At 35.6% G+C, this 72089-nt stretch overlaps 1 annotated feature.

Annotated features, from left to right (window-relative positions):
• Positions 30176–30745: an enhancer, noted in NCBI's record as "NANOG hESC enhancer chr11:97951270-97951839 (GRCh37/hg19 assembly coordinates)". NCBI's record gives its function as "activates a minimal SCP1, AML or CMV promoter by ChIP-STARR-seq in naive H9 embryonic stem cells {active_cell/tissue: H9 hESC(naive)}" and the evidence as "EXISTENCE:reporter gene assay evidence [ECO:0000049][PMID:30033119]".

Raw genomic sequence — 72089 nt, 5'->3', positions numbered from 1 at the left:
AGTGGGGCTATAGATGACATTTATTTATTGGATAATCATACTAATAACCTGTTTATTCTTCACATATTTGGGACCAAGGTATCTTGCTAGACATTGATGAAGAACACCAAAGCAAACAAGATCCATTCTTGCCTCTAGGGAATGTACAGGGAAAGCCTCATGATCACGTTTATTAAAGTAAAAAGGAAAATGAATATATGCGTGAATGCGTAAGTTTCTACCTCCATTAGGTGTAATGTAGTATGACATTTGCTATTTAGTAATGATTTATTTAAACTGAGTTAAGAAGCTCTTTGTAAAATCTGACATTACAGTACATTTTAGCACATAAGAAACCTGGAAGTTTTCAAGTTATATGCCTATTCTCTGGAGCTATAAACAGGCATGACTGTGCAGAGGGTCTCACTCATGACTGCACAAATCACATCGAGATTAAAAATAAATAACAGTGCTCAGATTCTATACCCCTGTACCCACAGATCTAGAATACAAATTAAATCATCTATTTTTTAAAGCCCCCACCCCCAGGTAATTCTCATTATATTTAGGACTGAAAAATACTGGCTAAAGGAAAAAGGAAATAATGTTTTAAAAAGCAGTTTAGATAACTGGGGTGGGAAGTTGAAAATCGAAAAAAGTGCCTGCAGCAGAGTTGTTCTAATTTTACCTGAGATCTAATGCACCCTCCAAACGAAGTATTCTCTAAACTAAGCATTCCCCAACTTTGAAACAGAGAGTCTGAGATTTCACCCTTCTCAGAAATTTAAGGTGCTTGTTCTAGCTCCTCCTCCAGTGAGAGAAGAACAAGAAGGCAATGTAACATATGGAATTAGCACATTATATTTTAATATGTTGTTTTCAAAGAAGAAAAGAAAGAAAAGAGTCATATGTGTGCCTTGAGGAAAGTTTGTTTGTGTAGTCATTTTTGTTGTTTTCTTTTTAACAAGAGTCTAAATGTCTATCTAACCTGAGCGAGAGTAGCTGTACTGGGACTGTCAATCTCGTAAATCTAAGAAAGGAGAGCGGCAATGTCAGTGTGGCAATAACATCACTATAGACAGTGTCAGTGACAGGGATGAATGTCAGTGTGGATGTGATGAGGGTGACAGTGATGGCAATGGAAAAGTTATACAAAAGTGACAAAGATTTGTCACTCATCTCCGTGGTGAGGCCGTGACTTCAGTGGCATTTCTAACACAGGGAAGAACTGACTGGATTTGCTGAGCATGGGGTATGCATCCCCTTAAGCATTTATCCTTTGTGTTACAAACAATCCGATTATACTTTTTTAGTTATTTTCAAATGACAATTATGTTATTATTGACTGTAGTCACCCTGTTGTGTTATCAAATAGTAGGTCTTATTATTCTTTCTAAATACTTCTTTTTTGTACCCTATAACCATTCCTACCTCACCCCACACACACAACCCCTGATCTTTTTAATTCATTCTAACCACTAAGTAGGAGTCATGTTTTTGGGATCAGATCTGACTTGGAGCTGATTGAAATATGGAAAAAATTAACAATTTTAATATCACAAAGAGTTCTATTTTTCAATCAATATAATCTGTGTATATGTACATTAGAAGATATGTATAAAAATAAAAAGTTTTGAATGATAAATACAAACAGCATCTTTTATATTTCTACATGTTTGAAGTTCCCACATAAATCAAATAAACACTCACTTTGAAAGAGACATTATTCTATTCTTGTTTATATATGTGCTTGAAAGCAGCACAAAGCAAGCCATTGAAAATATTTTAAAATAAAATGAGACTAGCTATTAAAGTACCCTAATATGTTATTAATTCAGATCATATTAATTTTATTTCATCAGTTTAATTTGTCTTTTTTACACACCTTTTAGCCGTTAGTCTAAATAATTTACTTTCTTTAAGTAATATTTTTCTTCTCCATACTGCTTTACTCTGTGGTCTTATCCAGTAAGTTGTAATTTACAGTGTATTAATGATTGTTGTTTTCTAGGAAATCTGAATTTTACTCAAGTTAAGAAACAGTTTTTCATTTCCATATGGATTATTTTTTTGTTTGCTATCTCACTTTGCTATTTATTTACTGTTTTATTACACTGTGACCAGAGAACACCTTCTGCATTATTTATACTTTTTCAAATTTATTGAGATTTTCTTTGTGGCATAACATATGAAAAATTTTTGGAAATGCATCATCAGCACTCAGAAAAAAAGAAGCTGACTTCTGGTATTTTCAGGGCACAGATTTCCATATATATACAAAAGTAATCTTATGAATTGTGTTATTTAAGTTTTTTCACGTTGGGCTTTTGCTTGACTCTGGTGGTACAAGTACTTCTACCAGCATTTACACAATTTGGAGATCGAATTTTCTCTCTTTGTTTCACTAAATGTGTAATTTTAGGGTTTGTTTTTATTTTTGTGTTGATTCTTTTTATTTCCATGAGCAGTGGAAAGAGTCAAATGTAGGGAAATGTGATTTTCTTACCAAAACCTAGTAAGATCCTACTAAATGAAAATTGGTGAAAATGTGAACAGCAGCTAAGTGGAAGCTTAGCTTTGGCTAACCAGCAACAACAACAAAACAAAAAGACAAATAATTTCCAATTCTTAAAGGCACTAAGATAGAATTGTTTCCCATTTAATGGGACTGATATAGTTAGGTCCATCCAAATCTTGAAGTTAATAAAATGTTTGTTTATTTAAAACATATATTCTGTAAAACAGATGTTTACCTATATTAAATTACCTTTACACTAATTATCCCCAACTAATGAGTCTTACCTCATTTGTCATGTGATACCTATGAATGAATCTATCAGGGCAACACAAGTTTTCAATAGAATGAATTAAATCAAATCCAATTTTTCATGACCAAATAATCTGTGAACTGACTTCAGGTTTTTTAGGGAATGCTTCTTAAACCACGTGAAACAAATCTTCCACTCTTGCCTGATTCTATAAATAAAAATTGGCATCAAAACTCCCAGGATATTAAAAAAAATTATAAATTATAATATGATACAACAAACTGAGACAATACTTGATATTATTTTCTCCTGTCACATAATTATAATTTTTGTCATCATTAAGAATACCAGTTTATGCAAAAAAAATTTTTTTTTAAAGTTAGGGCTTCTGAGTTCACAATTCCTTTTCTCAGCTAAAAAATTAGGAATATCTCTAAGTTGGTTCAAGCAGGCACCATTCTTTAAGTGGCTTTCCTGCAGCTGCTATTTCATTGCCTCTTGGCTGAGCCAACCTTTGCCAGTGGCATAAGCACTTCGTCACAGTCAATGAAACTGATAAATGAAGTACCCTTATGTAAGCAGGAACTATTAATAAAACTGCTCTTAATGGGTGGTCTGACTGCTTGTACCATGCACACTCATATACTGACATACAGGAAGAAATAAAGGACTTATTCATCCTTGTTCTTTATTGATCTGCATGACAGTTTTACTTTATGGACAAATACTAGAGCTAAATTTTGTAGTTTATTGTCTTGGTCAAAACGTTTGCTCTCTTTCTAACATATGTAATACATCATTAAAAAAAAGAAAGTAAATGCACTTAGTTTCGCCTATATGAGGCAATGATAACATGTGATTTGTTGCAAACAATTTTTTCTTTGTTCTAACAAAGAGAAAATTCTTTGTCAGCAGAGAGAAAGAAAATAATTTATGTAGTGTAGAAATGGCTTGGTGATTTAAAAGCCAAACTGATGATTTTTTAAAAGATAAATACAATCACATGGTGTATATTATTTTAAAAGGTACTCTGGCTTATAGATCAACACTAACATTTTTTCCATTTTAATATTTTTTTTTCCTAATAATTTTTGTAAGTCTGTCCCTTGAAAACACTTTGTCTACAGAAAGGTCACAAAAACAGGCTCTCATATTATCTTCTAGAAAACATTATCTTTTAACTTTCTAATTAAGGTTTATAATCTAATCTGTTATAATTTGCTTTGTGACCACAGAAGTGCCAATTTATTAAATCTCCCATGTGTACTTGAATAGACTATATAAATACTTTATATTTGTTAGATATAGTGTTTTATTTAGGTAAATAAAGCCAAGTTTACTAGGTTGTTTAAATTTTCTACTCAGTGTTTTTTCAGTTTATTTCTTCTTTCAATTCTGTCAACTTTTTCTTTAAATATTTTAAAACTGTTGTGTATGAATATACATTTAGGATTTTAATACATTTCTTTTAGATTGATCCTGATTTTTTTTTTTTTTAAGACAGAGTCTTGCTCTGCTGCCCAGGCTGGAGTACAGTGACACGATCTCGGCTCACTGCAACCTATGCCTCCCGGGTTCCAGTTATTCTCCTGCCTCAGCCTCCTGCGTAGCTGGGACTGTAGGCGCATGCCACCATGCCCAACTAATTTTTGTATTTTTAGTAGACACGGGGTTTCACCATGTTGGCCAGGATGGTCTTGATCTCTTGACCTCGTGATCTGCCCGCCTCGGCCTCCCAAAGTGCTGGGATTACAGGCATGAACCACCACGCCCAGCCCCTGATTTTGTTATTAAATATTTCTCCTTGATTTTAGTAATGCATACTGGCTTAAAAACTACTTTGGTACTACTCTTTCTATACCAGGTCCCTTTTGGTTAATGCTTGCATAGTTTCTATCATTTTATTTTTAAATGCTTTCTCTCCTGAATTTGTCTTTTAAAACCAGTATACAGTAAGCTCTTTTTTTATTATTCCATTAGAAATTTTTGCTATTTATTTAGAATATCTTGTGCTTTTACTTTAAATGGATTATTAATTTATTTGTGCCTTAATCTACTACTTTTTTTTTTTTTTTTTTTGAGACAGAGTTTCGCTCTTGCTGCCCAGGCTGGAGTGCAATGGCGCTATCTTGGCTCACCACAACCTCTGTCTCCTGGGTTCAAGTGATTCTCCTGCCTCAGCCTCCCAAGTAGCTGAGACTATAGGCATGTGCCACCATGCCCGGCTAATTTTGTATTTTTAGTAGAGACAAGGTTTCTCCATGTTGGTCAGGCTGGTCTCAAACTCCTGACCTCAGGTGTTCCGCCTGCCTCGGCCTCCCAAAGTGCTGGGATTACAGGAGTGAGCCACTGCGCCTGGCCTCTTAATCTACTTTTTATTTGTTTTTTAATGTTCTCTCCTTTCTTACTTTTTTTTTCTCTATTATTACCTTATTATTTAATTTCACTATTTTTTAGTTTTTTAGATATACACGACTTTTTTCTTTGATTTACAATAGAGAATACAATGTGCATTTTTAATTTATGAAAATGTATTAAGTACTTTTAGATCTCCTGAAAATTTCCAAAGACTTCTAATATTTTAACTACAATTAATCTGCCATCTTGCATGTTTTGGTGGCATGTATTTCCATTTATACCTACTGATCTACTAATTTATATACATATTTAAGGAACAAAATATATCTTATATTGCTTTTACAGTCAATATTTATTTAGGTTTATTCAGATATGAAAATTAGAACACATTACTGATTCCAAATAGGTTATTTTATGTTCTCACCAATAATGTAGGAATGTTCAAGTTGTTCCTCATTGTTGCCAACATTCGGGTTTATCCGTTTTTATTTATTTTTTACAAATCCATCCATTAGAATGTAAAGGAACTCTCAATGTGAACACCTTTTTACACGTTTTGCAATTATTCACATATCTCCTTTTATGAATTGTCAGTCTGTACATTTGCTGATTTTTTAAACTGGGTAACTGACATTTTATTGTTAATTTTTAAGAGTTGTTTAAATATTAAAGAAAATCTTTCTTTGCCATGTGTATGACAAAGAACTAGATTTACAGTGTACATATTATATATAACAATAATTACATTAAGTTAAATATACAATTTAAATAGACATGGGAAACAATAGTTTCCACAATGTATGTAAATTGCCTATTTTTAAAAATGCATATTTTGTAGTGCAGAAAACTTTAAGTTCAATTTATCATTTTTCCTTTCATGGTTACTGCTGTTTGTTTTCTATGAAAAAATTGTGCTTGTATTAATACTGTGAAAATATTTTTGACTTTTTTTAGAAACTTTCTGTTTTAGACGTATAAGTGTATTTCATTTATCTCAAATTCATTTTCATGACCTTGTATCTGCCAAATTTTAAAATTCAGTTATTAATTCTGTTCATTACTTTTAGATTACTTTGGAGTCACACATGCTACTGTGTGCTATGAGGACTCCTTAGTTTAGATTATTTTGGATGTTTCTTACATATAATCACATCATCTGCAAATACAGACAGCTGTACTTCTTCCATATATGTATATACATACATACATATATATATATATATATATATATATATATACACACACACACACAATTTTTTTCTTGATTTCTTTAGGAAGGAACTCCAGGGTATGGCCAAGTAGGGATGATGGTAGTGAATATCATTGTCTTATTTGAGATCTTAAGAGAAAGTGTTCAATACTACATCACAGAATATAATATTACTGTAGGAATATTGTAGGTATCATTTGTGAGATTCTGTTTTCTTTTCTTAGTTTACTAAAAGTTTTTTATAAGAATTTTGAAATATTTCAGGTATTTTTTGTGCATCTAGAGTTATAACTTTTACCTTAACTATGTTAATGTGTTGAATTACATTGATTTTTCAGAAATTTTAAACCATTTTTGTACTCCAAGGATAAACACTACTCTTTTGGCTCATTTGTTTTAATGTTAAACAGTTCTTGTATTACTACTATAAATTAAAATTGGCTATGAAGTGTTCACTTAAAAAATGTTTCTGTTCTTAGGAAAAGAGGAAGTCAAATTGTCCCTGTTTGCAGATGACATGATTGTATATCTTATGGCTAATCTTTTAAGGTGCTGACATATAGTTTTGCATGATATGTGCCTATAATTTGCATTCTTGTAATATCCTTGTCATGTTTTGTTACCAGAATTTTTCTGGCTTCATAAAACAAGTTGTAAAGTGCTCCCTTTTATTTTCTTCATGGATATGTTTGTTAAAAACAAAAGATTAATATTATAATCTCTTATGTGTTTAAAATTATGCACCTCTAAAGCCATCCAGATCTGAAATTTTACTTTGGGGAGTTTTAAAATTGTGAATTCAAAATTTTAATGGATATAAATTTGTATATATATATTTTCTATTTGTTTTTTCATTATTGTCTTGGTTACTTGTGTTTTTCAAGCAATTTGTTAATCCTAAATTACCAAATATTGGATATAGCTATTCTTATTCATATTCTCTTGTTATCTTTTAACTGTATAGGATATGTAAACATGCAATTTTTTGACCTTGATTCTTACCATTTGTGTCTTCTCTGCCTTTAATACTGATTAGCCTTGCTATGGATCAAATTTACTTTTGTCTTCAAATATTCAAATTTGGACTCATTAATTTTATCTGTTTTAAATTCCCATTTTTTATTTATTTTATTACTTACTTTTTCTACTTCCTTGGATTTCAGTAGCTTTATTTTACATTTTGGAGTTAAAAGTTCATATATTTGATTTTAAATCTTTCTTATTTTCAAATATGTATACTTGAAGCTCTAACGTTGTCTCTAAGTATGATTTTAAAATATTTTTATTACCATTCAACTGAAAACATTTTCTAAATTTTTATACTTTGATGTATTCCTTATCTAAAATGTATTATTTAATTTCCAAATATTTGATGATTTTATACTTATATTTTTGTGATTGAAATGTAATTCTTCAGTGATTAGGAAATATTCACGGTATCACTTCTACCTTTAGCAAGAGACAGAGAAAGGGAGAGAGAGAGACTTGCCTTATGGCCCAGAATATGATATATTTTTGGAAATAATCTATGTGCATGTAAAAGAGTATGTATCCTCTAAAGCTTGATTATTTTTGCAAACCAATGAATATAATTCATGACATTATCATGTGATATATAGTGTTCTAATTTTGTAAATTGGCTATTTAGATTATCTTATTATTCAAGTCTTTTATATCCTTATTAGCTATTTGCCTTCTCCTTTATTAATTTCTAACAGAAAAGTATTAAAACCACCAAATAGGAATTTGGCTTTGTCTATCTCTCCTTTCATCTTCATCTTTTTGTCATCTTTTTCTTTAAATATTTTGAAACTATATTAGTGTGTATACACTAATTTCATATACTTTAATTTAATTTTCATGTTAAGTTTATCATTTTATTAATGTGAAATGATAAATTTCTTCTTACCTTAAATTCTACTCTCTATAATCTTAATTATGTCATACTAGCTTCCTTTTGGTTATGTTTATATAGTATATTTTCCCCATGCTTATAAACTCCAACTACATGTGTCTTCATATTTAAAATATGTTTTTAAAACAAATTTTATTGTGTGTATTTGAGGTTTATAACATGATGTTATGGGATATATATAGAGTAAAATGATACTATAGTCAAGTAAGTTATGTGTCATCTCACATACTTTTTTGTGACAAGAGCAGCTGAAATCTATTTATTTAACCAAAATCACAAATATAATACAATTTTATTAGCTGTAGTACTCATGCTATACATTAGACCTCTAGACTTGCTCATCCTACATATCTGCTTCTTTGCATTCTACGACCTACATCTTCCCATTTTCTTCCCCTGCTCCCCTTCTCGCCCCTGGTCACCATTGTTTTATTATCTATACCTGTGTATTGATCTTCCTTTTTTCTTTTTTTTTTCAGGTTTTTCATATAAGAGAGATCATGCAATATTTTTCTTTCTTATTTCACTTAGCATAATGTCCTCCGGGTTCATCCATGCTGTTGCAAATGCTAGGATAGCCTTTATTTCTAAGGCTAAATAATACTCTCTCTTTTTTTTTTTTTTTTTTTGAGACTTGAGACGTCTTGCTCTATCACACAGACTGGAGTGAAACGGCTCACTGCCACCTCCACCTCCTTGATTCAAGCAATTCTCGTGCCTCAGCCTCCCGAGTAGCTGGGATTACAGTCACGTGCCACCATGCCCAGCTGATTTTTGTATTTTTAGTAGAGACGGGGTTTTGCCATGTTGGCCAGGCTGGTGTTGAACTCCTAACCTCAAGTGATCCAGCCACCTCGGCCTCTCAAAGTGCTGGGATTACAGGCATGAGCCACCGCGCCTGGCCAGTAATACTCTCTTGTATACATATATATTTTTATATCCATTTGTCCATCAGCAGACATTCAAGTTGTTTACATTTCTCGGTTATTATTCATAATGCTCCAATGAACTTGAATGTGCAGGTTTCTTTACAAGGTGATGATTTCATCTCCTTTGGGCATATATATACCCAGAAGGAGAACTGCCAGGCAGTGTGGTAGTACTATATTTAATATCTTTAGGAACCTCCATACTATTTTCCATAATGGCTGTACCAACCTGCATCTTCACCAACAGTGTGCTAGGCTTCCTTTTTCTTCACACCTTTGCCTACATATATCTCGTCTTTTTTATAATAGCTATTTTAATTTGTGAGGTAATTTCTCATAGCAGTTTTATTTAAGAATGCTTCCTAAAGGTAGCATAGATTTCATATTATTTCTTCAAACTGTCTTTAATGGAAAGGGTCAAAGGAGAACTCCACACTTCCCACATAATCAACCTCCTCTCTCCCCCTACCCATGCATCCACTGAGTCTAAAGGCTGTTAAAAACCTCTGTACATCTGTTAATCACTGATGCTCTTCCCTCTCCCATCATCTTTTCACAATCATTGTCTGTTTGAAACAATCAGAATTAATGTTACCATACCTTTTATCACTGATCTTTGTCAGTCACTCTAAGTAATCCAGATGTCGTATCCATAGCTATTCTGAAGTTCTCATATAGTTTCATACATTCACTTTTCAGACTGCATTAATACCCCTTCCAAGATGCCTCTAGACTGAGCAGCAAACCCTCTGTATCTTTAACTTCTCCAATCTTTGTGTTCTTAATCAAATGAAAACTTTTTCTTCACGTTCTTACTCTTCACTAAGAATACTGTTTGCCACCCTAATTAAGCGTAGATATTTATCTTGCTGCCTCCTTTATATTAGTGTGTCTGGAAGGATGAAAGGTGTCATCCTTGCCCCTTTTTTTTGCTACATCCTAACAACTTTTAGAATATATATATATATATATATATATATATATATATATATATATATATATATATATTGCTATTCTTTATTTTAGATGCAAAGGATACATGTGCAGATTTGTTAATCTCATCTCTCTTAAAGTAAAATCCCAATTTTGAATTTTCAACCATCAGACTACACAACCCAGCATCATTTATTTTCCTAAAATTAACTTACTTGTGACAATCCCGGCAGGATATGCATGCACATTCCAATTAGACAATTTAGAAGTTTACTAAAGAGACTACTGCCATGTGCTGCATAACAGTGACAATGTGTTCTGAGAAATGCATTATGTGACGATTTTTTTTCATTTTGAGAACATCACAGAATGTACTGACACAAACCTAGAAAGTATAACCTATACATTAGGCTATTTGATATAGCCTATTTCTCCTAGGCTTCAAACCTGTATGGCATTATTACACTAAATACTATAGGCATTTTTAACACAATGGTATGTATTTGTGTATCTAAACATATCTAGGCATAGAAAAGGTACAGTTAAAACATGGTATTATAATCTTTTGGGACCACTGATAAACATGTGGTCCATCCTTGACTGAAATGTTCTGATGAGGCTCATGACTGCATGTGCAAAATGTGTTGATAGGGTTTCAGGATATCAACACAGAATAGCGCATTTCACTAGGACTAGCAAAATAACAACACTGGGGAGCTATCACCACTTCTAAGCCTCAAGGCAGAAGATGAAGGAACATTTATAGAAGCCAAGAGTCTACAACAGCCATGAGTTTTGACTTTGGGATAAAGAGTGAATACAACATATAGCTTCCCAGTAGGAAATGGGCAAGAGAAATAAAATTTCCACTCTCACTTTTCTCTTGTCCTCAGTCTTACATTTACTGAAACTACAGAGGGCAAAAGACAAGAGAGCCCATTAAGACTATCCTGATAAGTAAGCCTTTGGGAGCTCAAAGCTTTGTTTTAAGAATTTGGGGGCTGGGCGCGGTGGCTCACACCTGTAATCCTGGCACTTTAGGAGGCCGAGGCAGGCGGATCACAAGGTCAGGAGATTGAGACCATCCTGGGTAATGCAGTGAAACCCCGTATCTACTAAAAATACAAAAAATTAGCCGGACTTGGTGGCAGGCGCCTGTAGTCCCAGGTACTCGGGAGACTGAGGCAGGAGAATGGCTGAACCCGGGAAGCGGAGCTTGCAGTGAGCCGAGATCGTGCCACTGCACTCTAGCCTGGGCGACAGAGCAAGACTCCGTCTCAATTAAAAAAAAAAAAAAAAAAAAAGAATTTTGGGTTTTTCTTTGAGAAAAATTTCCTGTCCTGACTTGTTATTGGGTTTTAAAGATCCATCATCTGTTGGCAAATGATGATGTTCTAATGGCACTGAATTAAGTTTATCAAGAGGCATACACACCAAGTACCACATCATTATAAAGTTAAATAGTTAGAAATGAGACTTGGCAAGAATCTATGTTTTATATGTAAGCAGTGTGAAACCTTGCTCAAATTCTCAGCAGGCTCACTCCTGCCACATTGATGTTCTTCCCTCCACTTACAACCGTGAGAACATGACAGATGAGAGGGAAGTATACACAAGCCTAGAACAAAGATGCCTCTGTATGATATGCAGCATTAGCCAGAAGGGGAATTCTGTGGCTTTTTAGTCATAGCCAAGTTGACAGTAAAAGACAGTAGAGTAGAATATTCCTCACCTTGAGTTGAGCTTGAATTAACTCCAATTCCACTTTGTTTGGAAGAAGAGTTGCCCTGAGGTGGGGTTCAACCTAGAATAATGGAAAAGGCCAGTGTTTATTTGAGATGTATCTAGAATGCCTTCTATTTTTTTTTCAATTGTACAAATGCAATGTATTCTCTACTATTAGTTTCATATGCTTCCCCTTCTATGAAGTCTATGAACACCACTTCCACCTGCACTGACTCTCACTATGATCTCAGACACACAGAAGGAAGGACGTCACTGCAATGGCTACAAAGAGACTGGGGAAGAATATGGATGGACCTATGTCTGCCACTTTTCATCCAATCTCTCTCATTCACCCTTTCCTCCTATTCAATTTAAGGTCTACCCTTCCACTATATTCAATAATGTCAAAGCTGCAGCAAATACTTAGGCTTCATATTTCTTCAACTTCACCATCTTTCAGACAATTAGAGTCATATAATCATTAAATGATAGAAAATCCAGGACTAGAACCTAAAATGTCCTAGCTCATTTCTACCCCTTTTTAAGTATTTTTCACTGACATTGAACGCTATTGAACTTTTTTTCTTGCTATGACAAAGTGACATCATGTATGGCACACTTCAGTGTGCATGTTCACATATATACTTATTCTGACAGACATTTGCTCAAAATCTAACCTTATTTTTCTGATGCCAAAATCTATATTAATAGACAAAGTGATAAAATATCTTCATTAGAGTAACAAGCTTTGTCATATGTTGTTTTTGTTAAAAATTAAATTTATCAGCTTTGAGTTTATTATTCTATATTTATTCATTATCTTATTCATTTATTTAACTTATCTATTCAACACATATCTATCTAGTCAAATACTATCTAGACACAGGACTAGTGGTAAATTGTATGTGATAGACTTCAAAGTAATAATTATGAATCAGCATATTGTGACTTATTGATTAAGACTCCTAGATAAGATCATAATGATTATGAGTTTGGGGTAGGGAGAGATTTGTCCAGTCTGAGATGGGGTGTGTGAATTCAGAAATAAAGTTGGATTTACATTAATCATAGAAAGTTGATTAGGTTCATGTAATCAGAGAGAAGAGGGGGCATTCCAGGATATTTGATCATGTATTAATTACATATTTAGCAATGTGAGTTTATTAATATAGTTAATACATGGAAAGATAATCCATATTTACAAGCTGTTTTTCACGTAAAATGCAGAATTCTGTTTAACAATCTTTATTCTCACTATGGAAATTCAGTTTAAATAAACATCTCAGAAATTTTTAAACAAAAACAAAATTCTTGTAAAGTAAACAAAGTGTAGTCCACAGATCTCTGTGTACGGTGAGTCTGGAGTCAGTTTAATAAGCAAACTGTCAACGTGCCTAGTTTGGCATTTGAATTAATAAGACAAGAAAAGTCTTATTTCACCTACATGATCCTCATTAATAGGTTAAAATGTGGCATGTGCAGGTTCATTCAAAATCATTGCTACAGTCTATGAAGGTAAATATTCTTTGCTGCTTCAGATGTTGACATAAATCTTCCCAAATATTTTTGATTGTCTTCAGTAGAGATTCTCAGCTGCTAAATATTGATGAGTCTTGATTTTGCCTTTTTGTGAAGGGCATATCAAACGGCATTAAAAGAAAATCACAGCCATCATGACAACATGAGAGTATTATTAGATGTTTTAATGAATATAAAAATGCACATAGAGGAAATCCACTATCTTTTACTTATGTTGGTAGTTCATTTGGCTCTGGTTGATTTGAATGCTGTTATTGATTTTATTTTGATGGACAGAAAATCTGTAATATATAAACAACTAAAATAGCTCTGTTAGCTCCACTTTTACCACGTTGCTCTATGTGGAATCAGTTATAAGACATATTGAAACATGTCATATATATAAAAGTTCTCATGCACAAGAATTTGCTTAATGAGAATGGTATATAAGCACTGTGTTTTTCTCAAGTCTCAAAGAGATTTACTAAAACAGTAAATACCATTAACCTCTTCCAAAGGATAATCTATGAAATTATTTTTAAATTAAATGCACCATAGAAACACTGTGGATATTTCATCTCTAATCTTTCCTTTTTTGGTATGGAGTCTCACTCTGTCACCCAGGCTCGAGTACAATAGTGCGATCTTGGCTCACTGCAACTTCTGCCTCCTGGGTTCAAGCAATTCTCCTACCTCAGCCTCCTGAGTAGCTGGGATTACAGGTGTGCATCACCATGCCCCGCTAATTTTTGTATTTTTAGTAGACACAGGGTTTCACCACGTTGGTCAGTCTGGTTTGGAACTCATGACCTCATGATCCGCCTGTCTCAGCCTCCTAAAGTGCTAGGATTACAGGCGTGAGCCACTGTAATCTCTAATTACAGTGCCCGGCCTTTCATCTTTAATCTTAAATCCTGAAAGTTAAAATGGAGTTTAATTTATTTCATGTCAGGCATAGGAATTTTGACAAAACATATAGAAAATTTCCACTGAATCAAAAATTGAATCAAGGATACCAAAGCAAAGTATCTGTTTTGGCAAACAAACATCAATATCTATTTGACATCAGCTTTATCATGTAATGTCAAATTATGCATAAGTACATATAATACACACATATGTATGTATATGGAATTTAATTATGCAGTAAGTATTTTATATCTGCTTATATATAGGAAAGACAAAAAATCATATATTTGTCAATGAATCAAAACTTTTCCAGCTTTAATGATAGAAAATAAATTATAAAGAACATACGTTGCCTTCTATTATCATTTGTTTCTAGACAAATACTTAACTTACAAACCTCATAAATTACAGTAGTTGATCAACTGTTGCATTTGGGAAATCCAAGTCTTCCACAGTCTATCATTTCTTAATCTAGGTAAGTCACAGACAGTTGTGAGAAATTTTATCAAATCATCTCTCTGGACCCTCTCAGTAATTTAGAAATCTGAGATTGGGTCCAATTAAGTTAAAAAAAATTTTTAAGCCTAAGTGTTTCAGGTTTGCAGATAAGTTGTAGGCAATCACATAATCACATACAGTGGTAGATTTTCACAGAATTTCCTGAAGAATTTTTCCCCAATTATGTATTACTCATGGAATGAAGTTAGATGAAGTCAGAAAGGACAGATTTAGGTCCAAATCCTATATTTGGCTGTGCTATACTAACTGTGTGACCATGGAACAACTACTTAAACTCTTAGGGCATTCATTTTATCACTTATCAAATGGAAATTATAGAACCTAGCTCATAGGTGTGTTGTACTAAATTAAATGAAGAAATAAATCTAAATATGACTAAAATAATGTATTTATAGAATCTAAACTGAATTCATGGAAATTAATTGAATTTGGAGCACATTTCATTTAATTAACCAAATTATCCAGATAAATTGACTGCTTGACAGATTATTTCTGATTAGAGTTACAGAGAAAAATGTCTTAGTTTTACAGTCCTAATGCCCAGTAAGTCTAATTTTATCACTTCAATTTCACAGTAAATAAACATTACTGAAGTGTGAAGAATGTTTTGATCTAATATTTGGTGCAGTATGATTATATTCACTTCAGTAGATCAAAATAAAAACAATGGTATTGAATTATTATATATCTGAACCACATTGTATATCATATATACTATCAGGCAGTAATTAGTTGTGAGGAGGAAAATCTATTATACTTCAATAACAATAAATGGACATTCTGAAAACTTGGAAAGCTAGTAAATAAAATGTTGTTTATATAACTGAGAGAAGCATAATAAATGCTGAGAGAAAAAATATCTATTACTATATATACTTTTTTTATTATTATACTTTAAGTTCTGGGATACATGTGCAGAACATGCAGGTTTGTTACATAGGCATACACATGCCATGGTAGGTTGCTGCACCCATCAACCCCTCATCTACATTAGGCATTTCTCCTAATGCTATTCCCTCCCTTAGCCCCTCAACCCCCGACAGGCCCCGTTGTGTGATGTTCCCCTCCCTGTGTCCATGTGTTCTCATTGCTCAACTCCCACTTATGAGTGAGAACATGCGGTGTTTGGTTTTCTGTTCCTGTGTTAGTTTGCTGAGGATGATGGCTTCCAGCTTCATCCATGTCCCTGCAAAGGACGTGAACTCATCCTTCGTTATGGCTGCGTAGTATTCTATGGTGTATATGTGCCAAATTTACTTTATCCAGTCTATCACTGATGGGCATTTGGGTTGGTTTCAAGTCTTTGCTATTGTGAACAGTGCTGGAATAAACATACGTGTGCATATGTCTTTATAGCAGAATGATTTATAATCCTTTGGGAATATACTCAGTAATGGGATTGCTGGGTCAAATGGTATTTCTGGTTCTAGATCCCTGAGGAAATGCCACACTGTCTTCCACAATGGTTGAACTAATTTACACTCCCAACAACCGTGTAAAAGTGTTCCTATTTCTCCACATCCTGTCCAGCATCTGTTGTTTCCTGACTTTTTAATGATCGCCATTCTAACTGGTGTGAGATGGTATCTCATTGTGGTTTTAATTTGCATTTCTCTAATGACCAGTGATGATGAGCTCTTTTTCATATGTTTGTTGGCCGCATAAATGTCTTCTTTTGAGAAGTGTTTGTTCATATCCTTCACCTACTTTTTGATGGGGTTGGTTTTTTTCTTGTGAATTTGTTTAAGTTTCTTGTCGATTCTGGATATTATCCTTTTGTCAGATGGATAGATTGCAAAAATTTTCTCCCATTCTGTAGGTTGCCTGTTCACTCTGATGATATTGATATTGCTGTGCAGAAGCTCTTTAGTTTAATTAGATCCCATTTGTTAATTTTTGGCTTTTGTTGACATTGCTTTTGGTGTTTTAGTTATGAAGTCTTTGTCCATGCCTATGTCCTGAATGGTATTGCTTAGGTTTTCTTCTAGGGTTTTTATGGTTTTAGGTCTTATGTTTAAGTCTTTAATCCATTGAGTTAATTTTTGTATAAGGTGTAGGGAAGGGGTCCAGTTTCAGTTTTCTGCATCATATATACTTTTAAACACATACATATACATATAGATTTTTGAATATTGATTGAAAAAACAAATGTATTTATTAAACAAGTATTCACAAATGTCAGACATAATGTTAGGCAATGTTTTAGATACAGAAATTAACAAACAGAATAAAACATATTCAACAGAGGAGATTTGTATGCATAATATTATTAAGACTTTTGAAAGATGCAATGCATTATAGAAATGACACACACATTTATAGGACTGAGGTAGCTAAATCTGGCATTATTTTAGCATAATCTAAAGATTTCTGTTCTGTTTTTAAAATGTCCAGTTAACATTTTTGTTCCCTAGTCACATATACACATGTTCTAAAATAGAGCTGAGAAGTCTAGATTTCTTTTTTAAGTTTCCCTTTGCAATTGTAACGGATGAATATTTGGAAATTACTACTGACAGATTTCAGAAGATGGAGATTTTTTTCTGTTGGTAGGTCACGACGTATCTTTAGCTGTGTTAGTACAGAGTACACACTAACGTGAAAACTGCCACTGTTATTGTTATTTGCTCCTGATTGCTTAATATATAAATGTTATGGTGGTTTTTTCTTAATAGCTGTGAAATTTTATTCTATATTAATAATTCTTCAATTATATCTCATTTTTCTTCCTATTTTGTAATAAATATTCTTCCCCCATTCATGACCCATCCAAGAATGGAAGATGCTATTTCTTGTTTTGACAATATTGCATTACACTAGCTAATATATCACTTAAATATCCAGAAAAAAAAGGATGTATTTTTTAGTTATGTTTAGAAAGAGCTAGAATTTTACCACAGCCTAATCTGTTTCAATATTTTTATTAATTTATCTCTAGTGATGTGCAATTGATATTTTCTGTCTCCTTTCCATGTTTAAAACTTTATCTTCTTCAGTGTTCCAATAAGGAACTTTCATTATAGTTATACTGAACACCTTTGTGTTCTTCAAATATGCTATATTATTCCAAGCCTCTGTGACTTTGCATATGCTATTCCCTGCTTTATCTCCCTGGTCGACATGAACTCACACTTTAATACTAAGTTCTTGAACGTGCATGCCCTTTAGAGGCAGAGTTTCTCTCTATATAGATCTATTATCACACTCATCACACTGTATTGTAATTGTGTACCAACTCCTTGACAGAAGGGATATATCTTTTTCGTCTTATTGCCAGACCCAGCATAATTTCAGATATATAAATATACTTTGTTAAATGAATGAATGAATATTTTAAAATATGCTTTTATTTCTAAATAAGATAGAGGAACTACATTAAAAACTCTTAAGTGAACTCTAAAATATATCTTTATTTTGATGAAGAAATTAAATATGATGTTAATAAAGTTACCAGTTCCAAAATCAAGAATTTAACACAATTAATATGTATCTAATGCTTAGTCATATAAAAGTAAACTTGGATAACACTGTGTATTTGAATAGTGAGATAAAAGCAGTATCTTAAATTTAGAAGTGTGACTTCTTATTTCTGAATTTCCTAGTATATTATAAAAACAGGGATTTTGTGTTTATGATTTTATACGCATATATATAAACTTTTAACAGCTTACAATTACAGAGCTTCAGAAAGAAACTGTTTAAAGACCAAAAAATCCCACTTTTTTTCATGAATCTTATAATTGGAATTACATTGCTTTTAAATAATTTATTGCTGTACATCATTTCCTCAGAAGCGTTCAGAGAGGCAATTGGTATACCACTTAGGTTACCTAACCGAGTCCCTTGCTCTCATGATATGAATGACTACCATTTATATGGAGGTGCTGTAAAACCACGGCTATTGTTAATTCATATAGTTTTGCTTTCTCCGTTTTTTTTCACAGTATGAAATTAGAATGCCAAGAAATACCAGGTTTTTTTTTTCCATTTCCAAGGCAAGTAAACAAGTATTCATTCAGTTGACTTTATTCGTTAAAAGTTATCAATAGACTTTATGGCTTTGTCTAAATGTCACTAAAAGTACCATTTGACAGCTGTTCCCTAAGGACTAAGAAAATTTGGTCTAGAAATAGAATTTGGCAGTACTTTATGTGGATGATGCTCCAGGGGTTTTTTCACAGGCAAGCCTTTCAAAAAGTGCAGGGTTTCATTATTCCTTTTAAAAATTTGTATCATTATTATTTAACGTTTCTTTTGATTGGGAACAAAGCACCTCATGCGGTTAAAATCACTAAAAGCAAAATCCAAAGTATTTGGGTACATATCTTAAAGCATGCTACACTTAACTGTTCTGACAGGGCTGCTGACAACTAATATTGCTTCTATGCTCTTGTACTTCTGTCTTGCTGTTTCTGCTATTCCCTAATAAGGTCAGTATCCCAAACACTACCTGGGTATTGAAGAAGACCTATCAGAAATTATTGCTTTGGGTAACTGGTAAACCAGTGACAGCTTAGGAGGTGTCACACCATGATGCATCTGTCAGATTCTGGCAGAAGCATTGTTTTCAATAAACTCAGCTTCAGTCTGCTAATTCAAGTGCATTTCTACCACTGTGCTAGGAACAATGAGCTTTTCTTGTTTAATATTATTATTTGTAAATATTTTTCGATGCCTTAGTTTTAAAGTATTTCCTTACAAAATAATGACACAATTCTTTATCCAGAAATGTTTTACAGAATGATTTGGCCTTACTAGTCTTACTTTTCCAATAAGGAAACAGAGTAAGAAAATTAAATTACCACGGTTACAAAACTAGCAAATGCCAGAGCTGCTGCTGGACTTCCAGTTTCCTAGATTCTATTCCAGTTGTTCATTCCATTTATCAACCCAGGAGTTACTTCTCTAAGCCTCAAACTGGAAAAGAATCCTAAATTGTATGTCATAATACATTGTACATTTCCTTTATGTCACTTACCACAATTTTCTTTAAATACTTGTTTATATATTTCCTCCTCAATAGAAAATGGGCTTGAGAAGAATGTTTCTGTTCTGTCACCACTAGAAACATAACATCACTCAGTGGTATTTGTTGACTAGTATACAGCAGTAAGAAGGAGGCAGCCCAAAACATTTTTCTTGATATGATTTTAAGAACAGCTTTCTGCTTTGCTTCTCCAAATGGCATATCCACCAATCTGGCTAAAGTCCATCTGTCTCTCTGGCTCCTGTTTTGACATTCTGCTCACTCTCCCTTATCTGAGTCCTTTCTCTCACCCTACTTCCACTAGCTCTCCTTCATCCCCCTACACACACAGTCCTTAGCAACTATTTTTTCTAGCTTTTTCTTTGTGCGTGCCTGAACCAGCACTAAAACAACAGCAAATCAATTGCTCTCTTTATGCTGTCAATTCTTTCTGCCCAGAAGTGATAAATATAGTTACAGTCCAATTATCAACTTGTTCCTGTTTCCAAAGGAATTCACATGATAAAGTGGATGAGTAAAGGCTTTGTGGACAGGAAGATCTCTATGTACATTCTACATGTGCCTCTGGCCTCAATTCCCTCAAATAAAGTAAGAGTAATTATAGCTAACACACAGAGTTGGTAAGAACAGAATATATTGGGCTGAGCGTGGTGGCTCACGCCTGTAATCCCAGCACTTTGGGAGGCCGAGGCAGGTGGATCACGAGGTTAAGAGTTCAAGACCAGCCAGGCATGGTGGCTCACGCCTGTAATCCTAGCACTTTAGGAGGCCAAGGTGGGCAGATCATGAGGTCAGGAGATCGAGACCATCCTGCCTAACACGGTGAAACCCAGCCTCTACTAAAAATACAAAAAATTAGCCGGGCGTGGTGGTGGGCGCCTGTAGTCCCAGCTACTTGGGGGGCTGAGGCAGGAGAATGGCATGAACCTGGGGGGCTGATCTTGCAGTGAGCTGAGATTGCGCCACTGAACTCCAGCCTGGGCGACAGAGCGAGACTCCGTCTCAAAAAAAAAAAAAAAAAAAAAAAAAGAGTTGCGTTGAGACCAGCCTGGCCAACATGGTGAAACCCTGTCTCTACTAAGAATACAAATATTAGCCCGGTGTGGTGGCATGCGCCTGTAATCCCAGCTACTCGGGAGGCTGAGGCAGGAGAATCGCTTGAACCTGGGAGGTGGAGGTTGCAGTGAGCCGAGATCGCACCACTGCACTCCAGTTTGGGCGACAGAGCAAGACTCTGTCTCGAAAAAAAAAAAAAAGAACAGTATATATCAAGCACCTGCTGTACAGTGTACAGCAGTTTATGTTCATCTTTTGTCTTCAACACTAAAAAATTACAGTCTCTTTTTCTAACAAAGTTACCGTTTACCCTTTAAATCTCCACACTCAGTCTTTTTAGACTTTTCATTTCCCTAGAATGTATTTCTACCATCAGTGCCATCTCAACTCTAAGCACTTGTCCCATGTGAACTGTGGCCATCTCTAATTATGTGGCCACTCCTTCACTTTGTTTTTCCATAACATTTATCCCCTGCTCATCTTCACTGAAAGCTGTTTTTTCCTTTTCCAGCATCACTTGTCATGCAGCCCTTCTAGTTGAGTCCCTCATTTTCCCAATGACCCAAAGTCATAGGCCATGGAGAAGGACTGGTTATTCTCCTTATCTTCATTTTCCATTCTTCTAAATAATCTCTCATATTTCTAAGACTACCATATTATATTTTGTCTTTTCCCTGATTTATTTCTAATTTGTACCAGTTTCAGTAGTACTCACTGTACAGACACATGTGATCCTGTATCACATGTCCTCATTTTAATGGCAACCACAGCTGCATTTTAAACTCAGACTTATCTCATGCTGCTAGCAACTGACGTCTTCTACACACGACAGACTATACTGGGCTCAATATGAGCACGGCCAGGCCATATAGAGGAGTTAGGTCCCCAGGAGCCCCCACAAATACTGAGGGATTAGAGCTAATAGAGAAATACTACAATGGTCCTTATCTCAAATGCGTAATTCTGGAAAGCATCCTAGATACTTCCTAGAGGTTGCCTGGATCAAGCCCCCATGGCTCACACAAATTATCTCAAAAATATTCTGATATTGGCTGGGTGCAGTGGCTCACGCCTGTAATCCCAGCACTTTGGAAGGCCGAGGTAGGCAGATCATGAGGTCAGGAGATTGAGACCATCCTGGCTAACACAGTGAAACCCTATCTCTACTAAAAATACAAATAATTAGCCGCATGTGTACTATGCGCCTGTAGTCACAGCTACTTGGGAGGCTGAGCCAGGAGAATCACTTGAACCTGGGAGGCGGAAGTTGCAGTGAACTGAGATCGCACCACTGTACTCCAGCCTGAGTGACAGAGTGACACGCCATCTCAAAAAATAAATAAATAAAATAAAATAAAATAAATTCTGATATTAAATCTTCCTACTTCTTCATCTCACTTTCCTTGTCTCCTCACTTTACCTTTTTGGAACCATATCTCAAATAAACTGCCTACACTCATGTTTGTGTATATAGGTTCTCCTATTGGGAGAATGCAAATTAAAACACACACACACCCTCAAGTATGTGAGCATGTGACACATTATCGCTATCCCTCTTTTGTCTCCTGTAACCTAATAACATGATCAAGTCCCCTATTTCTTCTCTATTTTTTTTTGCATCCTGAATAACTCCAGATGTCACTTTGTGTTAAAATATATTGAAGAAGTAGTTCTATGTTACAATTAGCTTCCTCACAAGCTGTCCATTCTTTATTCATGTAGAAAACAGTTATTTTCCTTGCTATTCTCTCAAACTGCTTCTTAAAATGTATCAAATATTCTATATGCCAAATTCTATAAGCCATTTTTCTCATTTTCTGTTCTTATTCTCCTTGACATTTCAGAGCTTTGATCACATAGCAAACGTCTAGTCATAGTGTCACAGATAGGAGAAATGACAGAAGAGGAAAATCAAAGAGAAAAGGAATGATCTTCTCAAAGTGATACATGGGTAGATATACCAAGCAATGATCTGGAATGTGCACAAGATTTACTAAAGCAATGTATTAGTCATTTTTGCAACTGCCAAAGCCCCTAACGGAAAAATAAAAACATGAAGTGGTAGGTGAGAAAGCTAAAACATTAAGTGAATGATAAAAGGTGAGCACATATGGATTTTTATAAAGGCTAAAGGCCACTTGAGGATTTGATATTTCTCAACAGAAATTAGCATGTCCCATGCAAATATTTCTGGCCTTCTTTGGTGCACACTACGAAGGAAGGGAGAAATTCAGTGTTGCACATTTGCCATGGTTGCTGAAAGCAATTTTCCCTTATTTGAAAACAAAAAAATTTAATGTAGAATTGGTGACAGAGTAAAGAGGAAAAATCAAGAATAGAATATTGTATATGGACTAGGCATTAACATGCACATAATAACAATTTTGTGAAATGAATAATAATATTGTACAGGGGGTTGGAGAGAGAGATGCAGCATGGATAACCTTGACCGAAAAGCTGAGAGCACCATTTTCAAATCTAATACTGTCTAAATTACCATGGACATTTCTCCCGTCAGTCTATTTTTATATAAGTGCAGGTCATTGTTTTACTTAAAAATTGTACTTTTATTGTTCACTTACCTTGCTAAAAATACTTATAAGCTCAGTAGAAATTGCAATCCTTTTAATATTGGAGTGTTTTCTTAGCCTTACATATTTGGCTTGCTTTTTCAAAATGCATGTTGCTTGATGTGCTTTTAGAGAGATTTGGCTTCACTGTGATTAGAACCATTACAAAGGTATGAAGCTCCGAAAACAGGTTCATAATAGAAATCTTGACGTAACCTTAACTATAGGTGACACTGAAATAAATAGTGTCTCTGCTCTGGCTCTGAAGCTGCTTAGTTAAGTGGAAAATGGCTGTGTTTGCTGGGTGTGCAATCACATGAAAGAGTTCAGCAAATTGTTGAGAATGCTCTGCTACCAAGTGCTTGTGCACATGCACCATTTATGCAGGAATAGACATATTTACATTTGAGATTAACTTGCTGATTCTGTGCTTACATTTATAAGACAAGCTTTGAAATATAATGTTTAATTTACATTTCTACTGTAACAGAGTGGGACCTTATTGTATCCAAGGCAAGAGACATGTAGTATATTTTCCTCCTTAAAAGAAAAAATATGAATTTTGTCCACCCAAGTACAGAGTCCACCTATTTCGCAAAATCTTATCAACAAGATTTTCCCATTGTCATCTAATAGTTGAATCTCAATGTTACTGTCATCCTCAAACTCCAAGGCATTTTTAGAAGAACAAGGAGTACATGTCTTAGGAGTGGACTTCAGTAAACACTGAGGTTCATGTCTTACTAAATGCATATAACTTACAAAATAATTGTTCCTTTTCAAAGAATTGCATGGGCAAAAAGTACTTTGGTTTTACTAATGATCCAATATTTACAGGACATCTTCACATGATTAAAATGCAGCACAAATAATTGGGATTCTTAGAGTAGGAAAGTCCAATTTTAGCATATTTTAACCCAATTTTTATTTAGAGAATTTTCTGTTTTGTAGCTTAAGACTTATCTGATGTATGCTCTGCTGGTATTTTCTTTACTGTTGGATTACCCTTCATTTATTAAGTCTCTAAGACAATGTTCAACGCTTCATTTGCTATTTTGTTAACTTTTGGACATTCTGATACATGCGTGAATATCTTCTAAATTGTAAAATGATGTATAAATACAAGCAGTTATTAAAATCATATACAGTTATGGTCCTTATGACAAATAAAGGAAAGTTAAAGCTCGACTTTGGGTGATAAATACTTATTGAGGCCATGAGTACTCTGGTAAACACGAATTCTATGTTGAGATTTGTTTTCAAGTGTATAGAGTTCATTTATCCTGCTACTTTTTCAAGATCCATTATATTCTTCTTGCCTTACTCATTTTCTTACACAGTTTACATTTCATGGTATATTATTAAAATCAATTATTTGCAAATTCTTAACTCCCAAACTGTTCTGTGTTTATTGTACCAGTGCTCCTTACTCCCACTATTGTTAAAATGAACTACTGAGTACACCAAGTCTCTAATCATGGAGCTGAAAGCTGTCATGTTTTCCTTTGTGGACCCTGATCAATATACTTTCATGGGTCTTCTGCTCTCATCCTGTTTTCCTGCTACACATCTAAGAACTCTCTATTTCTTCAACATTTTTTCTTAGATTATATCATCCAATGTCTTCAAAGTATTTACTTTCTGTAGACCAACGACTCCCAGATTTTCTATCAATTTATGCCTTCTTGAATTCTTATATCCATTATATATCAGCAATTACTGAAGACATAAATAGGAGTCATTCTTGATTTTTAACTTTTTCTCACCACCCTGTTCAATTTTTTAGAAATTACCATTGAGGCCGGGCACGGTAGCCTCACAACTGTAATCCCAGCACTTTAGGAGGCCGAGGCGGGCAGATCACGAGGTCAGGAGATCGAGACCATCCTGGCTAACACAGTGAAACCTCGTCTCTGCTAAAAAATACAAAAAATTAGCCGAGCGTGGTGGCAGGTGCCTGTAATCCCAGCTACTCTGGAGGCTGAGGCAGGAGAATGGCGGGTACCCAGGAGGCGGAGCTTGCAGTGAGCCGACATCGTGCCACTGCACTCCAGCCTGGGCGACAAGAGAGAGAGACTCCATCTCAAAAAAAAAAAAAAAAAAAAAAGAAAAGAAAAAGAAAAAAAAGAAATTACCAATTAATGTACATTTCTTCTTCCCAATATTATCTCCTTTGGTGAAGCCTCCATGTTTGTTTTTTTTTTAATTTATACTACATTTAAACCATACAATTATTCTGTGTGCATTCATGCTTGCTTTCTTACAATATATTCGCCACAAAATAGCTATAGTCATCCTTTTGATCACTGCCCTAATTAACAATCTTCAAAGACTTCTAATAACACAGAGAGTAAACCCAAAATGCTTATAATGACCCCAAGACGTAAAAACAATAAGGATCAAGCATCTGGCTTCGCATCTGACTTACAAATAAAAGGCAAAGCCCTTACAGTGGCCTTCAGTCAGGGCCAGCAAACTGAAAAAGGCCAGCTGGTAATATTTCAGACTTTGTGGGCCATTCGGTCTCTGTTGCAACTACTCAACTCTGTTTCATAGCATGAAATCAGCCATGGACAATACATAATGAATAAGTATGGCTGTATCTTCATACAAGTTTATTTACTAAAACAGGTAGCAGGCTCCTACGTATAGTTTACTGATCCTGTACTAAAGTACTATATATACTGTGCTCCTCTAATACACATACACATAATGAATGGGTATGGCTGTATCTTCATACAAGTTTATTTACTAAAACAGGTAGCAGGCTCCTACGTATAGTTTACTGATCCTTTAGTGTGTGCATATATATATATATACACACACTAAATATATATATATAAAATATATATATACACTAAAGAAAATATATATACACTAAATATATATATAATATATAAATATAAATAAATACATATATACACACACACACACATAGGACTACATATATTGTGCTCCTCTAATACACACACACATACAGACACAACACAGGTGATGTTGTTTCTACTCTTCACCCCCTTGCTCACTCTACTGTAATGAGACTTATTTCCATGTTGTTTCTAAAATATGCCAACCACACTCCTGACTCAGGTCCTTTGCCAGGGTTTTCTCTGCTGTCCTTTTCTGGAATATCAGCAAGGTTTTAATCTTTCCATTCCTTTTTATCTCTTCTTATCTCCTCATTGAAGCTTGTTTGATCATCCTATTTTAAGTAGCAAACTCACTGCCTTAGCTTGACACTGCTATTCCACTTCCCTATTTGTTTTACCCATAATGAATAAAGAAACATTTGAAACAATTTAGATTTTACATGTTTAGATTTTACATGTTTGTTTATTGAGCCTCTCCCTGCATTATGAAAGCAGAGGTTTTGGTCTATTTTCTTTTCTGCTGCATTTTAATATCCCAGAACAGTGACTACAATATAGAAGATATTCAATTGATATTTATTTACCCCTTTTTAATTATAAAGCTTTGATTTGGAAAAAGAAGAAGATCTAAGATTTTTGAAATATATGTGGTATAAAGTACTTCAATAGAAGTTGACATATTTAGCTTCTGGTAACAGTGAGAAATTACAAGGGAAAAAGAAAAACAATACAGAATATAAACCTGTCTATCACGTAAACTTTGAAGTCACCCATATTTGATCCCCATTCATTTCTGTTTTCCTTCCCAGAAAAGGATACATAACTACTGATGGAGAATCAGACTCCATCAATTGCCAAGAATTAAAGATTAGCATTTTGTGGTTGTTAATTCATATCATCCCTGTTCTTTTAAATATTCTTTAAATTTTCAATTGGTACCAATTATTTAATATTTCAAAAACTACAAGATAAAAAGTTAGAATATCTTATCTAACTTTGTTCCACTTTTTGGTGACAACTAATGTTACTAGCTTGATAGATAGGCTTCCACAACATTCTTCCTCATGGTTATAAATACTTGTTTTTTTCATAAATAGGACCAAAATATTTATATTTTCTATGAGTTGTCTTTTTGCTTAACCACGTGGGGTAGAAATCATTTCAGGATAGTACTTATAAATATATTCTATTATTTTACTTTTTTATTGAGTTCAGTATAATGAATGAACTGTATGTGTGCAACCATTTCTTTATAGATTTTTTTTACATTCAAACAAAATAGCAGAAATAAATACTTTTCAACATACATTGTCATTATGGTTATATGTTAATAATTCTTTGGCTTAGACTCGTAGAAGTAGAGTTGTTGAAGCAAAGGACTTATACATTTTAATAACCTGTCAAATTCTTCAAAAAGCTATTTTAATTTATAATCCCTATAATCACTATCAGTGTTATGAAAAAGCCTATGTTTTGACAACTCAGAATTTATACTTTTATTTGCTTATCTAAGGTATACAATTTTAATTTAACTTTAAATTTCCCTATTTCATTTTAGTTTCTCTGATTACTAAGGATATGAATAATCTTTCTTTACATTCATTTGTTTTAAATATTTTCCATGAATATCCTATTCTTACCCAAAGCCTATTTAATTTTATTGCTTTGTCTTTTTAAATGTTGATTTACATATATATGTTAAACATTAAAATATTGTCTATTATGAACAAAAACTTTTATTTGAGCATTAACTTTTTTATTTTGTTTATGATTTATTTTTCATGGAAAAGTTTTAATTTATGCAATATCCAATTTGTTCATCCTTTCCTATATGAATTCTGAATGGAACTTGGAATTTCAGGCCTCAACACTTCCTTACATCTCATTTCTTTTACTTTTAGTGTTGAACACAGGTGTATATAGAAAAAGTTTGACCTATAGATTTGTAAAAAGATAATTTATTTTATAAATTGGAGTTTCTTTACAACTTTTTTAAAGGATTTTGGCTTAAATTGGTAAATCATTACATATAAAATATATAAACTATCATAAACAGTTATTCTTTCATTTTCTGATTTTCAGCATATAATACAATATAAACCAGTAAAATAACACCTGGAAAACTCAGTTGTAAGAGCTTTGTAAACATGCATATTCTCAGGTTCACTTCCAAAGTATGGATTCAATAGTTTGGTAATTAAGTCTGGGAATACATTAGCAAGCACCCATGGTTATATTCTTAGATATTCTGATCTTTGAAAAATCTCACTTACGATTTTTATACAATTGTGATTATTAATGAGAATTCTATTAGTTTTTGTACAAGTAATACAAAGAAAATTGTATGAAATGTGTATTCAACATCCCAACGAAAATACAAAATAGTAACCAGGAAATAATTTATAAGCCAACTGCAAAACGTGTAAGTGTCAGAGACTGTTTTTCCATGTATGTAATAGTACATAGCACAGATGGGTTTGCTTTTGACATCTGTGAATAGAAACTAAAATTTTCCTCTTAGAAATATAGCTTGAACTTACAAAAAAAGCTTCCTGCTGACCTTGATATTATCATTCTGTCTATTTTCTGGCCTGTCTCCTAAAACATAAATAGATAAGAAAGCTAGAGAGATATATCCTACCAGAATCTTTATAACTTTTGTTTAGAGAGCATATGTGTAGGCATGTTCAGTTTTCCTTTACCTTGCCAAAGTACTACTGGGGACATTTCAGGGATATTTTGACAGATGCAAATTATTACACCAATGGTTATATATAGATTATGAGATGTAGAAGTAACTCCAGAAAACAGGTCCTGTGTTAGTCCTTTTTCACATTGTTAAAAATACTTGAGACTGGGTAACTTATAAAGAAACGAGGTTTAATTGGCTCACAGTTCCATAGGTAAGCATGGCAGTATCTGTTTGGCTTCTGGGGAGGCCTCAGGAAACTTAAAATCATGGCAGAAGGCAAAGGGGGAAGCAGGAACATCTTACATGACCAGAGTAGGAGGAAGAAAGAGAGGGTGAAACTGCCACATACTTTTAAACAACCAGACCTCAGCACTAGGGCAATGGTGCTAAACCATTAGAAACCACCCCCATTAGAAATCACCTCCCACCAGGCCCCACCTCCAGCTTTCAGGATCACATTTCAACATGAAATTTGGAAAGGGGCACAAATCCAAATCATATTATTCTGCTCCTGGCCCCTCCCAAATCCCACGTCCTTTACACCTTGCAATATAAAATCCTGCCTTCCAAACAGTCCCTGAAAGTCTTAACTCAGTCTAGCATTAACTCAAAAGTCCACAATCCAAAGTCTCATCTAAGACAAGGCAAGCTTCTTCTACCTCTGAGCCTGTAAAATAAAAAACAAGTTAGTTACTTCCAAGATACAATGGGGGTACAGGCACTGGGTAAATACTCCCATTCCAAAATGAAGCAGTCAGCCACAAAAAGGGGGGCTACATGACTCATGCAAGTCCAAAACCCAGCAGAGCAGTCATGCAATCTTAAAGCTCGAAAATAATCTTATTTGATTCCATATCTCACAACTAGAGCACACTGATGCAAAGGGTTGGCTCCCAAGGCCTTGGGCAGCTGTGCCTTTATGGCTTCTCTCAAGGGCTGGCATTGAGTGCTTACAGCTTTTCCAAGTACACAGTGCAAGCGTGTTGGTGGACTTACAATTCCAGGGTGTGGAGGATGGTGGCCCTCTTCTCACACCTCCATCACGCAGTGCTCCAGTTGGGACTCTGTGTGGGGATTCCAACCCCACATTTCCCCTCCACACTTCCCTAGTTGAGGTTCTCCATGAGGGCTCTGTGCTGTATCAGGCTTCTGCCTGAACATCCAAGCTTTTCCATACATCCTCTGAAATCTAGGTGGAGGCTCCCTAACCTCAACTCTTACACTCTGTGTACCCACAAACTTAACACCATGTGGAAGCCACCAAGGCTTACAGCTTGTACCCTCTGAAGCAGTGGCCCAAGCAGTACACGGGTCCCTTTGAACCATGGCTAGAACTGGAGTGATTGGGATGTGAGAATCAGCATACCAAGGCTGCACAGGGCTGTGGGGTCATCGTCCTGGCCCCCAAAACCATTCTTTCCTCCTATGTCTCCAGGCCTGTGATGGGAAGGGCTGCCTCAGAAGTCTCTGAAATGCCCTCCAGGCCTCTTCCTTATTGTCTTGCCTATCAGCACTTGCTTTCCTTTTAGTTATGCAAATTTCTGCAGCTGACTTGAATTGCTCCTGGAAAATGGGCTTTTATTTTCTATCACAGTGTTGGACTGCAAATTTTTCAAACTTTTACTCTCTGCTTTCCTTTTAAATATAAGTTCCAGTTTCAGGTCATTTCTTTGCTAATGCATATAAGATAAGCTTTTAGAAGCAGTTGGTCCACATACTGAATGCTGTGCTGCTTAGATATTTCTTCCATCAGATGCCCTAATTCATCACTCTCAAGTTTAAAGTTCCATAGGTCCCTAGAGTAGAGGCACAATGCTGCCAACCTCTTTGCTAACACATAACAAAAGTGACCTTCACTCCAGTTCCCAACAAATTCTTCATCTCCATCAGAGACGTCCTCAGGCTGAACTTCACTGTCAAAAACACTACCAGCATTTTGGTCACAACAATTTAACAGATCTCAAGGAAGTTCCAAACTTTCTCTCATTTTCCTGTCTTCTTCTGAGCCCTCCATACTCTTCAAACTTCTGCTCATTACCCAGTTCCAAAGTTGCTTCCATATTTTCAAGTATCTTTATAGGAATGCTCTACTTCTTGGTACCAATTTTCTGTATTAGTCAGTTCTTGCATTGCTATAAAGAACTACCTAAGACTGGGTAATTTATAAGGAAAAGAGGTTTAATTGGCTCACAGTTCCGCAGACTCTACAGAAAGCATGGCAGCATGTGCTTGGCTTTGGGAGAGGCCTTAGGAAACTTACAATCTTGGAAAAAGTTGAAAGAGAGGCAGGCACATCTTACATGGCCAGAGCAGGAGGAAGGAGCAGGGAGAGGTGCCACACATTTTTAAACAACCAGATCTCACAAGAACTCCAACACAAGAACAGTACTAGGGGGATGGTGTTAAACTATTAGAAACTTTCCCATGATTCAATCACCTCCCACCAGGCCTCACCTCCAGCACTGGGGATTACATTTCAGCAGGAGATTTGGGTGGGGACACAGATCCAAACCATATCAGATACTAAACTATTTTAAAATAATATCATTTGATTTTAAAATGTGTTTCTATTTTATGGGTCTAGAAAGCCACAGGAAAAAAAGGAATGTGAAACTCAAGAGATATTAGTATGACATATCATAAAGCATATCTGGAAATGAAACAGGATCTTCTTGAATGGGCTAATGGACCATACAGTGCAGCTTCATGTCTCTGGCACTGTCCAGTGTGAAAAAGAACAAGGCAATATAAAAAGTAAAGCAATTTTTAAAATAAAAACTATATCAAGGTTTTTGTTGTCATTTTTTTTTTGTAGCATGATTGTACTTAGTACTTAGCCAATTGATCTAGATTGGTGAAGGCACTATATAAATAGCAATCACTTTTGTAAATTACTGATACCTTATAGTCCACTTTTAGTTCTCACAATGATCCTATAATTTTGGTGTTTTTAACTCAAATTTGCAAACTAGAAACAGAAGCTGAAAGTAATTAAGCAACTAATTTAGTCTTTTATTTTTATTTTTTTACTTTTCATTTTTTTGAAACAGGGGCTTTCTCTCCCTGTCACTCAGGCTGGAGTGCAGGAGTACAATAATGGCTCTGAAGCCCTGGTCTCATGGTCTCAAGGTCTCTTCCTATCTCAGCCTCCCAAGTGGCTGGGACTATGGGCACACACCACCATGCTTGGCTTATTTTTTAATTTTTTTGTAGAGACAGAGTCTCACTATGGTTTTCCCAGACTGGTCTCAAATTGCTGGGCTCCAGCCATCCTCCCATCTTTCCCTAGCAAAGTGCTGGGATTGCAGGCATAAGCCACTGAGCCCAGCCCTAAACCAGTCTTTTAAATGCATGAATAACTATTCATATTATATCATGTCTGATTTTTAAACTAATTATTTATAGTAACACAGATACTTCTAAATATTATAGTCAATTCTATAAATTAAAATAGTATTCTCTTTACAGATTGTAAGCACTCATAGCTTTTATACATTTATTTATCTAATTTTCACAAATGATCCCTTTAATAAGCAATCTACAAATTAGGAAATACGTGTTAAATTTATTTCAAAGTATGATTCTTAAATCTTATCTTTTAATAAAATGAATATACCCCTCTGACCTTCGTAGATATGATATCTGTTGTCTCTAGGTTTTAGTTCCTAGTTTCTAAAGTAAGAAAATATATTAATCAATAGGCCATAAAAGCAATTCCTCATCTTAGACTTTTAGTCAAAATAAAATACAAGAAAGGAGAAAAATTTTTCTCATTTACAACATATTTTAAAATGTTATTGATTAGTCATAGAAAGAGTATTGTTATGCACATTTAACATTCCTAATGGGTTTTAAATTTTAGTTGCTTTATTAATTTTTTTTTTCTGAAGAACCCAACTTTAGCAATTGGAATATCATTGTTAACAAAAAGACTGAGAACTGCAGAGGAAAAAGAGAGAGCCCTATTTTCTATCAAGAAACAATCTGCAGATTAGGGAGACACAACCTCTAGTAGAAGTGAAAGTGTGCTCTCTAAGGAACTAAGGAAGGGTCTGGTTTAAATAGGGAAAGTTCTCACCCCAGTCCTCTATCAGGTCTGTTTATGCAAAAAAAAGTGATCGAACTTGTTTAATTCTGATTGGTCCAAAGTGTTTAGCCCTGATTGGGTGGTTTCCAAGCCCAAAACAAGAAGTCTCTGTCAGGTATTTCTTTGAAAGGCCATTGTTTGGGGATGGAGGGCGGTTATTCCAGCTACAGTTTATCATGGCACTCACAACCGGAACTGGTTTTACTTGATTGTAGAAAGGAAGGTCCTGTGCCACTTTTAAAATATCTTTCCTAGGACAGAGTATTTGATTGCTCCCACACCCAGCTTTGGCCACCAGATTCTGTTTTAATGTCAAGCACCTCAGTTAGCCACAGGGAGCCCATTTTGTCTGTTGGCCAGGGGCATACTTTAACATCGTGATAATTGTGCATTCTATTTAAACTTCATGAAGTTGTTTTGTTTGGATAAATAACATATTTAAAATAGAAAATGAAGTTATCTCACGCTCACACATATCCAATGACTGAAAGTTTTTTAAAAGAAAAGCTACAAGTTGAAATTTTCCACTATGCAAAAAAAAGAGAAATTATAACAAAATTTTATACTAACAACATTAAACACATTTGAACTTAGAATAGTAATGACAAAAATAATATGTAAAAGAGAAGGAAATGCCAATTTGGACTTAATGTTTTTAAACTGATGAAAGCAGGCAAACAAAATTGAGTCATTTAAAAATGCATGCCTTTCTGTCAAGATTTGAAGCAATGAAAGAAAATAAGAAATAAAAAAATACTGAGCAATTGCTTTCTAAATCATAAAAATAGTAAAGGAGAAAACATGCAAAGAGGCAAAATATGATTTTAAAAAAGTAACCACAAGCATAGAGAACTGGTATCTCATTATGAGAGGTGTTTCTGTCCTGAAATTAAGCCCTTTTACTAGTATTGTAGAATATATAAAAAAGGATGAAGAGAGACAAGTAAAACCACAGAAATTCTACATAGGGCACAAAGGATCTTTAAATCAGCCAGTCAATACATTCATACATGCATACTTACATTATACAAAATGGAATTATTATTTACTGAACACATTAGAAACCATCTATGTTGGTAGGATATTCATAGTTGCAGGGCTAATGGGAACAAATATTGGAGTCCTTTGCTCCTTATGGAGGGGATACACTTGTAAACTCCCCACAATTTAGGATGAGATTCTATAGGGTCTATACCGTAAGAGTAATGATGACCTAGGAAATAATCCAACTCTCTCAGAGACTGCAGCCCTGTGAGGGATCAATTCAATCCCTATAATAAATGACTCAAGGTCTGCTAATGCTTTTCTTTAATTGACTTGTGAATTTAAGGGAGTAAAAGGAAAACTAGTATGTTGTTAACATTATTTGATTATTATTGCTATGTATTGACAAGTATTCCTAGAAAAAGATGAGTTCAGGAACCATTAGACCACTTCTCAAACATAAAAAGCAGCACAGAAATCTAGCAAAGGCCAGAATTTGCAGAATTAGAAAATAGAACTGTTTCTCAACTCCAACTGGTAAAAGATAAACTATGAAGGCCTTGAGCAACAACAAAAAAACAATTAAAATTCAGCCTCAAGCACGAATCATATCAAGGTTATGTCTATTAAAACATTAAAAACAAACACCTACTAATGTTGCATTGATTCATCCCTTTCAATTAAACAAAATGGCTTAAGACTAACATATCTGTTAGAAGCTTCATAGGCTCAACATAACAGCATTTAAGCCCAGAGGGAAGAAAAAAATCTTATAAAGAATTATTGGTATGATTATCAGTACCTGTGGTAGATTGTAATCAAATAAATTTAAAGCCCACTATTGCTTTTGAAAAGTTTAACTGTTAAAATAACCAACATCCTAGACCAAAAGAATTTGTGACTGTTAAAAAATGTGAAATAACCCTTGGGGCACCCAGTTTCCTATGACCAGGAAACAGAGCGAAAGAGCTTCTCAGACTCTGGGGAAAGAAGAGTCTCCAAAATCAGATGTAGCCAATGAAGACAGTGGGAAAGAAAAGTACCTATAAGAGGATCAGAGCCAAGGGCCATGCAGAACATCATACTGAGGATTGTCTACCCTAGAACAGATCAAGGGTGGAGAAAAAGAAGCGGGGAGAGGGGAAGGAAGGTGGGGCAGATGGTGGGAGGGTGGAATCCTTCAGAATTTCAGAAATCTCTTCAGAATTTCAAACCAGATAGATAGATAGATAGATAGATAGATAGATAGATAGATAGATAGATAGATAAACAAAAGCAATTGTTTCAGTTCTTTTCTTCTGCCTGTTTGTCCAAGCCCGGTAATATTTTATCCAACCTGGATCCTGTTAGAAAGGAAAAAAGCCATAGGTTCACCAAGAGTTGAAATGAAATATGATAAATAAAGAAATGTTGTTGCTGTGTTATTGGGTTTGGAATGTAGTTGTTATCACACTGTAAACTCTAACTGATTACACCTGCAGTGCATCAACAACATGATTGATGTTTGAAATCTTGTACTGGATACTATTGGTGCTTTGTCAAGATTCCTTTAACTGTGGCAGTGCACCCATCTTCATGTTGCCTAGAATACTGCCTGCTCATATAGACCAGTTTCCTTCTTCTCCAAAGAACTTTCCTTGGTCAAATAGGAGCTGCCTAACTCTGGAGATTATGCTCCCACTTATCACAGTAAGCAGCCTGTGGCTGGTGATTGACAAACATACCTGTACTAAAAGCCCACTCCCTTGAAACAATAGGGGATTACATGTGCAAGTCATGCTCCAGATCTTTCCTATGAGATCCCACTAAAACTAGCCTGATACCTCCTAGACAATACCTGCTTAGCTTTTTACCCTCTACCCAATCTTCCTTCCCTCATTCCACACCCATTCTCCTTGAGAGCATTTCCTAAATCTTTGAAAAAAAATTCCCAGGTTAGATGCTTTTTTTTCTTTCTTTCTTTCTTTTTTTTTTTTTTTAGAAACCTGACCTAAGCTATAGAAATTATAGAAATTATTATCACTGGTGGTAGGGTAAGCAGGAAATTCTTGAAACTGCTCCCCATATCCAGTAATACAGAAAATAAAAAAGCAACATTGTATTCCAGGAGGAAGAGCAAAAATTTATGTCAATCTTAAAGACCAAAGGATGTAAGGGTGGTGGTTCCCATCAAATATTCATTTATTATACTTGTCTGACTTCTTCAAACTCCAAGAATGATCTAGAGAGATAACAGTGGACTACTGCAAACTCAACCAGGTAGTAAATTTATTTGCACTGCTTGGCAGATGTGGTATTTTTGTTACAGCAAATTAGCACAGCACCTGTCACCTTATGTGACCAGTGATAAAGAGAATACACTATTTTTGTCCCCATCCGAATGAAGGACCAAAAGCATTTTGCACTCATGAGGTAGAAAACATAACATATTTATGATCTTGTTCCAGGCTTTTTCCCCAACCTCTACTAGAATATAATTTGGAGGTATCTGGACCCTTTGGGCATTCTATTAGAACATCACACTGATCTGCTTTTATTTTTGACATTGTGTTTGTTGGGCCAAATGAACAAGATACAGCCAGTACTTTTGAGATCATCATAAGACACATGTACTTCAAAGGGGGAAAGATAAAACCTACACTGATTCAAGGAGCCACATTAAAATATTTAGAGGTCTAGTGGTCTAGGGCATATTGTGACACTTCTTCCAAAATAAAGGATGGTTTATTGCACCTTCATGACATTACATGAAGATGAAATCTCGTTAATTGTTAGGCTTCTTCAGATTTTGGGGTGAGCACCTTTCATATTTTAAAATGGGGTTCTGACCTGTTGTTGGATTATGTGAAAGGCTGCTAGTTTTGAGTGTGCTGCAGGGCAGGAAAATAGGCCCCATCTGTGGTAAATGCAGCCTTGCCACATATTGCAACTATGGCTCAATAGATACTATAGTCCATTTACATGATTTCCTCCCAGATCTGTAATCTGGCTCTGAACAAGGAGATAAGGCATTAACCACTGCCAATATGTCAACGCTGATTTTTGCAACTGACTACTTTAAACAAAAAGTAGACCATGATGCTGAAAAATGCTGAATACCAGCTTGAAGATGACTGCAGGCAAAGGTGGGGCACTATGATTGAGTATTCACTATATATTTTAAAGCAATGACTTTTATATAGTAGGATGCATGGGTCTGGAGAACAAAAGCGGGAAGTTTGATATCTTCACCATCTTTCCCAATAATCCATTAAGGGATTTGTGCTTGTCATCTTTAGAAACACCGGGCTCGTGATGTCCTATTTCCCAGAAAAGGAATTCTCGCCACTAAATATTTAGAGTCCCATTGAGCACAAAGCTATAGTTGTCACTGAATCACTATGGGTTCCTTGTGCCACTAGACCAGCAGACACAAAGATAAGTTACTCTAATGGTAAAGGTTACTAACCCTGATTTTCCTGCGCATAGGGGAGAATATGTTTAACACACAGGAGATCTTCGGGTGTATCGCTTATTACTTCTATAGCCATTTTAAACTGTAAATAAACAAGTGGAATGTACATGGACTAATAAATATACCTTGACAGAATTTCAGACCCTATGAAAGAGTCTAGGTTACCTTTTCAGACAAATTATCTAATCAGCAAAATTGCCAGTTGAAGGAAAGGGGAATTTAAAATTGTTGTGAAGGATAGAGATTATGAGTATCAATCGCAACCTCAGGATTAACTGCAGCACATCAACTGAATTGTCCCAACATTCTTCCCTTAATAAGTTCTCCAAGGAATCTCAATCTTACTCTAAAAAGAGTAAGGGGAATCTGTCTGATATTATATCTATTTAGAGTTACAACAGTATGTGATTTTTTCAAAGCATTGCAAGCTAAAAATAATGAAATATTTGTTTTCTTTTCCTCTCTTGTATGAACTTTTATCCAACTCTGATTATGTGGTAGTTGGAAAAATATTTCCCAAATTTCTTCTATGTAATTCACAAAAAATACTACTGAGAGCACTAATCTATTATGCATGCTAATAGATTATTTTTATAAAACAAATACACATAAGCATACAAATCAAAATTTTTAGTCGCCAAAATAAAAGGCAAACAAAAGAATAGGGTTCTTGCTGACTAGCTACACTGAAGAATACCAGCCTCCCTCTTATCCTCTCTTCTTGCCTTATTAAGAAAATGATCTTGATTACAAAGAATAAAGATCAACACAGTGGCTAGAACTTGTGTAAGTCTTTCAAAAGAAAGTACCCAGTTTGTTCTCCACTGAAAGACAATGAATAATGACATTTTGTAGGTAATCATTGATCCCAGAAAATTAACAATTTATTTAGAATCTTCATGCACATTAAATACAATATTCTGGGGTGTAGTGTCTATGCAACTTAATTTGGAAATTATGCAACATAATTTACACTTATGATTACAAAAACACTTCTGAAATGTATTCATACAAGTGAATAAAATATACACAGCAATGATACAGCTACAAACTGCAAGGAACTACACAGATAGATTTTACAGATATAGTGGTGAGGGAAAGAAATGAAGAACAAAAAATACTTACTGTTTGATGACCTTCATATGAAGTTCAAAAACACACAAAATAAATACAGTAAGTTTCTATTTAATGTCATCAGTCAGTTCTGGGAAACTGTGCTTTTAAGCAAAATGACATATCACAAACCAATTTTTTCATAGCATAGTTATATAATTAAGGGTTAAGTTTCTATAGTGTATTTCTGGTCACAAAAATATCACCAAATGTCTACATAAAGACCCAAAAACACTTCTAATATTAAACATTGAGCTGAATGTGGTCTACATATATGTTTAAGAAAGATTAATAAAAACAAGTAAGATAATCATTTACCCAATTTTGGTGAATCGTCGAGTGCTGGCGGTTGTAGTGGGGATGGGTTAAACCAATGAATAAATTTTTACAAAGCGGACGTTGTAAGGAGCATCTCTCACCACCATGCAGTTCAAAAACAAACAGTAATAAACATGGCTGGCTTGTTGTGCACTTTCATACTGTTCCCAGACCAAACTGAAGGTCGGCCTGGTATTTCTCATGGCCCAATAACAAGATGCAGATGAGCCACAATCAAACTTGTTTAATCCTAATCGGTCCTATTAAGAATTCCTTGGTTATTTTGTCATGCTTTAAGGCCAAGGCAAAACTCTTGGTAAGCTTTTGTTATACCCTAGCCGCTGTATAAGGGCATTGGGCTTTTAATATTTAACTTAACCACTTAGTCAGTACAGAAACAGTTGTTATGGAGGCTTGGGTTAGTGAGACGTCGCTTGCCACAATACTACACCGTTAATTGTCATGCATTTATATGATTATATTTTATGAATTTCTATTTTACAATAATTTGTATCCATTCATTCATTTTTCAACCCCTTTATTTTAGTTTAGGGTCCCAGGTGGTAGAAGCTGTCCCTGTAGCGCATGCGTAAGGCAGAAACCAGCCCTGGACAGGGCTCTATCTCGTGGGAGGGTACACTCACAAACACCTCCACACACACTAAGACTGTGACCATATAGACACACCAATTCACGTGACATGTACATCTTTGGGATGTTGGAGGAAACCAGAGTACCTGGAGAGAAAGTGATTTTTTTTTTTCTCATTGACATTATAACAAAAAACATTATTTGAGGACCCTCTGTACTGCATACTGTAGACAATTATAAAATCATGTATGTAATCTTTTGTATACAATATCTAAACATAGAAAACATATGCTAAACATGGTATAAAAGATAACAAATTGTATAATTTTTATATACAGGACACTTACCACAAATGGAGCTTGCAGGTCTGGAAGTTGCTCTGGGTGAGGGAGGGAGGGAGTGAGTAAATGTGAAGGCCGAGGACATTACTGTACAATATCTGGACTTCTTGAACACTGTACACTAAGGCTACACTAAATCTATTTAAAAATCTGTATTTTTTCCTTTACAATAAATTAACTTTAGCCTACTGTGACTTTTTTATTTTTATTTTTTGAGACGGAGTTTCGCTCTCGTTGCCCAGGCTGGAGTGCAATGGCGCAATCTCGGCTCACTGCAACCTCTGCCTCCCAGGTTCAAGCGATTCTCCTGTCTTAGCCTCCTGAGTAGCTGGGATTACAGGCACCTGCCACCACGCCCAGCTAATTTTTGTATTTTTAATAGAGACGGGGTTTCATCATATTGGTCAGGCTGGTCTGGAACTCCTGACCTCAGGTGATCCGCCCATGTCAGCCTCCCAAAGTGCTGGGAATACAGGTGTGAGCCACCGTGCCCAGCACTCTATAGATTATTTAACTTTTTAAACTTTTTGACTCTTCAGTAATAACATGTAGCTTAAAACACATACACATTGTATACTGCACAAAAATATTTTATTTCAATCTTTATAAGCTTTGTATACTTATTTTTGTTTTAAATTGTTTCTTTGGTATTAAAAAACTAAGACATGAACACACACATTAGCCTGGGTCTACATAGTGTCAGGGTCATCACTATCATTGCCTTTCATCTCTACATAGTGTCCCACTGGAAGTTCTTTAGGGGCAATAACATGCATGTCTCCTATGATAACAATGTCTTCTGGAACACCCCCTGAAGGACCTGCCTGAGGCTGTTTTACAGTTAACTTTTATTTTTTAATAAGGAGAAAGCGTACACTCTAAAATGATAAAATGTATAGTATAGTAAATACATAAACCAGTAATGTAGTCATTTATTACCTTTATTATTATGTACCATACGTAACTGTATGTGGTAGACTTTTTGATGACTGACAGCCCAGTAGGTTTATTTACACCAGTACTACAGACAAATAAGCTGTTGTGCTACAACTTTGACGACACCTAGGACATCACTAGGAGATAGGAGGAATTTTTCAGCTCTATTATGGGCCCTCTATCATATATGCAATCCCTTATTAACGGAAAATGTTGCTACAGCTGTACACAGTAAGTCGTCACTTAACCTCCCTGAGAGGTTCTAGGAAACGGCGTCTTTAATCAAAATGGCACGTAAGGAAACCAATTTTACCTCAGGCTAATTGAGATAAGCAAGAGTCAAATTCCTGTTGAGGCAGCCAGTTGAGAGAGGGTCCCCGGAAAAACTTCAACCAACCCGCACACTGAGGTGGAGCCTTTGGGACTTTTGCAGCGGGGAGGAGCCTGGCCCCTCCTCTTCCTGTGTGGACCCTCGGATTCAAGCTGCTGGCGGGAAGTGCGCTAGGCGGAGCTGTGGTCTAGCGAGAGTCCCTGTTTCCCCCTTTTCTTCCTTTTCACAGGATCTCACCCCATAAAACCCTGTCTTACCATTCAAATTGTCTGTAAGCCTGAATTTTCGCGGCCCTAAGACAAAGAACCTTGTCTTTCACTGAATTTAAAAAAAGTCCTGCAACATTTTTGGTGCACAACGTGGGGGTTCGAGAAGCGGTGAGTGAAATGGGGACTCAAAACCTTTCACTGTGGTTTATAAGCCTTTCTATCCTCCAACTTCTGAGATTAGGGGGAAAATGCCCCCAACCCCTGTATAGGGGTCGGGAAAGACAGGCGAGTGGGGGCTCCTTGCTCCCCCTCCCCTATGTGCCTGGGCTAGGACGCATAACCCAAGGGTCATGCACAGCCGCTGTCTGGTTCCCAGCCACAGTGCATCCTTCCCCTTCCCCGCCAAGGGGTTTTACTCCATTGGATAGTAATTAAACTTTTATCCCTGATGGAGGAACCAGTTGCATAAGACTAAGAGGTTCTGGCCGGGCCGGTGGCTCACTCCTGTAATCCCAGCACGTTGGGAGGCCAAGGCGGGTGGATCACGAGGTCAGGAGTTCGAGACCAGCTTGGCCAATATGGGGGAACCACGTCTCTATTAAAAATACAAAAATTAGCTGGGCGTGATGGCGCGCGCCTCCAGCTGCTCGGGAGGCTAAGGCAGGAGAAGTGCTTGAACCCGGGAGGCGGAGGTTGCAGTGAGCAGAGATTGCGCCACGGCACCCCAGCCTGAGTGACAGAATGAAACTCTGTCTCAAAAAAAAAAAAAAAAAAAAAATTGGTTCTTTCCAAGGAATTTTTAAACTGTTTCTTTCCTTCCTCTTCTCTACCTCATCAGCAAGTTAACTTTTAAGGTTTTTTTTCCCCCTTCTAGGAGACGTTTTACTAGGCCAGATCCCCCAACTATCACTATTTATATTTGTAAAGTTTTGGTTGTAAAAAATGAACTTGTGGGGACGGGGTTTTCTTCTGCCTGTGTGTGTACTGTGTGTGATGTCTGTAAAAAGAGCTCTGATTAATTTCGCCTAAAGAAAGACAAGCGCTTGGATCTAACATTTTTTAAAGGGAAGATAAAAGCTGTGGTACCTTTCAGTTCATGTGACTTTAATCTTTGATAAGTAGAAACAACCTTAAAGGTTATTGGTAAAAAGTAGATGTCATCAAAATGTAAATAGGTGGGCTAAATTATGAAGGTCAGATGCAAGGTTTGCTAAATGTTTTGAGGTTACAAACTGCTTTTTGTGTTTTGAGAACTATTTAATTTGCTGGCCTTCTCAATTGGTAAGGCCTGGGGACATACGGAACTAGCCACGCCTTTAATTAAACTGGAGTCAAACTTGGCTGCACTTAACACACAATTAAAGCAACTTACCCCTTTTTACCTGAAAGTTAAAAGTTGCTGGGTGTTACCATTATAACATATAAATGAAACTATTGAAAATAGATTGAATGCAAGGGGTGTAAGAACAATAAAATGTGTTTTTTAGTAAAAGGTTATAAGAAGGCTTGGAAATGTAAATTTTTCCCTAGGGTTAAAGGATTGTTTTGAGTTAGATAGGAAAGCTGAAGGTTCAAACAAGTGGTGCAAAAGTTTTGGAGATTAATCCTGCAGAACAGGTTCTCTGTGTGAACGTACTGACTAAATGCAAAAGGGTATTATGTGGTTTTTCTGTAAATTGAGCATTGAAATAAAAGCATAACAAGGTTTTCTTAAGGTGCTAATCTGTCCTTTGACAAAATTTGTAAAGGGTTATAAAAGGCTTTTGCTTTTTTAAACTTTTTGAGTCATTTTGGCAAAATAACTTATGGTAATCTGGACTTCTGTTTCATAATATGAAGTGCTTTGAACCTTGAACACATTTAACAGGCTTCCCAAAATCAAACTTAAGTTTCAAAATTGTTTTTCCTGACACCTGGCTTTTGGGATAGTCCAGGGACTCCTGGAATGTCCAGAAAAGAGAGGTAAACAGGATTATTTGACATGTTTATGTATATGGGCTGGCCAAAATGATGTTCAATATTCTTTAGGTTATATGTTGGTAAATAATGCTAATATATGTTCCAAAATTGTATGGGATTTCTAAAATTCTAGTGTCTAAGTATATACTATCAATTATAATCAAGGTTGTTAAGTTTGTAAACCACGGAGGTAACCAAACTTCTTTGTCAATCGTGTTTCTAAGTGTAACTACCCTGGACATTTTGCTCTTCACAGACAATTGTTGTCTTATTTTAATCCTTTTCAAAAGACGGTTTATAATAAGCTATAGAACTTAAACAGGTGCTCTCAAATACAGACTTGTGATAACTTTGAAGGTTGTAACATTAGAATAAAGGAAAATGTACAGGACTGAAAAAGAGTTGAAATGTTCACAAATATCAAGTAAAACAAGAGTTAACTAAATGGACTGAATTCAGGAAGCTGAGGCAAGTCTTTCTGACTTTTGCTTGGAATATTGCTGATCTTTGTTTTTCAGAGTCAAGAAAGCTTATTTTGAACTATTTACAGCCTTTAATAATTAAGGTGTACACTCCTGTGATCAAAATTTGGAGCATGTTTGTTTCTCTCTGCCTGGTTCTTCTAGAATTTGGAAACCATCTGTGAGTATTCTTATGGCAATATAGTTGTTTGCATCAGTGCAATAAGAACCCATTTTTCTTTTGCAACAGAACACAATTGGAGAAACTGGTTATTTTACAAAGGCTTTGACTGGAAGGGTATGCTTCCCTTTAAGGAGTCAATCTCCACTTCTGGAGCCAATAAAAGCCCAGTGGGGAAACTGGCCTCATACCCCTGTCTATGCAGTCCCTGTACAGGGTTCCTGACCTGTGGTCGGTAAAGAATGTCACTTTCTAACAGGTCTAGGAGCTCGAAGTTTATTATGGGACCTTAAGAGGAAAGGATCACCCAACTCACAGGTGTTTGAGAATGCAAACCCATTGTTGAGCTTGGCTTTAGAAGGTTTTATCTGAGATTACTTGTGGAACAAACTTCCATCAAAGCCAATTCAAAAGGCCTCTGTTGAAATAATTATTCTTGCTGCACTTTATGCAAATAATCAGTCGAAGTATAAGACTAAAGTCTATTTTGCAAACCAGTCCTGTGATGATTTTTTAACAAAAATGGACTGGAGAGAGAGAAATCATGTTTCAAAACTTATCGTACGTTTGTCATTAAATTCTAAACTCACTAGTTGTTTTTAAGTTTTTGCCTACATTTTAGACTAACCCTGCTTATTCCTGTGAACCTATCAGCAATCTCCAGTGGAAGCTCAGAAAGAACAAAAGGGGATGGGTAATGTAAAAATCTGGATCAGTATTCCAGTTCAGAGAAATTACCCTGCAAATCCTTCCAGGTGATAGGAATAAATAGGGTGCCCATCACCCCAGGGGTTTTCCTTGGAGACAGTAACACCAAGGGAACTAACCAAAGCTAAGCACCATGCACCCAAATCCTAGGAAGAATAACTATAGGTACCGGTTATCTGAGTGTGTTAACAAGACATCCTTTTCTCTCCCTTGTTGGAGGAGGACTCAGTTCCACAGTTTCACATCAGCATTCGACTTACATTAAGGAGTCCATGCAACCACCCCCCAAGACACATTTTTGTCCCGGACTCAATCCCAAGCTTCGGGTCAAAGCCCTAGGAAAGAAAACTGGATCTGAGGGCTTCAGAGGCAGATGATAACGGAAGTTAAAAGGCAGCAGCGCAGGTGTGTGTGGCTGATTCGTGCCGATTACGCCAAGCCGAGGCTGTTTCATTGATAAAGGCCACATTAATATTTTAACAGCCCAATGGGTTCACCTTGCCCGCTGCCTAGACAGAGCCGATTTATCAAGATGGGAATTGCAATGACGAAAGAGTAATTCACACAGAGCCAGCTGTACAGGAGATTGGAGTTTTATTATTACTCCAATCAGTCTCCCTGAGCATTCAGGGATCAGAGTTTTTAAAGATAAGTTGGCAGGTAGGGGCTTGGGAAGTGGGGAGTACTGATTGGTCGGGTTGGAGATGGAATCATAGGGGGTCGAAGTTAGGTTTTTATCTTTTTATCTTCTGTTCTTGGGTGCAATGGCAGAACTTGTGGAGCCAGATTACTAGTCTGAGGGGTGTCAGCTGATCCATCGAGTGCAGGGTCTGCAAAATATCTCAAGTACTGATCTTAGGTTTTACAATAGTGATGTTATCCCCAGGAGCAATTGGGGAGTTTCAGACTCTTGGAGCCAGAGGCTGCATGACACCTAAGTTGTAGAGACGCAGTCTCCGCTCTGTCACCCAGGCTGGGATGTAGTGGCGCTATCTCGGCTCACTGCAACCTCTGCCTCCCTGGTTCAAGCGATTCTCCTGCCTCAGCCTCCCGAGTAGCTGGGACTAATGGCGTGTGCCACTGCGCCCAGCTAATTTTTGTATTTTTAGTAGAGACAGGTTTCACAATGTTAGCCAGGCTGGTCTCGAACTCCTGACCTCGTGATCCACCCACCTCAGCCTCCCAAAGTGCTGGGATTACAGGTGTGAGCCACTGCGCCTGGCCGTAATTTCTAATCTTGTAGATTATTTGGCATACCTGCAAAGGCAGACTGGACCCCAGGCAAGAATGGGGTCTTTACGGGAGAGGGGTGTTATCAATTTTGTTTCAGAGTCAAACCATGAACTCAGTTCCTTCCCAAAGTTAGTTTGGCCTACACCCAGGAAAGAACAAGGACAGTTTAAGGGTTAGAAGCAAGATAGAGTTGGTTAGGTCTGATTTTTTCACTGTCATAATTTCCTCGGTTATAATTTTGCAAAGGTAGTTTCAATATCCATGGCATAAATGAGGTCTAGGGTGGGAAAGAGACATAGGTGAGAGCAGATAATTCCTATTCTCTAAGCTTCTCTGCTCATGGGCGCAGGCTGCTTTGGTACCCGTGGTGGTCCCTGCCAAGGTCACTGGAACTTGGGGATGCAAGGACGGAAGAGGGAAAGAGAACACTCTTCCCTGTCTTCCTCATGTGCCTCAAGTATCTGCTGTAAAGAGAAGGGAACCAGGCATGTCTGCTGCCCTCTTTCTAGATGGGTAGCCATTCATCTTCAGTCTGTACCCCTTTAGAATGCATCCTAAATCCCTGGGACTTCTTTGAAAAAAACGCTTTCTTTTTTTCTTTCTTCTCCTGGGTTCTCTCTTCACAGATAGGTAATTGTGTCTCCTTACTATAGGACACTCCCCTCAGATGCATCCTCCAAACTGGAAGGAGTTGATTTCCCAGACCTTAAACTGGTTGACTTAGGATTGGGCTCAGGGGAAGGGAACCAGAAGCCCAACAGGCCAGAGACACAAAACTGGTACCATTGGGGTTTTTTTAGGGCTCCCAACCACAGCACAAGGAATAAGAAAAATAAAGAAACTGAAATAGCAGGACATATTAAAGTATGTAATTTTTATTGCATGTCTTCAGTTGTTTACTCTTGATTTTCAAAATGGCTGTAACTTGTAAGCAAAAATGATCATGCTCTGAAATGTGGGACTGTCTTTCATGGAAAGATAATTCAGCATTGATCATGTATTTCAAAATAGAATCTGCTTTTCCCCAAAAATATGATAATTTGTTAATTCTCACTAGTTTTATGTTATGTCTTAGTAAATAAAACATCAAAATATAAAATGTTGCATTGATAAGCTATCTGCCTTTTTTTTTTTTTTTTTGAGATGGCGTTTTGCTCTTGTAGCCCAGGTGGAGTGTTGTAGTGGCACGATCTTGGTTCACTGCAACCTCCGCCTCCTGGGTTCAAGCTGTTCTCCTGCCTTAGCCTCCCAAGTAGATGGTATTACAGGCACACACACCTGGCTAAGTTTTGTATTTTTAGTAGAGACGGGGTTTCACCATGTTGGCCAGCTGGTCTCAAACTCCAGACCTTAGGTAATCTGCCCGCCTCAGACTCCCAAAGTGCTGGGACTACAGGCGTGAGCCACCATGCCCGGCCAGTTACCTGCTTTTTAAGCAAATGAAAAGAAACTGCCTTATAGGTTTTAAGGTATGAAGATTTTGGCATAGTAAGAAACCTCTCTAGAGAAGGCCATCAACTGTATTCTGATACTGTGGGGTCATGGCATTATTTAAAAGTTAACTGAGGTTATTTCTACAAATTTTATTCACTTTAAGAAATTGAAATGTGAAATTTCTATAGAGAATGAGAACTTCCTTTGGAGATGCCACTTAAATGTTATGTTCCTATTGTCTTTAGGGTAATGTATGCACTTTACATTCTTAAAGAGTGACATAGTTTGACTATGTGTTCCTGACCAAATCTCATGTTGAATTGTCAATTTCCAATGTTGGAGGTGGGTCCTAATGGAAGGTGATTGAAACGTGGAGGTGGATTTCTCATGAATGGTTTAACACCGTCCTCTTGATACTGTTCTTGTGACAGTGAGTTGTTCTCTTTTTCTTTCTGGCTCTCTCTTTCATCTTTGTGTCTCATGTTTGTATGTATGCGTTTTTGGGAGATCTGGTTGCTTAAAAGTGTGTTGCACTTCTTCCCCCTACCCCCTCTCTCCTGCTTTTGCCATGTGATGTGCCTGCTCCCCATTCAGCTTCTGCCATAATTGTAAACTTCCTGAGGCTTCCTTAGAAGCAGATGCCACTGTGTTTCCTATATAGCTTGAGGAACCGTAAGCCAATTAAAACTTTTTTTAAATATAAATTACCCAGTCTCAGGTATTTCTTTATAGCAATATGACAACTAGTACTTTTGTTGAGAAAGTTGATCATAGAAGCTCCCTTAGTAGTTTAGCTAAAACTAACAGTAGTCATGAATATATTACAATAAGTAAATAAATTACTAAAATGAGTGTTCATTGCTTACTATATGTCATGCGTGTTATAAACACTGTTCTCTCTTAAAATTCATAGAAATCTTTCAAGTTAAGTAATAATGAAATTAAATATACATGTATAGATATGTAGATTGTCATCTATTTTAAATTGTAGGGGATTTTTCTAGTTTTAGGCGAATAGTAAGCTATTAATTTAAAAGCAAAGAAGAAATGATACCCCACAGGAAATTAAAATGCATATGCATTGAGCTAAAAGAGGTGATTAACATTTTTATTTAAACATAGAGGTAATTTCATAATTTCATCCTCTTCCTTCCCCTCCCCTTCCCTTCTTTTCCCTTTCCTTCCTTTCCTCCCCTTTCCTTCTCCTCTCTCCTTTTCTCCATCTCTCTTTCTGGGTCTCTTTCTCTCATATTTGTATCTCATGTTTGTATGTGTGTGTATGTGTATCTGTATGCATAGCCACCGGAAACTATATATGTAAACACAGTCTCCTCAGAAAGCACTAAGAATACTTTTTATTCCAGCACAAATGTTCTGATCAATAAATGATAATATCGGGCTTTAACCCATGTTTTCTGATTTTAAGCAAAGTCTAGTAAATTAAATTAGATGATCTGTCTACAAAGCACAGCCATTTGATTCATGAAACAACTGAGGCTAATGAAGCTCTTTTCCGTACCTCTGTCTTTTACAGATTTTCTGGTCAGATTAAGCCAAGTAAAATGAACTTAACTCAAAGCCTTGAAGACAGAAAAACTTATAAAAGTACAGCCTGCAGTATTCTCATTCAGAAAGAACAACAGGGCAAAAGACCTGAAGAAGGAGCATACTGCGGTTTTCAGAATACCATCGAGGAGGAGAGAGGTAGGATGTGAGATTGAGAGATAGCCAAAGCCCCCTGTAGCAGAGCCTCATATACCATGATATATACCATGATAAGTTAGAGTTCCTCTAAATGTGACTGGAAGCCAATGGAAGGGTCTATGCAAGAAGGGAGTGACAGGTCTTGATTTATATTTTAAAAGAATAAACTACCATGTTAAAGGCTGCTGATTACTTGAGTATGACGTTTACAAAGAATTCCATTTGGCAAAAGAGGTAATTGCTGACCTAGACAAGAAGTGAGTTTATAGCTAGAGGACAGTGTGGGAATCAAGGGAGGGCATTCTTTGCTTTGTTTGTTTAAAGATGGGAGGTTTTACAGTTTTTTGTTTTTCTGCTTAAGAAGAACATAATAGTTCAGTGTTTAAGATCATAGAATCTGGGGCCGCATTTCCTGGATTCAAATTCTGGCTTAATTCCTTTATCTGTAAAATGGATTTGATAATGGTAAACCATAGGATTAAATAAGGATTACAAAATCAAGACATGTGTAAAGCACCTTGAAGTTTTCTTGGCACATTGTAAGCATTATATATTATTAACTATAAAAGAAGGAAAAATTTAAATATAGAGGATATAGAAAAAAATGCGAGAGAAAAATCAATTGAACGAGAGACATGGAGTGAGAACTGGTGCACCATTAAGGATTTGACATTAGGTTGGAACAGGCATGGCTCATGCATTGAACAGGAGGGATGTCACTGTGTGTGTTTGATGAGGCATGCACATTAACTCTTCCTTGAGAGATAATTTATGAGGAGGAAAAAAACACCTCTTTTCTTATATTTGGGCATGTGTGATTTATATCTTCCCATGGAGTGATACTGTGATTTATTCAAGGTATCTTTATTTGAATGACAAAACTAGAATAAAATATTTCCTAATTTTACATATTTGTACTGGCCTTTTTCCAAAATTCATTTTCTGAAAATATAAAGCATATGTCTAGAATGTCTGCTATGAAAAAGTAGAGTGGGCTAATTTTATGACTGCTAATTTTCCTTTTGTTTTAAATTATTTCAATATGCTATGAATAAATAATTAGAAATAAACACATAATGAATTGGGTAGAGCCACCCTGTCTTTAATGGATAAAACTTTTATTTTCATTAAATAAGAAACAAATGATATTAAAATCAACCAATTTTTCTTCCTTAGGCGTTACCTTTAAACACTGACAGATTCACAGTTAAAATAACAAAGTACTTCTCACTGTGCTTTTTATATATAACAATAAGATACTGACTAAATATGCCAGTACATTTAATCCTTACCTTTTTACTGATATATGTATTTTGCTTTGGTAATCAAAATTAGGAATGCTTTCCTTTCAAAAACCTGAATCAGCACTTGACTCCTGCCATTATGGTTAGGTAATATTTTCAAATGGAACAAACATGTCATTAAGTAATTGAAAATAATACATGAGGGGAAATTTTAAGATTTCAGGTCAATAATTATGGTTAGTTTTATGTAATCCTTCACCTGATGATTTGTAATGTTATTATATAAGCCATCTTAATAGGTTCGTGTGAACTTTGAAGGAAAAGTAATAGTTATATTTCTAATTCCAGTGCTACTGATGGTATCAACATATCATTTGAGGACAGATACATCTCTAGGTTTCTCCTGGTTTATTTGGGGTCATCAGTAATTTTATAGCAAAGATATTTATAGAAAAATATTTCAGGAACACATGAAACCATGAGATTACTGATATAATATTGCTCAAAAACATGTTTATTTACAATAAAAATATTAAGACTAGAGCAAACAATTCTATATCAAGAGCTCTGCAAGCAAGAAAAAAAATGCTTACTAACAAATTATTGGTTTTAAATAGAAACAAAATAAAATCAACCTCAGGTCCCAAATTACCACGAAAGTGGCTTCCTCTCTTTCTCTGTATATGTTTGTGCATGTGTGTGTATGTGTGTGAACTTTTACACCTGAACATACCTTATATGTCATAATTATTATTTCCTTACTATTATCTAATGGAAGAGTTGGTAGACTTTTTCTCTAAACATCAGTTTCTAAATTTTCTTAGGCTGTGTGAGCCACATGGTGTCTGTTACAACTACTCTACTCCCTATTTGTAGTGTGAAAACAGCCATGAGTAACATGTAATTGAACAGGCATAGCTGTATTCCAATAAAATTTTCTTTAGAAAACTGGGCAGAAGGCCAGTAGTAGTTTGCCTACTCCTGCTCTATTAGATTTTCAAAATAGACACATTATTTAGGAAATTTGAATGCAATGCTTTTAATAATTTGGAAAGAAAAAATTAGAATTCGAATAAATAGGATACTATAAATTTATATAGAGATATAATTGTGGATATAGTCATAGCTATAAATTAAGATACGAATATCAATATTATTTTGTAGCAAATGAGGATAAGCAGAGGTCTTTGGTTACAGTTTTAATTTTTACTTGTTTGTCTTGCTATCCTTGTCTAAATAGCATACAGTTTTCAAAATAAGAATTTTATAGAGGGAAATTTTGATGCCATCCTGAGGTAAAATTACATAAATAGCAGTGAGGGAGGACATGCATGCACATGTGTGGACACACACGTGCGTACACACACACGTGCACACACACGTACACACACACGTGCACATACACACACTTGCTTCAGTTAATTCAGATATATCTGCCTTACCATTTGATTTTCAATTCCTCATCAAAACTTGCTATCGTATTTTTAGCTATATTTAACAAAGAATTCAGAGAGAATGAATTCGAAGAATTAAAAGTATTAGAAAGTTATATTGGAAATCTGGATTCAGGTTTAGCTATTCTAAACTAGTTATTTTTCTGTCTTCGTAACATTTTTGAAGAACAAAATTTTCTGTGTAGTATTTATAATATCATAGATGTCAGGACCAAGTGATTATTACAGATCCTGGTTTCTGGACTTCTCCCCCGCACCTGTAAGAAGCCTGGGAAAGAGCCCTCTGGATGAGGGTGGAACCCATAAGCCCTTGAATCTGAAAGTACAATGGACAGAAAGAGAAATGCTAAATAATTTTTACCAAATATTGCTTTCAAGAATTTTTTTCTCATGGGCAATGTATTAAGTGATGTGAAGAACTCACAAATTACATAGACATAATCTCTGTGTTCAAGGAACTTAACAATTTTATAGATGAGTGAGGGCAATAAAAATAATTTTCAGAATTCAAATTTAGAAACCTCTTTCAACAGAAGGAAGGCTAAGAATTTTCGCATTCATCGTTCCAATTAACCAGGGTTCACAATATCAAATACCTGACAAGGTCAAATGGTACCACCTCACAGTGATTCCAGTTAAATAGGGACAGAAATAGAAGATAGAGAGCATGTCTTTTTAAAGGAGGTGACCACTACTTGGCTCCAGATTTATGTTTTGCATTTCTGTATTCAACTGAGCCAGATAATCACAAGTTTTCATTCAAAAATAAATTAATACAGTACAGGCCAAACAGAATATATTTGATGGTTGGATTCAATATTTGGTGATACTTGTATCACTGGTATTGACATATCAAGCTTGTATAATCAGTTCCTCATATTTCACATGATATAACTGAACATCATAGATAGTAGATGTTTTCAAATTCACATGACCATTATGATGGAGAAAGGGTTCCCATGATAACTAATATAGGGCAAAATCTTGCTAACATGAACATTCAGGAGGACACTAAAGATACTAAATTAAATGTACTCAAATGCATTGAGGTGTGTAGAACTGAGGACAGAGGAGTGCCAGAGAAGCACTACTTTTTCTCATATACCCTTTTAGGTGCATGTTATACATATAAGTCAACTTATTTTTACTTGGAATTAGAGACCAGTATTACATATTCTCTACACATTGGCTGCCTGAGCTTGATGCCTGCACTAATAGAGTCTCCAAAACACGAGACTCCTCTGTGATTTCTGTCATGACTCTCCCCAGCCTACCTGGGATTTATCTCTTACATATCATAGCACTTTGTCAATTTTGGAATTGGAGATTAAACACCCCATAGGTCAATCCTATCTGAGCATATGCTATGAGATATGAAATTTCGAACCTGTCAGTGGCAATGTTTCTTACCATATCGGAGAACCAAGTTTTCAGAGAGAAACAAATTAAGATGATCCACTGATAAAAGCATAGAATATGTATAAAGTAAGTACTGGCAGTATTCAGGGTCCTGAGGGTCAGCTAAACTAAACACCTTTTCTTCTTGAGTTTTAATGGAGCATACTCTTTTTTTTGAGATGGAGTCTGACTCACTCTGTCGCCCAGGCTGGAGTGCAGTGGGGCGCTCTGGGCTCACTGCAACTTCCACCTCTCGGGTTCAAGAGATTCTCCTGCCTCAGCCTCCCAAGTAGCTGGGATTACAGGCATGCGCCACCATCCCTGGCTAATTTTTGTATTTTTAGTAGAGACAGGGCTTCACCATGTTGACCAGGCTGGTTTCAAACTCCTGACCTCAAGTAATCTGTCCGCCTTAGCCTCACAAAGTGCTGGAATTACAGCCAGGAGCCACTGCACCCGGCCCTACCCTGGGTTTAATTGTCAGTATATCCCATTACACTTCTGAAAACCCCCTCTAAGTTTGCCTAAAATATTTAGAATTATAAATTAGATTTCTATTGCTTATCATCAAGGGGGTCTTGCCAAACACCATACACATGAACACACATATATGCATATATACAAACACATACTTTATTAAAGGAAGCAGCATTTATTACCATCTGTCTGTCTGTCTCTCTCTCTCTCTCTCTCTCTGTCTCTTGCTCTGTATAGATATGAAAATATAGAGTAGTTCTAAGGTTACCAAAGGTGACGGATTCAACAGACAGTAAAAGGATAGTAAAAGAATGTTATGAAAAACTTTATGTAAATGTGTTCAACAAATTAGATGAAATAGAAAAATTGCATTCCAAAGCACACTCAAGAAGGAATATAACACCTGAAGAGCTTTATATTATTAAAGGAATTGAATTTGTATTTAACACCCTGTAAGAGAGAATTTTCTATGGGTTTCTTCATATCTGCATATCTTTTGAGCAGAGAGGCACTAACTGCCCTTTGTTTCAGATAACATTTTTAACAATGTTTAAAGAGCAAACAGTCTTGGAAGATAGAGGCAATGTCAGCCTTGGGAGGTTAGAGAATGTTTCCTTACAGTCTCAGAGGACAGAGATAGTATCTGCCTCTAGAGGAAAAGACAGGCTCACCTACTGTTCAGGATGGCAACAAAGTGTCTACAGACCACGGAAAAAAATATGTGAGTTTCATTAACTAAAGGTTCCTCTCAAATAACACAGCTCATTGCATATGCAGGCAGCTATCCGGGTCCAACAGGATAACATATGAACTTAAGTGAAAAGGGAAATGACACAAATATGGTAATACTTATGATGCTTCCTGTGCTGTGAGTAGTCAAGTTGTCTTGTGTCCTCTTTCTGTATTCACAAAACTGTGGCAGGCTAAATTGTTGGCTTGCATGTTGGCTAAAATCTCAGCCCCTACCTCGTTTTTGACAAAACCTTCCCACACATAAAGCTCCAGGCCTGGATGGCCTTATCTGTAGATGTTTGCATGTCTAGCAAACATGCATGGAAAAAATTATACCAATTCTAACAAATAATTCCAGAAATTTCAAAAAAGAGTATTTCTCTACTAATTTTATAAAGCCAGTATTGTAAAGTATCAGTATTACCCTGATACCAAAACCACACCAAGTTACTACAAAAATAAAATTATAGACCTAAATTCTTAATGCATATACATGAAAAAATTATAAACAAAATTTTAGTAATCTCTCTCTTATCGGAGAAAATGTATGCTTATTTTCATAGGCACAGGAAAGGTGCTTGAAAATATCTAATATCTCATTCGGATAAAAACTCTTCAGAATAAAAATGCGAGGAAGTTCCTAAATATAATAAAGGGCATCTAAAAATACCTGTAAGTTAATGCCATACCTACTGGTAAAAACATCAAAGCAAAGATTCTTAGATACGACACCAAAAATATGACCTATGGAATTCCAAATTGATAAATTGAAATTATTAAAATCAGAAAGTTCTACTCTATGAAAGTCACTGTAAAGAGAATAAAAAGATAACTTACAGAGAGGAAGAAAAATATTTGCGAGTGACATATCTAAAAAATAACTTCTATCCAGAATATATAAAGAATTCTTGAACCAGATGTGGTGGCCCACACCTGTAAACCCAGCACTTTGGTAGGCCGAGGTGAGCGGACTGCTTGAGCTCAGGAGTTCATGACCAGCCTGGGCAACATGGTGAAATCCCATCCCTACAAAAAAATTAAAAGAAAAAAAATGGCCAAGCGTGGTAGAGCACACCTATTGTCCCATCTAATCAGGAGGGTGAGGTGGGAGGATACTTTGAGCCCAGAAGTCTAGGTTGCAGTAAGCTGAGATGGCGCCACTACTCTCCACCCTGGGTGACAGAGTGAGACCCTGTCTTAAAACAAACAAACAAACAAACTTGAAAACATAAGGGTAAGGGGTAAATATTTTAGCAGACACCATACCAAATTAGGAATATAAATGGCAAATAAGCATATGAAATTGGTACTCAATATCATACGATATTTGGAAGAGAAAAATTAAAATTTTTCTGACATTTGATTTGTGAGATACTATTACACACCGATGAGAATGGTTAAAAGTAAAATGAGCAACCATACCAACAATTGGCAAGGTCCTCTCCCACTGCTGGAGGGAATATGAGACAGTACAGCATGGAAATATTATGAAAGTGTGAACAAAACAGAAGTTTCATAGTGAATTTGTTAAATATAAGGATTTAAATATTCAGTTTTAATTCCCTTATTTTTAAAATGTTTGTATGTGTGTGTAGCGTAGGTGAATAATAGGACTTATTATTTAAGAATATGAGAATCAAGTGAGATAATTTACCTGAGTATAGTTTATAAATATAAATCTCCAAACCTAAAGATGAAGTATTATTATTATTACTACTTTTTTCTTTGTGAAAACTACAATATTTTTTCCATCATGTGGTTGTATTTTATTTTCATTTATTTGCCTTTTATCTTTCTTATAGTACCTGTAGAGCCCAAAATTGGCTCAGTTCTACTAGGGTGTAACACCAAATATATATGAAAAATATGTAAGGAGAATTTTATTGTTTCTTACAAGTATAAAGCATTTTCAGTATCATCTAGTTAATGAAATTCCTCATCTGAAAGGTTAAATAGGTTTATCAATACCGCTGCAGAAAAAATTAAATACAAAAATTGGACCATTATGAAGAATGAAAATAGGAAATTTATGGGTAATGTGTTACCTGTGGAAGAGTCCAGGTTGATCGTGGAGATATAAAAATCACAAATCCCTAAGAATGTTTGTATCTCTTATGTTGATGGGTCAGTGGTTAACAAAGCCACTTTTCCTTTTCTAAAATGAGATGAGAAGTAAGAAAATTTTTATCTTTCCTAGTATGAGAACACATGAGGAAGGACTCAAGTGGCAAGAACCAGTTATTACATGGGTAAAGCAGGACTGCCCTTTTCTAGTAATCATTTCATTAAATGAGCATTTACTGAGCACCTACTATATAAGCCAAACACAGTCCTAGTTGTTTGAAGACTATTTGTTACAATTCTTTGTGACTGGATTTTTTGAATCCAAATTAACTATTTTGTGCTTTATGTATGTGTTCTTAAAACTGCAGAAATTTGTGGCAGATTTTAATTTATATAGTCTTAGTGTAGCTCTGTCACTATGCAACATGTGGTTATATGCACTGAATGTGCATGGAATTTTGGAGTCTTGAAAGGAGAGTCATAGGTTCCTCAAGGATCTACGTTAGTACAAAATCTGTTGCTGAAGGGATACCTGCAGGTAAGCATACAGTTGCAGGGAACTTTTTAGGTATTCATTGGAGAGAGATCTCACAGGGAAGAAAACAAGTATTGTCCAAATGCCTGCTGTTTTATACTGAGCTTCTAAGAAAAAGCTGTATGATACCATCTCTTTATCACTGCTATGTTTTGAAAAAAATTTCAAATAATTAACTATCCTAGCTGCAGTGAAAGGTCATCAGAGGGCCAAAGGATGAAAAGCTGGGGATAAGATCCTGGAGCAGTTTACTTTGAAGGCCCCAAGCACATAACATAGATGATCTAGTGAATACCTGCAATGGTTCTATAAAATTGATATGGGATAAGTATTGTTATTCTTTTAGTGCTTTGCACGGGAAATATAAAAATCATCAAATAGAATTTTCAAGCCCCTTACTCAAAGAGCTCAGTGTTGAATTTTTCTTCTGAGCTTTGGGCTGCTTCCCCAGATGTCAGAAAGGATGAACCATAATCTCTCAAGGGCATGTTTGATGTGATTCACGTAGGGCAAAACAGATTGCAGAAATTTATAACCTTTTTTTGAAGAGAAAATAGAAGCTATATTCAACAAGAGATGGAGAAAAGTGAATGCTATTGAGCAATAATCACCAGCAAGCTGAGAGAACTGCAAAGGCTTGAACTCAAATTTCTGAACAGAAAAATTTTGATCAGATACAAGGTAAAAATAATTTTTAAGAGCTGTGGAGAGATGTGATAGAAGCAGACAAGATCCTGAAATGTAAAAGATATAGGAACTCCCCTAAAAAAAATGTGCTTACCTTTTATTAGTTGAACAGATGGTTCCTTAATTTTTTAATTCTAAAATAATTACCATATGAAGAAAGAAAATATTAATTTTCATATGAAAATAAGGAAATAAAATGAGCACAATGACTACAACTTCTGATGAACTGTGTTATTGAAATGGAATTTCTGGACTGTCTTCAACATGAACTATACCTAGTAAAGAATATTACAGTGTCTTCCTCTCAATATGTAGGTATGTGTCTTAAACACACTGCAGCCCTCACACACTCACACACAGACATTCAAATGCACATACACATGCACATGCATGTACACATACACAGAGAATACTATTATACAAAAATATATTGAGCAACTTATATGTGCCAGTCATTGTCTTTGGAACTATGTATTTCATCTGATTCCCATACTAACACAAACACTTTAACCATTTTGGTCTGGTTTTATCAGACCATTTAACTAAGGTGAATTAACTACAGCTTACCGGATGTTATTTATATAAATAACACATAACAGTTACTTTCAGCGCTGTGTATCTAGGTAATTTAGATTTTTAAATGTTCATGTGTTGTGTCCATCATTTTCATCTATTTCTTGCCTTTTTTTTAGTCTTCCTCTTACTTGTCATAGTCATTTATCCTCTTAGCTTAAATACAAGAATCCATAGTTATTTGTGTTCCAGTTATTTATGTATGAATGGGGGCCATTTCTTCTCTTGGGCCCAATAATAATAATCCTAATTGTAGAAGAGCACAAGAAAAGTGTTACTGAAGTTTATTGGTTGGCAAGAGATTTGTGCTTTACTCTTTCCTAAGAGCCCTTTATGATGGGTTGCTTGAGATTCTTTCTTCTTTTAAAAAATTGTGATAATTCTTCTTCACAGCTAAATTAATGTAAGGTTTTTAAAAACAAAGTATACTTAAATAGATAGGTAGATAGAGCTAGCTCAGTGCCTGTCATATAGTTAATATTCAGAATATGTAATTACTCTTTCTTCACTTGTTCCTTATTTATGTTTTAATTAGGCTTAGGTGGTTTTCAAATGGTAATTGATATTCTCAGATTAGTCAGTGTGTTTGTTTGCAGCGTGTCTTTCTAGGAGTCTCCCAAATCAAGCTCTATTATACACTTTATTACAGAAAAGGATTCCTTATATTGTCTTACTTACATCTACACTGAATAATAAGTTGACAGCAAACTGAACATATCAGTTCTGTTACATAAAAACATTATCTTAAATCATCAAGTTATAACAATTTTCTCAAGTAAATATATAAATAATAACTGATACAAAAACTGAAGTCAGAAAGCTTTTTCTCAAGAAAGCCAGATAGTTTATGTTTTAGGCCCTATGGCTGCTGTCATATGGCCTGCCATTGTGGCATGACAGGGACCATATGCAATACATTTTTAAAAAATGAGTTTGGCTCTGTTACAGTTAAATTTTATCTACAAAATCAAATAGTGGGCTGGATTTGGCCCGCAGACGGCAATTTGCCATCTCCTGATCAAAACCAATGTTTTAAGTGGATAGTGACATGAAAACTCACTGATGTGTCCCAGAAGAATTTTTTAAGGTCCATTAGAACAGAAGTTATCAATATTATTGATGACAAACTTTTGTGGATAGGAACAGTGTGTTTTTTCTCCACATTTTGTGTTTTATGTAGAATATTCACTAATTTTATTTTCATTTGTTTAGTTATATGAGAATATTTATTTAGCACCTAAAATACAAATACATGAATTCATACTCTGACTAAATGAAAAATAAAGCAATACTTTTTTTGTATGAGCATTGAAAATACAGTAATTCTAGTTTTTCTGTTGACATTCAAGAGAGGATATACTTAATACATACAATTCTGGTCTTCCTAAATAGGCACTGAATACAGAATACAGAACATATCAGAAGAGACAAATAATATGGTTATCTTGTCAATAGACATAAAAACTTGACACATAATGCTAAATTTATTTCTGAGAAAGGAAAGTGGTAACAGTTCTAGAGGTACTATGTGATAGTAAGTGAAAAAATGAGTTTGAGAAAATTGTCTTGTGAAAACAGACAAAATTCAAATAGAAGTAGAAGTCACATAAATTGAAGTTAAAAGCGATTTGAATAAAACTATTAATTACAGTCTCAGAAAGTAAAGATTGCATATTAGGAAAGCAGACATTTAAACTGAATGTTCAAAGTGCAGTAAGATATTTGAGTAGTAAAGCACTTTGCCCTTTTTACTTAGTTATTTGGCTTGTTTCCAATTACAAAAGAAAATATTATTCACTACCATGAAAAAAATGCACCTGAAAATTAAGATAAAATTTCATCATGCATTTTCATCTAAACGAGAGTAGTTTGAATATGCTAGAGAATGAGGACTTGACCAAAATTTGGTAATATAATGAAGTTAAGGTCAGATGGGAAGCAGACCTTTATTTAAGTTGTCACAAAGGAATAAAAGAAGATATAAAGACAAAAAGATTATTTAATTATTTAAATTTTGTTTTGCACTGGCTAGAACCTCCTGTACAATGTTAAACAGAAATACCGAGAAGAGCGATTCTTGCCTTGTTCCTATGTTAGAGGAAAAGTATTCAAAATTTCACTTTGAATTCTTGGCATAAGCCCAAATTGATCATGATTTATGAACATTTATATATATTGTTGGATTCAATTTATTAAAATTTTGTGAGATTTTTTTCATGTCTGTTTATGAGGTATCTTTTTTGGTCTGTACTGTTCATTTTTGACAGGGTCTGTCCCTGTCCCCCAGGCTAGAGTGCAATGACACAATCATATCTCACTATGGCCTCTAACTCCTGGGCTCAAGCAGTCCTCCTGCCTGAGCCTCCTGAGTAGCTAGGACTACAGGTGTGTACTACCACACCTGGCTAATTTTTTTATTATTATAATCTTTTGTAGAGAGGGAGGTCTTGCTGTGTTGCCCAGGTTGGTCTAGAACTCCTGGCCTCAAGCAATTCTTTCGCCTCAGCCTTCCAAGTAGCTCTGTGCTATTATTTATTCTTAGTGTCTGCAGTGATGATATTATGGGTAAATCTGCCCTCATACAATTAGTTGTATATTTTCCCATTTTCAAGAGACTTTGCAGCGTGGTATCTTTTCTTTAAAAAACCATCTGGACATGGAGTTTTCTTTGTTAAAGTGTTTTAACTAAAATTTAATTTATTTACTAGAGATAAAGCTATTTAGGATGACTGCATACATTTGTGTCATTTTATTCCTTGCTGAGAATCTTGATTTTTAGGGGGGTATGAAAACATACCCAGCTAAACATACTTACCTTTCCATACTCCTTTGTAGGTAGGAGTAACGATATAACACATTTCTGGCCAATGGGATATAAGCAGAAGTAGGCTGGGATTTTAGAATGTTTTTTCTTTCATAAAATAAACTACCCCTCCACCACTTCCATTTCCATTTCCAAGGACATAAGCTAACTTTTAGGAAAGATGGAGCAGACAGACAGAAAAAAATCTGAGTCCTCAGTGACATACTCTATCAGCTGTAACCCTGTGTACTAAGTCTAGACTTCTTATATGAGTTAAACAAGCTGGTAGTTTTATGCCATCATAGGTGAATGTGGAACATGAATAAAGTATATGGAAAAAAAATGATGTTTTGGAATAAAGACACACTGCTACATTTGGAAATTATACACTTCTTGTTATAAAATAGTAAAGTTTATTAAGATTAAGGATTAAACTTAACATCTGTTACGTTATGTCATATTTGCTAATAACTAGAATTTATAGTAGTAGGCTAAGTCTATTTTAAACAGTTCATAAAGAAAATAGATTCAATATAAGTTTATATTGCAAAATCTATGTGACTGTAGGACATATCTTAAAGACTGCTAGGGGTTTCTTTCCTTCTTTTCTACTTTAACTGCTGTACCCTATATGTTACCTTAAAAAGGCCATTAAAATGTTCTTTTCTTGAAGAATGCTTCAGAATATTAATAATGTGTTTGTAGTAAGTTGAAACATCTTGTATTTACAACAAAAGCATCCTAAAATAATGTCATTTCTTATAAAATGGTTTGATAGACAAAATCTCATTTGAAGCTATCTCTGATATAGTCATCTGGTAAAAAAACAGCATGAGTCATTCTTCATTTAATTACTTAGAGACAGTATAAAAGTAATATACATAGAAAGATAATGCAAAATCAAGAATTGTTGTGATACTTTTAAACTTCATTTTTTCTAACTTTTCACTTCAGGTGACATATGATGTGGAGAGGTAGAGGACAGAAAAAACACAAAGAGCAATGCCACAGAGTTTCCTAAAATGACATTTTTATTCCCTCAGATCTATACTGACAGATCTCAGGATTCATGCTTACATAAAGAGAAAAAACTGAGAAAGAAACAAACATTTTAAAAAATGTTACATAGAAGACATGGTGATTGATCTCAGTTTAGAACCCAGAGGTACTGACAGGGAGGTTTATTGCCTGCATTTCATAGGTGAGAAAACTGAAGCATTGAAAATCATGTAATTTATCAAAAAACTTTTCACTAAGGAGAAATAAAACAAATATTAACAAAAAATTAGTGAATAATTTCAATATCCATTAAATCAAATGTCTTAGAATATACATATTTATGAATTTGTACAAATGTATACATTTGTACGTTTATATATTGGTGAAACTACATGAAATAGCAAACTTTCCCAAAAATGGTAGCTGTAAAGGCAAATGGATATTTAATATTTATAATACATTTGAAAATGAAAATTACCCACTTGTTTTTCTAAACACTGAGTTGTCACAGAGTTTTCTGTTGAAAAATACCCAGATGATTAATAATAATAATGTATGCCAATAATAGCAGAAAATAGAATCATTTTGAGTCTGCATTATTATTTTCCAAAGCCACAGTATGTTATCATATATTTAAAATAAAACATGTTAAATGTATTCTAAGGGAAAATAAAAACAGGCAGCCATTATAATTCTGTCAGTTTGACAGCATCTAATTGGTTAAAAGCAGTCATAGATTAAATAAATACTGGATTCTGAACAGAAGTGTCAAGCCAGACTTACTTTGTGATTTGTGAATGATAAGGCAATTTTGTGGTACTAGTAACTTACGCATATGGATATTATAATTATTACACATTTTGTTAAGCTTGTGGAACTATTCCCCTCCCCAGCCATATGAACTTTCACAATTTACTTGCAGCCAACACAGAAAATTATTGCTCAAATCCTTCTTTAAAAAGTGACTTTCTAAACAAATGGAAGATATGTGGCTAGATAACAGCTTCTTACTCTTACTTCCTTGTAGTTTACCTCTGGTTGTGAGCTGAGGTTATACTCTTCTAGGGATGGCCCTCGCCGGTGACTAAACAGGACTGAGGTGCAAGCACCGGGCCATTAAAACCTAGTGTGGCACTCCTTTTTTGGGCAATCTTTACTGTAAAACCCTACTCTGATCTAGTAAAGACCTTGTTAGATCTATTTAATGGTCCTACCACTTCACCTGATCAAATTTGTTTTCTCCCTTCTCCTTTGTTAGGTATTACACTCCAATAATATTTCCTACTCCTAACTCATTCAGCATCTCCTTTCCAGAGGACAAAACTAACACAGAAGTTTCAAGAGTCATCTGAGAAAGCAGGGGGCAGGATGGAGTTTTAGGACTTGATGACTCGTGAGGCTGGCAATGAGGTGCCCATGCTGATTGGGCCATGGTAGTCCCTGGAACATGGTGGCAGCCCAGTTGCTAAAACTTTCCTCAGTGCTGACTTGACAGAATGTTCCAATTGATAGAAACACCCTAGTCTGCACAGTGATACGGGGCATTGGGAAAATATAGAGATACAGAAATGGGAAGGGGAGGAGATGGGAAAGGCACATATAAGGAAAATTGATTGGAATAAGCTGGTTATTGTTAACTTGTGTTGATGTCATACGGAGAGGCAATAATAAGCTAAAGGCTTATCAAATAAGTATAAATGTGAAGGTCAAAGGCTCTCTTTGATACTGTACAAGAAGAGAAGCAGCTGAACACCAAACTCAAGATTTAGTAAGCAGACTGGCTAAATTTCAAAGACAAGGCAATGGTCATCTAAGACAAGTCTGTAATGGCAAAGTTTGGCCCTGGGCAGTGGTAACATGTGTGGCTGTCTGGCCAGGGATCTAGAAAGAAAAAGGTTATAAGATGAGAGTCAAGGAGGTCTGTGTGGAGACATGCAAATGAACATATTGGAGTAGAAAAAAAGCATAAAGATTTTAGAATTTAGTTTCATGTCCTCAAGAAAACATCCACCAGAGAAGAAGCAACAAATAATCAAACATATAAAATTGAAGTAGCCAGGCTTTGTTACCAGTCATCCCAGAACTGGCACAATGTACCCATGAAAGGAATAGCCACAATAGAGTCATTCATTAATTCTAACAGGCATAGATAGCTATTCATGACTAGGTTTGCCTTTTTTGTTTAGTGGGATTTCAACCAGAACTATTATGAGTGCTTGTAGGATTTGGCATTCAACAAGAAGACCCACTTTACAGCAAAAGAGGTATGGGAGTGGAATCAATGGTCCTTTCACATGCTGCAGCACTCTAGGGCAGTTGGCCTTATAGAATGCAAAACGACCTTCTAAATGTGCAGCTGAAATGCCAGCTCAAAGAAAGCACTCAGAATTTTTGAAGTACCATATTTCAGCTCACAATGTATTTATGAAACCAGATATTCATATGGTGCCATATTCCCAAGAGGAAGTATATATGAGTCCAGGAAGCAAATAATTTGTTTATGCCTTACTTACAAGGGCTCTGAATTATCTACTTGAGAATTTTATTGTTTCTTGCCACAACAAATCTGGACCCTGTAGGGTTGTAGGTTCTGGACCTAAAAAGAGGGACACACTTACCAGGCAACACAGAAAAATCCCCATTGAATAACATGTTTGTTGTAGTTGCTGCCAGGACTTTATGGATTCATTTTGTCCAGGAACTGGCAGATACTGGCAAAGTTAACTGATCATGACCATCAATGTTGTCTTTCATTTTGTGAGCTGAGAGGACTATGTTTAGATCCCAGATCAGCTACTTGGGTACCTGCTGACAATCCCGTGCTCCATCTTAAATGCCAGTAAACACATGCTGTAACTTGAGACTGAGAAGGTATGATTACATAGGGTTCAGATGCCTCTAAAATAAAGATTTCTGTTATACATCTAGTTATGCCACAAGCTTTTGTGTTAGCTGAAGATGAGGAGATTCAGAATAGATTCTGGAGGAAAAGGAGTATGAATACCGGTGATGGGCCTGAGATCGACTTCAGTGATGGGGACTGTAGTTTATATAATTGTGTTCCCATTTCAGAGTTTCCCTTTAGGCAGAAGGGTCCATAGAAAACAAGAAACAGCTTATCCTTGAATCTGTGCAGAGGTGTAGATCTGTATGGTACAGAAAATGGACTGAGATGGTCATGAGAATGTGCCTCATGGACCTTAAACTTTGAGGGTGATAACTGACAAAGCATCCCATTTGGTACACTCTGAAATTTATCTTCATGTTTCCACCAAGGCACACTTTCCTCAGATTGCTGCCAGCCAATGACTGATTATTGTAAAGAAACTAATGCAGCCCATTCCTGAAAGAGATGTGAACCCTCAGTTGGCTGACATCGGCTTGAGGATGCCCCTGCACTCCTGCCAACCTTTTCTTAGACTATATGGCAGTGAAAGACATTTCTACCTAATGTTCTTCTCCCCTTCTTCACTCAGGATTATATTTGTATACTTTCATGTTTGTTCTCTGCCTTCCAAAATTCCACTCCTGTTTTCTTTCACACAAGTGTTTCTTGTAATAAAATCCCTGCATGTTTAGTTTTATCTTGGTGTTGCTATTTGGAGTACCAAGACTACACATTCTGTAAGGCCAGAAGACTCACCAGAGTATTATTTTACATATAAATGCCCAGAGGACAAAACAGTCAACAAGTCATCAAGAATTTGCTGATGAGAGTCATAAATGCATAAACTATGAAGTTCAGTGGTAGCTCTCTCCTGAGGGCTAGGGTTGATATAAGGGGAAGTGAACATAGGAGGTGGTTGATTGATGTCATTGAAATGATGGGACTGTTATTGGCATTGCTTATTGCCAGAAGCCAGAAGATTGCAATTATGAAAATGAAGTGAATTTAATCTTCAGTGACTTGGATTCAATAGTTATAGCCGCAATAAAAATTCAGAATCCTTTGTCCAAATTATCAGACCCGAGTCAGTTTTCAGACACTGAATCTGTGGATTGATAGAAAAAGTATCTGGATCCCAAAGAGTGAAGGCCCTTGAACAACATGGAGTGTATACATAGTAATGATTCCTCCATCCTTACCCCAAAAAGGCCTATAGACAAAACATGGGAGACCTCTGGTTTAAAACTTATCAAGAATTTCAAGACAGTGTCAACAGAGCTTTAAACTGAGTGAAGGACCCTCCTGAGCCTGGGTTCTGTGTGACTGCATAGGTCACCTGTCCGTGAAATTGGTCCTGCCTACAGTTTGTAACTTGGGTGAGTCTACATTGTGAAATAGTGATGATGAGACTTCTTGAAAACTATTAGAGAAAGGGTCTGAGTTACTGTTGATGTGAAACCCCTGAAATCTTGTGATGGTCCAACTATGTGAGAGATTGGGTTTGGGTAATAAATGGAACCTTTGCCTCAAGTCCAGCATACAGTGGGTCCATTGGATTCTTGGTCCCACCTGGTGATCATTTCCCAGTTTCTGAATGCATGATGGAGACTGATAGTCTTGGCAGATGAAATAACCCCGTATTGGAGTTAGAGCTATCTTAGTGGGAAAGCCAAGAGGAAGAAAACTGTCTCCCCCTGGCCAACATAGGAAATTAAATACAATATTGTATTGGTAGCAAAGACTAATGCTATACTTAAACAGCTAAAGAATACAGGAATAGTAATTACTCTCATATCCCTTGTTAATTTTCCAGTCTGGCCCTTGCAGAAACCAGATGGATCCATGAGGACAGTAGCCAACCAATTACAAGCCCAACAAAATTGGAACCCCAATTGTAGCTGAGGTTGTGTTATTGTTAGAGCAGCTACATATGGTCTTAGGTGCAGGATATGTAGTTGTTTGTCAAATGCATTTGTTTTTGTCTCAATTCAGAAACAGGATCGGAAATAGTTTTTCATTAAGACAAAATAGATGCAACCTCACTTCTGGGTATTTAAACAAAACAACAACAACAACAACAACAATTAAGTCAGGCTCTCAAAGGGATATTAGCATTCCTATGTTCATTGCAGTACTACTCACAGTAGTCAAGATGTAAAAACAACCTAAATGTCAATAGATAGATGAAGGAATAAAGAAAATGTGGTATACACACACAGTGGGATATTACTCAGCTTTATAAAAGGAAACTCTGCAGTGTGTAACAACATGGATGAACATTGAGGACATTATGCTAAGGGAAATAAGACAGTTACAGAAAGACAAATACTGCATTATTGTACTTATATGATGCATTTAAAATAGTGAAATTCACAGAATCAAATAGTGGAATCGTGGTTACCAGGGACTGTGGGCAGCAGAAAATGTAGAGTTACAAATAACAATGGGCATAAAGTTCCAGTTATGCAAGATGAATAAGCTCTAGAAATTTGCTGTACAACATTGTGACTACAGTCAACAATCGTGGATTATACACCAAAAAATTTGTATGGTAGTAGATCTCATGTTATGTGTTCTTATCACAATTTTTTTTAAAAGACAATATTGTTGTACACAGCTTCATCCCAGGGCTATCTTAACTCCTGCTCTGTTAAAATATACTCCCAAGAGACCTGGATAGCCTGGACTTCCCTCAGAACATCACATCAATCCATTATATCAGTATTATCAGGTGAATCAAGCAGGATGAGCAACACATGGCTAATATACTAGAAATCTGGGTAAGATACATATATGATAGAAGGTGGGAGATAAACTAAAGACTCAGAGACCTGCCACTTAAGTATTTTCATGCTTCCAGTGGCAAGTTTCGGGAAAAGCTTTCTTAATCAGAAATACATGTAAGAATCAAGATATTTCAGTGCCTATTAAGGATACTTCTATAGATGCTAGATACTCAACAATAAATTTTAGCTGGGCAAATGCAAGACGACCATGAAAAGGGGAAAAAAGCAGAAATATGCCATTTATCAGTGCAAAGTAATACAACTAGAATGAAAGTGAAATTGATGCTCGGTAAAGAAGAGGCCTGAAGAGGTTTTGCCCACAATGAAGTATATGGGAAGAGGGAGCCACACATACTAAAAAAACACATTCTCTCCTAGTAATGGAATCTAAAGAGTTGGTTTTTCTGAGAGTCATATATTCTGTAGCTTAGCATTTTCATGTATATATTCAATTTATTGATATCAGTAGGTACATTGCAAAAATATCTGAGATAAGAGGGCCTAGGGAGAATTATGAATATGCTCTTTTTTTTTTTAATATCACAACCTATACATGACTTTATTTGAGACAGTATCTTACTCTGGTGCCCAGGCAGAGTACAGTGGCATGATCACAGTACACTGCAGCCTTGACTTCTCAAGCTCAAACTACTCTCTTGCCTCAGCCTTCCAAGTAGCTGGGACTACAAGTGTGCAAAATCACACCTCATTGATTTTTTATTTAGTTTTAATTTTTTGGGGAAGCAGGGTCTCACTGTGTTGCCCAGGCTCCTTGCCTCAAGCAATCCTCCTGCCTTGGCCTCCCAAAGAGCCACCACACCCAGCCATGCATGACTTCAAATATAGAAAATAATCCAGGTATCTTCAGAACAATGAATTTTGCAGTGGAAGACACTGAGGAGAAAGAGAAAATAAAATTCACCTTAATGTACCTATTTGTTAGTCATATCTTTCATTACGATTTTAGGGAAAACTTAATAAAAGACCTGTTCCTATTTTTTGAAACAAAAAGATTGATCAATACATTTTTCTTTTTGTTCATTGTACTTTTTAACATATAAGCAAAAACATTTTCCTCTATTTTACTATTAATTTATAATGTTTTATTTTACTGCACACTTTTAAATCCATGTTAACCTACTTCATTTTTAAGATTCATAAAACCATGCATCCTTCACTCCATGTAATCTCTGTGATTTAACTTTACGTATTTGCACATCCTAAGTTTGTGGTAAAAGCCGTTTCATGTTATTTTTCCAGAAATAAACATAATATTCCCCAATTTTTCAGTTAAATTCATAAGTATAAATATTTTACCACGTTAACACATTATTATTGATAATATTCATTCTCAATAATTTTCCATTTTATTGTAGAATTGTAGACAGTTGCATAATTGTTTCTTTTTGGCTAAACACTTTCACCAGTGTTGTTCTGTATTTGGCTTTGTTTTCCATGTTTTCTTTTCTTTTAGTAGAGTTAATAATTCTAGGCATCTCTGACAGTTGTTTTTTTAAACATTGAACTTATGCTCCCAAACAATTCTTGACATACTGCTTCTTAGACAGGAGATAGGCTAAAAGTACCAACCTAAAATTCAGTAAAAATACAAACCTAAAATTTGGTTTCAATTTTTGAATCTAGATATAATCAACATTCTCAAACTACATATAAAATAGTGCTACCTTTTTATTACACAGTTAAATATGTTCATAAGGAATGAAAATATCAAAGTATCCTTACAATAGGAGGTTTGCTATTAAGTTCCAAATAAAAAGCAGTGTAAGTATACAAATAATTTATAATAAATCAAAATATCCTGTGATGGTTAATATTGTCAATTTGATTGGATTAAAGGATGCAAAGTATTGTGTCTGGGTGTATCTGGGTGTTTCCGGGTGTTGTGGGAAGAGATTAACATTTGAGTCAGTGGACTGAGAGAGGAAGACCCACCCTCAGGAAGACCCACCCACAATGTGGGTGGGCACCATCCAATCGGCTGCCAGCGCAGCAAGAAAGAGCAGGCAGAAGAAGGTGGAGGAAGCTGACTTGCTGAGTCTTCAGACCTTCATCTTCTCCCATGCTGGTTGCTTTCTACTGTCAAACATCAGACTCCAAGTTCTTCGACTTTTGGACTCTTGGACTTAACACTAGTGGTTTGCCAGAGGCCTCTTTTTTTTCTTTCTTTTTTTAATTTTCTTTTTCTTTTTTTTTTTGTTTGAGACGGAGGCTCACTTCATCACCAGGGTGGAGTGCAGTGGCGCGATCTCAGCTCACTGCGAGCTCCGCCTCCCGGGTTCAAGCGATTCTCCTGCCTGAGCCTCCCGAGTAGCTGGGACTACAGGCGCCATGCCCAGGTAATTTTTGTATTTTTAGTAGAGACAGGGTTTCACCATGTTGGCCAGGATGGTGTCCGTCTCTTGAGCTCGTGATCCGCCTTCCTCGGCCTCCCAAAGTGTGTCAGGGGCTCTTGAGTCTTCAGCCACAAACTGAAGGCTGCACTGCTGGCTTCCCTACTTTTGAGGTTTTGGGACTCAGACTGGCTTCCTTGCTCCTCAGCTTGCAGATGGTCTATTGTGGCACTTCACCTTGTGATCCTATGAGTCAATACCTCTTAATAAACTCCCTTTCATATATACATACATCCTATTAGATTTGCCCCTCTAGAAAACCCTAATACATATTGTGATGTGAAATCACCTATTTGAAATCAGAAAAGGAAAAAAAAGACTCTTTTTCACATTTGAAAGAAGAGTAAGAGAATAATAGTTCACACTTTTTCATTCAGACCTATTGAACCAAGTTTATTGTTTTAATCAGGTAGAAAAGAAATAAAATACAACAAATTAGTGGAATAAATGTGACATCAAAACTTATTTCAGACTTACGTTAAATATAAACATGTCAACAAAGCTCAGTGGATGAGAACTATATCACAAAGGAATAAATGAAGACATGGCTTCAAAAACATTACCTATTTAAGTATCACTATATCTATCTATCTATCTATCTATCTATCTATCTATCTATCTGTCTAATTTTCTCATTCACGCTCTGTGTGTGTGTGTGTGTGTGTGTGTGTATGTGGGTGGTTGTGGGGGAAGTTTCTCTTTCTTCCTACTATTTTCTTACAACTTTTTTCTGCATAGGTAAGTTCTCTCCTATTAGACTCTCCTATTAGACTCCTATTAGACTCTCCTATTAGACTCCTATTAGATCTTCAAGGAGCAAGATCCTAAAGAGAAGAGATAAACTGAGGCTGACACTTAGCTTTATTTTTATTGCCTCAGGATTTTTGCAAAATCCATTTGTATTTTGGGTAGGAGGATGAATTCTAAGCACAAAGGCTCTGAGTAATGGTATAGTTGTTAGATGTCTCTCCAGACTAAGGAAACAAAGCTGCTAATTCAGAAGCTGCCAGGGAGAGGAATCCCAATGAACACATCTGGCCATTAGTTGAAACTTCTAGGCCCTAGAGGGAAGGCAAATAAGAAGAGAGAGATTTAGCAAAATTAGACTCCTTCCTCAACTCACATTGGACCATGACTAGATCATGGCGAGCGGTCCCAGCACCATTTACCTAAACAAAAAAAACTAACCCTTTCTGGAGGAAGAAAATGTTATAGTATTTTATAATTCTTAATGTGCAGTTTCTGGTGTTTAAAGAAATGTTTATGCATTCCGAGAAACAGGAGCATAGGATAGAGAATCAAGAGGAAAAACAAAAAACTAGAACACTCACAGATTTTCCAGATATTAGAGTTAATGGTATAATACTTTAAGTAAATATTATTAATGTTTATGAGTGGATATTTTAGAACTAAAAAATAACTGGTTAAGAAATTAATAAATGTTTTTGATAGCAGATTAGATACAGCCAAAGGCTGTATTTGTGAACTCGAATGTCAGTCAGTAGAGAATATCTAAATGTATCACAGAAAGAAAAAGAAAAAAATTGAATGAAAATATTTTAACTTATTGGTAATCATAGTCCTAGAAGAAAAAAAAAATATTCAGACATAATATTGGAAGAGGTAATAGCCCTAAATTTTTCAAAAGTGATGGAAAAAAAATGAAAATGACATCAAAATCTCTGAGTAATTGAAACAAAATAACCATAAAACTGCATTTGACATATTGTAACACAATTGTTTATGCAAAGGCAAGAAAATAGTTTTAAAACAGAAAGAGAAAATAAAGATAACAACTTTCACAACTTTCTTAACAGAATCAACATAATTCAGCAGCTGATGTTTTGAAAAGTATGATGCATTTCTCAGGCAATTCTCTTAATATGCAGTCAGAAATTCCTGTGTTTACATTTATTCAGGTCTTATATTTACAGCTATATAAGTAAAGCTATGTCAACATTTAATTTTTCTTCTCTTTCCCTGACATTTATTCATTGATTCCCTTATTTTTACTACAGTGGTGCAAAAGTAATTGCGGTTTTTGCCATTACTTTTAA

Source organism: Homo sapiens, chromosome 11, assembly GCF_000001405.40.
Source record: "Homo sapiens chromosome 11, GRCh38.p14 Primary Assembly".
Taxonomy (NCBI): domain Eukaryota; kingdom Metazoa; phylum Chordata; class Mammalia; order Primates; family Hominidae; genus Homo; species Homo sapiens.
This window is presented reverse-complemented; position numbering and strand designations above follow the sequence as displayed.